The 72,089-nt window shown below is 38.9% G+C and overlaps 3 protein-coding genes across 3 annotated transcripts; 1 reads left to right on the top strand and 2 right to left on the bottom strand.

Annotated features, from left to right (window-relative positions):
• Positions 1-27,200: 27,200 nt before the first annotated feature.
• On the bottom strand, positions 27,201-35,563 carry MAIP1 (matrix AAA peptidase interacting protein 1; the record flags this gene model as incomplete). The annotated part of the gene is made up of 5 exons (XM_082841724.1): positions 27,201-27,602; positions 29,397-29,544; positions 30,777-30,903; positions 32,184-32,255; positions 35,114-35,563. 5 exons carry the CDS (start codon positions 35,561-35,563, stop codon positions 27,524-27,526), a joined length of 876 nt encoding a protein of 291 aa, XP_082697850.1. The 3' UTR covers positions 27,201-27,523.
• Positions 35,564-35,842: 279 nt separating this feature from the next.
• TYW5 (tRNA-yW synthesizing protein 5) lies at positions 35,843-54,493 on the top strand. The gene is made up of 8 exons (XM_082841228.1): positions 35,843-35,954; positions 40,507-40,661; positions 44,892-44,961; positions 47,608-47,652; positions 48,236-48,373; positions 50,115-50,202; positions 50,595-50,711; positions 53,684-54,493. Exons 1-8 carry the CDS (start codon positions 35,877-35,879, stop codon positions 53,938-53,940), a joined length of 948 nt encoding a protein of 315 aa, XP_082697354.1. The 5' UTR covers positions 35,843-35,876; the 3' UTR covers positions 53,941-54,493.
• A 3,838-nt stretch (positions 54,494-58,331) lies between these two features.
• On the bottom strand, positions 58,332-71,757 carry LOC309962904 (mitochondrial protein C2orf69). Its single transcript, XM_082840982.1, has 2 exons — positions 71,304-71,757; positions 58,332-61,326 (listed from the first exon to the last, which is right to left on the bottom strand). Exons 1-2 carry the CDS (start codon positions 71,664-71,666, stop codon positions 60,499-60,501), a joined length of 1,191 nt encoding a protein of 396 aa, XP_082697108.1. The 5' UTR covers positions 71,667-71,757; the 3' UTR covers positions 58,332-60,498.
• Between the last annotated feature and the right edge of the window lie 332 nt (positions 71,758-72,089).

The raw sequence follows: 72,089 nt of genomic DNA, 5'->3' as shown, positions 1-72,089 counted from the left end.
GAAGGGTAGGAATGAGGCCCCCTAAAGCCTGAGGTTCAGGGCAGGAGCTCCTCCTTCCCAAGTCTAAGGGCTATTCAGAGAGAGAGAATGAAGAGATTTGCTTTTAGATGAGTCAAGTTTGAGGAGCTGGTGAGAAATCCACGTGGAGATATCCTGTAGACCTTTGGAAATGTGGATGTAAAGTTTGATCAAAGAACCACACGCCAAAGAAACTTGAACATCACTAAGCTAAAGAAATGAAATGAAGTGGGATTTCCCACACAAGCTGACAGATGGTAGAAAGTTGTCAGAGACAGCAGAGGCTTGCAGTGCCCCTGAAATCACTGCTCCTAATAAATAGCACAGAGGTGGTTGTCTCTCCCTGTCTTGGAAAGGCTGTTTTAGTGAGATATGTGACTTTCCAGTGACCATTAGGGGCATTTGAAGGTATCCTAAGATAGATTAGGTTTGATTACAAGTGCCAAAAAATATCCATTACTTATATAGTAGCTGTCCAGGCTGCAATCTTGGTGCCGCAATCTTTAGAGGCCCAGGCGCCTTCTGTCTGTCATTCTGAAAAATAGTTTCCACCTCATGGTTTAAGATAGCTGCTCAAGCTTCAGTCATCATGTCCACATTCCAGTCAGCAGGCAAGAAGAGTAGAAGATATACCTCTCCCTCTCCCTTTACCAGAACTTAGACACATGATCACATCCAACTGCAAGGACTTGGAAATACATAATTTATTTCAGTCAACCAGGGTCCCTCCCTCCTAAAAATTAGGGCTTCCATTATTAAAGAAGTAGATAATGGAAACTTACGGACAATTAGCCGACTCTGCCACAGGCTGGAACAGAAGAGATAACAGAAAGAGTTGCCTTAGCAACAGCCTCACTTTGCTACTGATTCACTGAAAAGTCCTGGGCAATATGTCCACCTTTATGTTCTGGTCCCTCTGCTGCTGTTTAGGAGGGTGTGGCAGGAGCCTTCCCAGCTCCCCCGTCCCATTTCGTCTCTAATGAGCCTGCAGCAGCAGGCTACTATCTAGATACTGAGCGGGAGTCACGCCTTAATTTGTCCTTGCACTGCCCATCAAAGGCTATTTGTCTCTGAATGAGCTGTAGCTGTAGCCGTTATTATGCCCAGAAAGGCTGTGAAGTTTCCACGGATCAGCAGTTTTGGTAGTTGACTCTGCCTGATCAGATGTAGAACAAATCATAAACTATTCAACATGTAAACACTGAGGATGTGCTCTGCATGGGTAACTCCAAGGAAGTTTGGTTTGGCTAAATGCATCCTGGGAGGGTTTTAACCCAGTCCATGGATTAAAGGAGGGAGGGGCAGCTCTAAATCCTATCAGCAAAGTTGGAGAGGGTGTTGCAAGGGGGCTAAGGGGCAAAATAAGGAGCATGGGAGTTATTTTCCATAGATGAGTCTTTCCTATGAGAGTCTACTGTCTTCCTTCCTGATTAGCGCCTCAAAGTCAAGGACTTCCTGGGTGCCCATTGAGGAAAGACTTTGTCACACAGCAGTCTAGGCGAGGAACGATGGCATGACAGATTCCTTGGAAGGAGAGCAAAGCTGCCACTCAGGCTGAATCCTAGTGTTAACCTGCCTCACCTAGTAACTCTTTTCCTAGAACAACTCTTCTTGGTCTGTTTTTTCCACCACTAGCCACTCACTGAAGGGCCAGGATGGTAGAGCACCATTCTGGCACACGCATGGGATTTGGAGCCACAGGTTACAATGCCAGATCTGCTATTTACTAATCACATAGTCTTAAGTGTTGTAACTTTCTGAGTCTCGATTTGCCTACCTGTAAAATGACGGGGAGGGGGACGTAGCTCAGAGGATTGCTGTGAAGCTTAAGTAAGGTAATTTGCATAAAATCCTAGCCCGTTCAGGTCCACAAGCTATAATTTCCTTCCCCCTTTCCTCCTCCCCGGCTGGAAACTCTGCGGCATATGTGAGGACTGCCCCGGAAAACCTGCTGTTGCCCAGGACAACAAATCTCCTGTCTTGCTGTTCCTGACTGCCTGGTTGGGCACTCCTCTTCTGCAGCTCTTTGCTCACCAGTCACAGACTGTCCTTTCTCCACAGCTGCCTGGCCCCCATCAAGTTCTCCTTGCCCCAGAGAGGCTTATAGAGGAAGTCTTTAATTTCTCCGACCACAAAAACTGCTTGTTAGCTAAGCAATACGTCAGCCCAGATGAACGGGGCCTGGCCAGTCCAGGGTGTTAGTAAATTCGCAGCTGTGAAAACATGCCGTCCCGGTGGCTGAAAGTCCCTCGATGCTGAGGGCCCTCTGGAACACCCCACAGTGGCTGAAATCTTCTCTTGGATCAGAGCAGGATGCAGGTCTAAATGGACAGACTGGAAAGCTGACTCGCTTCCTTAGGGAGACAGAAGCGGTGAGACCTGCATCTGCCTCATCTTATTCTTCCTCCTCACAATGCAAGGAGCCCCTGAAGCCAGCCCTCTACTGGGGCTCAGGTCCCAGCCCTTCACAGCGTCTCCCTCAGTCATCCTCTCCTCTTCCCTGTCAAGGCTGCCCTCTGGATTGGATCGCTCCCATCACCATACAAACAGACTTGATCATCTCCCATTGAATAAACAAACAAAACAAAACAGAGACCCTCTCCTCACCCTCCATCACCCACCAAGCACTACCCCATTTCGCAGACGCTCTTAGAATAATTGTCAGCACTCTCTGTATCCCTTCCTCACGCCCGTTCCCTCCACAACACAATCCAACCTGGTTTCCATTCGCTTCTCTCTGCTGCCACTGTTGTTATCAAGACCTCCAACAATCTCCGTGTTGACAGCCCCAGAGGAACGCTTTTTGTCTTCATCTCCCTTGACTTAGCATCAGCTTTCAGTGAAATGGACGGCTGTCCTTCTTTTAACCTTTTCCTGTCTTGGCATCCGTAATCCCAATCGTCTCCTGGTTTTCCTCCCCGCTCACTAATCGTCCTCTCTCCGGCTCCTTTGCTGGCATACCCTCTTCTATCCAACCACTAAATACTGGAGTAGCTCACTGCTCAGCCCACAGACTTATTTGCTTCTTTTTTATAGCCGATCTTCAAGGGCAACATATGTCTCATCCATTCTCATGGGTTTAGATCTCTTTAAATGTCATTTATATGCTGATTATTCCTCAATTCATAAATATTCCTCAGACTTCTCTTCTGAAATCCAGACTCAGCTCACTACCAGAATTTTCCACTGGATGTCTCATAGGTATTTTCAAATGGTCAAAATGGAACTTTTGATTCCCTTAAGCTCCTCTTTCTTCCTCAGCCTTCCTCAACCAAGAAAAAGACATAACAACTCTATCCAGTTAGTTGCTCAAGCCAGTAATCCCTGTTAAATGTAAGCTCCACAAGGGAAGGGATCTTTGTCTATTTTCATGGTTGATGGTCCCAAACAACTAGAGCAGTGATGGACACATACTGACTCAATATATATTGTTGAATGAATGATTCCCTCAATTTTTCTCATGCCTCACATCCCATGCATCAAGTCTGATTAATTAAACTTCCAAACCATATCCCACACATCTTCATCTCATGCCCACCATTCTGCTCATCTTTCTCCTAGATGTCTGAAAGAGCCTTTCTTTTTGTCTTGCTGATTCCAGTTTTTCTCCTTGCCAATCTGTTCTGTTTATAGCATCAGATGATATCAGTCCTTGGCTTAAAATCCTTCAGGGACTTCCCCTTGGGCTTAAAAGGAAATAGAAACTCCATTATTTGGCCTACAAAGCTTTGAATGACCATTGTCCAACTCTTCCACCTCATTTTATAACCCTTTCAAATTTTCTCATTAAGTTTTGGTCATTGGTCTTCCATGAATTCCTGGAAATTTCCAATCTCTTTCCACCTCAGGGCCTTTGCACTTTCTGCTCCTTTTCCTAGAGTGTTCTTCCCATTGCTTTCTGTATGGAGGGTTGTTTCTCAGCCTTTAAGTTTCAGCTTAAATGTCACTCTCTCAGGAAACCTCATTGACCATCCCTCCTAAAATAGCCCGCCTTGGTATTTTTCTTATTACATTTCTCCCATTATTAACATTAAAGAGAACCTATCATTATTTTGACCATTTGTTTGTTTAAATGTTTATCATCTCTCCTCATCTTTTCCCCTACTCCTCCCACAAATGTAAACTCCATAAAGTTAGAGACTCTGTCTGTCCTGTTCACCATCATATGGCTCTGGGTCTGGTCTGTAGCATTTGCTCTACATTTATTGAATAATAAATGAATGACTCAGATGTGCTTCACCTATCAAGTTACATGTGCATTCCTGAGATATCTGGTCCTACCTTCACATTCATTTGAATGTTAAGTAATTCAGATGCCAGCTGAGGTACCCATTCTTTCAGATTTACGTATAGTTGAGAGGAACTCCCTCTCCTGCAAAAGTCCAAGGCCCTCGTCAAGATGTTTTCGAATTCCTGATGTCTTAGGTTCTTAAGAGCAGTTCTGCTTTTAATTTTCTGCTCCTGGAAATTCTCAATCTCATTCACATCTCTTCTCATGCAGCTGTTCTTAGCTCTCTGCTCCAAGTTGACCCATATGAGAAACTCAGCTTTCTCTTTCTCATTGGCCTCAAACACCACCAAACCAGACATATAAGGATACAGCAGACTTTGTTGAAGTGTTGGAGCACTGGTCAGGATGGAGAAGAGGCAGCCAGGGAAGCAATAGAGTGTTTATACTATGGCACTATAAAACAAACGGCTTTACATTTAGATATTAAACTTTGCTGTCCTTAAGTGTCCTTTAGTCCCCAGCAGTAGCACCACCACCCTGCCATTGTTGATTTTTCACTGGTGCCATTTCTCAGCCCCTCTTCTCCTTTGCCTTTGCTTTTCACCTCATTTCTTTTGGAAAGTAGCTTAATGCTCTCTTCCTGTTCTTTCAAACCAGAGGAGTGGTGGAAGGGGGCAGGATGGGAGGAGAAAAGGGACACTTGTCTTCCAGATAAACAGAGGGCAATCTACTCCAGGAAAATAGTCCAGTCTCTTAGGAACAGTGCCTTCAGGTTATTGGGGTTTTAAAAGCACTTTTTAAAAACTCCACTTTAGGGCTTCCCTGGTGGCACAGTGGTTAAGAATCCGCCTGCCAATGCAGGGGACACGGGTTTGAGCCCTGGTCTGGGAAGATCCCACATGCTGCAGAGCAACTAAGCCCGTGAGCCACAACTACTGAGCCCACGTGCCACAACTACTGAAGCCCATGCGCCTAGAGTCTGTGTTCTGCAACGAGAGAAGCCACTGCAATGAGAAGCCCGCACACCACAATGAAGACCCAACGCAGCCAAAAATAAATAAATAAGTAAATAATTTTTAAAAAAATTCTAAATAAATAAATAAATAAAAACTCCACTTTACCTACACATTCTGTGTGCCAATTAAAAGAAGTATATTTATTGCCATATGTGCCTACATTAATAGTGATATAGGGGACTTCCCTGGTGGCGCAGTGGTTAAGAATCTGCCTGCCAATGCAGAGGACATGGGTTCAAGCCCTGGTCCAGGAAGACCCCACATGCTGCAGAGCAACTAAGCCCGTGCGCCACAACTACTGAGCCTGCGCTCTAGAGCTTGCAAGCCACACTACTGAGCCCGCGTGCCACAACTACCGAAACCTGTGTGCCTAGAGCCTGTGCTCCGCAAGAAGAGAAGCCACCGTGATGAGAAGCCCGCGCACCACAACGAAGAGTAGTCCCCACTCGCCACAACTAGAGAAAGCTCGCGTGTAGCAACTAAGACCCAATGCAGCCAAAAATAAGAAAATAAATAAGTAAATTTATTAAAAAAATAGTTATATATATATATATATATAGAGAGAGAGAGAGAGAGAGGGAGAGAGGGAGAGATGGAGAGACAGACAGAGAGACAGAGCAAGAGAGAGACAGAGAGAGAGATTTGGGGCAACTGTTTTGTTGTTTTCCAAAGAGCTCCTGTAGATAGGCAAGAATTCAGTGAACTTGATTCTCTGTGAGTCAAGACTTTGGAGTCTGAGTAATGATTCCCCTTGACTGGGTCTGCATTCACCTCACCCAACCCGTTCATGCTGATACCTGTTACACCTGGGCTCAGGTTGGCCAAGTAACCAAGTTAGCAGAGTGATCTGGGGAAAGGGTTAAGACATTTACACAGGTTCCAGTTAAGATCAGAGCCAAGGAAGAGTAAGAATCCTCATTTGGATGTACAGTTGGGGACATCGAAGGGAATCGTCTGACTTGATTTCCAAAGAAACGCTCTGAGCACATAGGAAAACTCACACATCTCAGAAACAATAAAGAAAATAATTAAAGGACTATGCTCCTCTGGTGAAAGATTGAAACCATTTTCTCTAGATGAAAACAACTGAGAAGGTCATGTATAGATTACCCAAGAAGCATACTAGCTGACTCTCTAGAGCCCAGAGCCAAGAATACTCTCAGACTTCAGTCTGCGATTGAAGTAGCTTCCCTTCGTTCTAAGTGCAAGTTGATATATTCTAGACCATTCGGGGTCCCAAAACTTGGTCTCTGAATACGAAGAATTTATACTTTTAGAGAGAGTTCTGACCCACTGCTGGCTTGCTTAAATTATGGGGAATGGGGCCATAAACAGAATGATCTGCATTAGTTTTTGTGTGGGTTACTGAGTGACATACATGCCAAGTAATGTAGAGAGGATGGAGGTGGGACTGTCCCACCACCCCCGGTGAGGGGGAAAAGGAGAGGTCATTGCTGTTCTGTGCTCTCTCCTTCCCCACCGAGGGCACAGGGGGCCAGTCCTCGCTCCCAGCTCACTGTCTCTCCCAAAGTGTCCCCTTTGTAAACTGTCTGAAAAATCAAGGGAAGCAGAGGTGGATTCTTTGCCTTTGAAGGGATCTGTGGCCTGTGCATTGGGACGAGCCACAGTACCTCTGATAAGAATTGCACTCTCACTTTCTGAATGGTCCCTACGGCCCACTGTTCTCCTCCCCCTTCTCTGCCTCTTGCCTTCTCGAGCACTATGCCCCTAGCCCAGGTCAGTGGAGGCCACCTGGTCAGAGCTAATGAACTCCTCTTCCTGTTCCTCTCCTCGCCTTCAGACATAACTCACTCGGGAGATCCAGAGTGAGGATTGGAGGGCTTCTGGACTAATGTTTGTGGCCAACAGGTGACCCAAAGTCCTCATATCCCCTTCACTGAGTAGTTTTGTAGTCCAGGCATTGCTATGGCTCTCCCTTCCCTCAACTCCCTCCAAATTCAATCCACAGGCAAGACTTGTCTATAGATCTCTCAAAGCCTGCTCCTTCCCTCCACTCCCACTGCCACCAGCCTCACCCAGACCTAGACTCCTGCATCGGCCAGTTCCAGCCTCTTCCTTTCCCTTTTTGCTTCTCTTCCTGTTTTACACACACCAGCCTGAAGGATCTTTTTTTTTTTTCTTTTGGTGCACGGGCCTCTCACTGTTGTGGCCTCTCCCGTTGCGGAGCACAGGCTCCGGACGCGCAGGCTCAGCGGCCATGGCTCACGGACCCAGCCGCTCCGCTGCATGTGAGATATTCCAGGACCGGGCACGAACCTGCGTCCCCTGCGTCGGCAGGCGGACTCTCAACCAGTGCGCCACCAGGGAAGCCCTGAAGGATCTTTTAAAATGCTAATCAGATGATATTACTGCCCTTCTAGAGTCTCCAATGTGAAGGCAGCTTCAGAATTTCTATACAGGTTGTATAGAAATTGTGGAACAGCAATTAAAGAATGAGGGGAGGGGGCTTCCCTGGTGGGAGGGTGGGTGTGGAGGGGACGGGGCGGCAGGGAGGCCCCCAACCACTTTGAATAAAATCCACTGTATTCCATGGCTTTAAAGCGCCTGCATGGAGGAGCCCTTCTCTTTCCTTCTGCCCTGAGGTAGTCCCATTTTCCCTTTGTTTACCAGTCCTTCCCACAAACCAAGCTTGCTCTGACCCTGTTCTGTCCTTCCCACAGGTCCTCCCCTCCACCTCTGCTGCTGCAGGACTGGATGCTCCTTGGCCAGCATGTCACCTCTTCAGAGAGGTCTTCTCTGACCTCCCTGTCTAAATTGAGAACCAGGTCCCATTCTTCCTTCTTCCTCCCTCTCATTATTGTGTGTCACCACACTGTTTTTTTCGTAATACTTTTCCCAATTTTGTCAGTCTTCCTGACTAGACTGTAAGTTCCAGCATTGCAAAAAGCATATTAATTCTGTTCATTGCTATTCCCCAGCTCCTAGCACAGTGCCTGTCATCGTAGGCACTCAAAAAATATTTGTGAATGAATGAAATTTACACTGGCTGGCTGTATTATTTCTCTTCTGGTCAAAAGAATCATGTGTAGCTAAATTAAGAAAGTAACAAGGATTAATAGAAAATTTGGGCTCTGCACACAGAGCTTCAGAAATTCAGTTGCATAATCCTAAAAGCTGGAGTTGAAAATATAGATGTGTTATCAAAGGACAGACTGATGGTGCCTGAACCCAGAGAACAGGTATCAGGGATTTGGGAAGGGACATTGAGAGATATATCACCACCACATTTTAAGCATTGAATATGTCTAGAATCATATGGTCTAGTGCAGGGTTTCTCAGCCTCCATACTATTGAAATTTGGGGCTGAATAAGTCTTTGTTGTGAGGAGCTGTCATGTGCATTGTTGGACATTTAGTAGCATCTGTGTCTTCTACACACTAGATGTCAGTATCACCCCATCATCTGTGGTAAACAACCAAAAATGTCTCCAGAAATTGCTAAATGTCCCTGGGGAACAAAATCATTCCAGTTGAGAACTACTGGTCTAGAGGAACACTTAACCATCTTCAGGTGAATTGCAGTGAAACCTTGGGTACCACAAAAGAAGGAGACTAGAAAACTAGATTGGTAGTACCTTGCTTTTTATTCCTGGCATGAGGACTAGCACAAAGTATTCAAAGGCCGAAATGTGTAATCAATCTAGCTTTAGCTTCAGAAATAGACAAAAGATCTAGAGGATGAAGCTTGAAGCTCACTAGAGATTTCCAAAAGAAGAAGGAGGTGAATTAAATATGACTAGATAAAATAATTCATGCAACAGAGGAGGATTTAATTACGGGTGACTGCAGTCTGTGAATGTGAATCCAAAATGTGACAAAGGCACATCATGCAATGATGACTGAAATAATGCTCATCATAAATGACTGGCTTATAAACCAGGGCTTCCTGGATGGCACATGTGGAAGGAGCTGCACATGGCAGTGGCCTTAGTCAATAGGCAAATCCAGGTAAGCAGTCCAGAAGCTGACAAACTGACGGTATCATTGGCCCATTGTACTGGGATGAGAGTGCTTTATAAATTGTCTTGACATCAGTCCAAGCACTTAGAAAACCAGAACTAAGGTTTCAGGTCTTAGGTCTGGAAGGATGTGGCATGTGCGGAGATAAATGGAGTAGAGAGAAATGACAGGAATGAGACAGAAGTGAAACACGCTCTACCCACTCGAAATAAACGACCAAACTGTACTGCAGAAATGCAAATTTTGACACAGAGAAGGCTGCAAAACAGTTAAGTAAATCAGTGTCGAAGGAACTTGGAATGGAAAAGTGATTACAGTACAGAGCCCTCCCAAGGAAAACAGGAAACACGCTGCACTGGGAGGAAAGCACAAAACCTTTCTCAAACAGACAATTCTACATGCAAATGGAAACTTGAAAGGAGATACGGAGCCACCAACTCTCACACAAACACTCAGTAACCACATAACAGCTGCCTGATGCAGAGCCGAGTCTGTGAATATGTCTTTGAAATTATCAGTGGCAACAGCTGAATAGGACAGAAGCTGTGAAGGCTTCTCTGTTAAGACAGGCTTTTAGAAAAGATGTGGGAGACCACAGACTTCATGATTTCAGCAGCAAGAGAAAAGTGTTTTGAAGCTCTAAGCCATAGCTTGAATGTAAGAACCGCTAAGAAAGTTATGTTTAATTACAAAGAAATCAGCAGAAATTTTCAGTGGGGAAACCGTCCTGCAAATCTGTGAGGTTAAACTGCAAAGGAAAATGTTAATGGCTGAAGCAGGCTATCCAAATAATTTCAACATCTTTCTGGAAAGCGTTTGACACCGTTCTTTGTAAAAAAAAGAAAGAAAGAAAGAAAAGAAAACCCTAATCTGCACAAATATATTCTGGCATTTACAAGGCAAGCTATTTTGACCACAAGGAGAAAAAGAAGCCCCCAAACCAATTTTGAGATAGGCTATTGGATTACAGTCAATATTCTGGCATGGCGGGAAGAACACTGAGGCACATCTGAAATGACGTGTGCGGCTGTGATAAGGACATAAATATGGAGAAGGTGGAGCAGAGAGCAACCAAATGATAAACAGACTCAAAGGTGACATACTTTACATTAGCACGTATCTTGCAAAATCAGCAACTGCACAGCACTTGGTCAGCAAAGAAGGGAATTTATGAGAGAATTTCATTGAGATGTTAGGGAAAAATCTAAAGGGATTACCGATAATGCAGCAGGGCTGCTTAACTTTGAATGTAAGACCAGGGTCTGCAAATTCAGGTGAATAAGAGAAAGAAATTAAAAATATTTTTCCTGTTTGTTTGTTGTGGGAGGGTTTGGGGGTTTTGAGGCGGGGAGAGGAGTCTTGAGGGGTGTTGAATGGGAAAGAGGAATTGTCAGAGCTGTGGGAAGGATAAAGAAGAAGAGCATGGGACTGCCCTGGCGCTCCAGTGGTTAAGACCCTGCACTTCCAGTGCAGGGGGCATGGGTTTGACCCCTGGTCGGAGAAGATCCTGCATGCCACGTGATGGGCCAAAAAAATAATAAATAAATAAATAAAGAACGAAAGAAGAGAAGAAAGGAAGAAGAGCATGAATTTTACAGCATCTTGGACATGACAGTATAAACTAGAGAAACAGACATTTTTCTCCTTGGGTCCACCCTTGGTTTTATACATAAATACTTCCCTTCGTGGGTCCACCTCATAAGTGGATTTTGTAAAATCCTGCTCTACAATGTAGAAAGCAACTTGTTTCACTGTGATAGAGAATCTGGGTCACATAGATCAGAGCTCTTAATGTCCTCTCTGGCTTCTTTCTTCTGTCATTTCAAGGCCAAGTGCTTAGCCAAGATTCAGCCCAAATTCCATCTCCTCTGGAAAGTCTTTGCTGGCTTCTCCATTGAAAGTGATCTCTTCCTGTTCTGAACTCTTCCACCATGTACTACCTTTCACATTCATTTGAAACTGTTTAACTGCCAGCAAGGGGAAGCCAACTTGATTATAAGAAATTTATAGGCAGGAACAATATCATATATGTTTTGTGTTTTCCTTAATACCTTTCATTGCACATTTTGGTAGAGGTGTTACTCCTTTGGTAAAAGAGTTAACTTAAAAATGAGTTATGTTTGGTTGATGAAGTACACACAGAATCTCATAATGAGCTCATTGAATCTTATTATCTTAGGAGAGCCATGCAGTGGGGTTCTGTTGTGGTAATAATAGCTACCGTTTATTGTCCCATTACTATATACTTAGCATAAGTTATGACAAGAGCAAAGAAAAAAAAAAGAATCGAAAGAAGAGTATGTCATTTTGAGCGGTGAAAAGAAGCAGGAACAGATTAAAACTGGGAGAGAACTGGGATCTAATTCTAATTAAGATTTTAAAATGGAAGAGATCAATTTTCTTAGAAAAGAGAAAAAGGACTTTTAAATGCTAATGTACTGCTATATTTACACTACATTATTTCATTATGTCTTCATTTGGTGATCATACTCTACAATATATGAGTGTGTACCTATACATATGTAAATGTATTTTTTAAAGTTCTAGAGGGACAGACACCTGCTAATAACTGTGATTTCCTCTAGGGAATGAAGTAACTAAGTGATTGAGTAAACCCAAATGAGACCTAATTTATGTGACCACATCCAGTACGGGGTGTGAAAAGAGAAAGAGAGAGAGGAGATGATTGAGGACTTTTGATTTACCTCTATTTGTGGATTATTTTTATTTTTATAAATGCGTATTCACGTGTGTATCATCCAGAGTCTATCAGAAGAAATAAACCACCCCAATTATTTTAACAGTGAGAATTTAATATAAAGAATCTTAAACTAGATATTACAGAACTGAAGAGGCAAAAAGGGGACCCTGAAATATCACAGGGGTAGTAGCTGCACAAAGCAGCCACCACCTAGGGCTGGGGAACAACGAGAGGAGGTTGGGATTTTACACTTTAGGAGTTTGGAGCTTGGCTGGTGCTACTGCCTCAGGCCCTCCCAGGACAGATTCAGACCTCTGACAAAGCGGTGTCTGCAAAGGTTGGGAAAACTGCAAACTGGAATCACCTGCCTCTGGGGAGGGCTTAGGGTGAAGGGCCATAGCTGGGCAACACCACAGGAACAGGAAGCAAGCAGGAAGCAGCTAGTTCTTCCTCTTCCTGCCACCTTTCTGTCTCCCTTTGGCGCCCCCGCATGGAGACAAGTGGCTGAGCATTTTTCTCAGTCGCAGGGCATGTGCATAGCTTATTAATTAACCTATTTACAGCTTATCGATTAAGCTGTGCTGCAAACTATGATCCTGGGGGATGAAGTAAACAATTCAGCTCTATCATAATCACAGGAGTCAGAAATGGCCTCAGAGAAGTTATAAATGGACCCTATGCTTATGTGGAAACAGTTTCCTTGGAGAGGAACATTACTTTGGTAGAGAGTACACACAGCTAGGAGCCAACAGTTTTTATTCTCTTTCTGGCTCTGCTACTGAGTGGGCAGTCTTATATAAGCCACATAATCTCTTGTAAAATAACAGTAATAAAAATTAATTCTTGTATGGTGCTTATCATGCATCAGGCACTAAGTGTTTTACGTATATTAACTAATTTAATCCTTGCAACAGTTCTATGAGGAAAGGGACTTTAGTTACTTCACCTAAGGTCACAAAATAGTGAGGAAAAGACCAGAGTATGAACTCAGCAGTCTGATACACAAATTTTCTCTTCATTACCAAGCGTTGCTGCCTCGCGAACATTTATATGAGGCTTATTACATGCCAGGTACCTTTCTATACCCTTAAAACAGAGAAAACCCCTCTGAGGTAAGGACTGTCTCCCCCATTTTACAGATGAGGAAAATGAATCCAGGAGGCTCTCTGGCCTCCATTTCTCTGTCTGTCAAATGAGGAGGTTGGATCAGCTGACACTGAAGGATGTTTCTGCAAGATGCTAAGATTCTATTATAAAAGAACTCAAGGGTCCTGGCTAAAACTGGACTAGAAAGACTCGTCTTACACATTTGCAGACCCTCTGATCTCACAAACTTGATAATAGCCCAGTCGTGTACAAAAGTACAAAAATTGCCATCTTGACACTGGTTATTATTCCTCATCATCTATTCTCTTGCTAGGAATTAGATGGGAAATAAAAGGAAGGGTGTCAACAGCTTTAAAAAAAAAATTCATTTAGGATAATATGTTTCTCGCTTTTGGCAAGTAGCTCCGAGACCATATCCACATCTGACTATAATCCTTCGTGTTAAATTGGGAAGGGGATAACACAAACTTTTTATCACCTTGCTCTTCCCCATTTTTATACTGTTTGACTTTTAGATTTTCAGTCTATCACAAGCCTTTGAGATAGGTTAGTATTTTCACAGCAGAAAGGTTCAGAGACTAGGGAAGCTCAAGATCTTGCCTGAGGACACCCACCTGGTAAGAACTGAACTGGGATTTGAACTTGTGATGAGTTTTACCTAAAGTGACAGTATCAGGACTGCGAAGACTAAAATTGATCTTGTCTTAGAAATCCTTTTTTTTTTTAAATAAAAACTCTCCTGTCAGTGTATAGAACCTTGTAACTCTTGACAAGTCAGGGATAGGGACATTGATAAACCTGCAGCCCTTCAGTCAAGTGACCTGACACCAGTGAGTCGCTGGCAGCAACACTGCAGCAAGTCACAGGCCAGCCAGGTCCCACGCTGACGAGGTCTGGGGGTCCACAGGTCTCTAATGTCCCTAGGAACTTCACATCACACTATGGGGCCTGGTATGTGAAATATGGACCTCAGGAATTCAGTGATTTTTTTGTAGGACAGACACCCATCTTCTTAGAAATGTTCCTGTGAAAAAAATTGTGCAGGTAGGCAAAATCAAGCCCTCTCTGTTCACCAACAGATGACTTTAGCCAGCATGTTTACAGTGCCACTTTTATAAAAAAGCTCCTGATAGTCTTGTGGACCCTAATCTGCTGGGAAATGAGGGTTTCCCGCAATAACGAGAGGCCTGTCTCAGAGAGAGATCTTGATTCCTCATCTGAACATCTGTAGAACGCCTTAAATTATTTAGACAGGAATGAAAATGAAGGGAGGAGAGCAAACCTCCCCAGGGAATGGTCCTGGAATGCAGGTTCCTTGTGACTTACTCTAAGAAGAGTTCAGTGGAAAGAGGGTGGAGAGCTGCTTCAGTTTCACCCCCTCCCTCCCCAGAAAGGCCAGAAGTCCTTTGGGAATCCTATACTCCCCTATACAATACACCTCCCACAGCTTGTGCCCCATGTCTGCCTCCAACTTGGAAATGAATTACTGTAATCAACTATCAAGGTCAACAGCTAATTGAATCCAACACTACTGAAGGGAAGTTGGAAGGCTTTGGGGGTTTGTTACATTGGGCTCAAATCCCAGGTCCTCCATCGACTGTGCAAACCTATGCAGGTACTTTGAGCCTGGGTTTCTTCATTTGACAAATGAGGTAATAATACCCTTCTCATTGGCTGGTGTATTTGTTTCCTATGGCTGTCGTAACAAAGTACCACAAACTAGGGGCTTAAAATAACAGAAACTTTTCCTCTCATAGTTCTGGAGGCTGGAAGACTGAAATCAAGGTATCAACAAGACTATGTTCTCTCTGAAGGCTCTAGAGAAGAATCCTTCCTTGCCTCATCCAGCTTCTGGTGGCCCTTGACGTTCCTTGGCTGATGGCAGCATAATTCCAACCCCTGCCATCTTTGCATGGCCTTCCCCTCTGTGTCTCTGTTCTCCCTTCTTATAAGGATATCACTCATTAGATTTAGGGCCAACCCGAATCCAGGACGATCTCATCTCGATCCTTAACTAATTACACCTGCAAAGACCCTATTTCCAAATAAGATCAAATTCTGAGGTTCGAGGTGGGCATGTGTTCTTGGGGTGGGGGGGCACTACCAACACAGGATAACTGGTTAGGGGGTTGAATGAGAAGGTTGTAGTTAAAGCACCTCATATAATACCTGCACATTATAGGTCTTTAATAAATACAGGGGTGGATATTATTTTCTGTTATTATTGCTACAGCTGGGGTCACCTTTGCTTTTCTAGGGAATAAAGAAAAAGGTTTGATTTGGGAATGAAAGGACAGGGCTGGGGAGTAGCAGGGGAAGGGGCAGCGGAGAAAAAGTAGGAAGTTTGGAAAACGGGAGGAGAAAGTGCTGAAGGGACACACACTGCCTGGGCTTGCTTGGCTCCTGTGCCCTCAGAGGCCAAGGCCTGGGATGCACTCGGCATTAGGCAGGAAAACTGGACACCTCAGCCTGGCCCAGGCCAGCCACCTCCCATTGTGGCCTCCCTTCCCTGAAGGATAAGAAACTGAAGAATCTGGGGAAAGAAACTCTCTATGTGCCCACTTCTTCCTCTCCTTCTGGTACAGGTATTTCAGAATTTTTCTTATGGGAGTGGGAGAAGAATTGACTCTGGAAGCAAGAGTCGCAGAGTGTAGAGGCCTCCTCCCTGAAAAGTAAGTGAATCTCCGCGCTGAGTGTGGAGAGAAACTCCCGTTATTTCAGAAGATTCCTGAGTCCTGGAAATGAACCAAGCATAACAAAAATATGAAGTCAAAGGCAGCTGGAAAAGCTAGGCCTCTTCCTCCCCAAGGCCAGAACGATGGGCATCCTGGATGCTCTAAAATTAAGTCAATGCAATTCTGAAGACACCAAAATTTCATCCTGATGTAAATTTTACACTGCCAAGCACTGTAGCTAATGGTTTGATAGAACTGTGGTACATGTTTAGGTCACTGGAAGAGATCGAACGGCAAGAAGTGAGTCATGACTAAAAATCATTAAGTATAAAGATTCTCTTGAAGTCTAACTTCTTTCCTCCGGAGACCAGGCCCAGTAGCCTGTCAGCCAGGTGTTTGTTTTTTTGTAAGTGTTCATGAACACTCAGTCTAAGTTCATGGGCTACTTCTCAGAATAATGTTTTAAACAAAACAAAACAAAATAAATAAATAGAATAGTACAAAGAAAACTAATAATATCAAAAGACAGTTATTAAAATACCAACAACAAAACAACAGATTTGTGATATGGTCCATATGTGTTTCTTTCTTAATGTACTAAATCACAAGATCTAGCAGCAGGTGCTACAGCTACTGTAATTTTGCAGTAAGGAGGGATATAAACGATATTTCAAGATCTCTGCAGAAACCGTGGTGAGCTCGACAAATATCCGTGATTTGCTGTCTACATTCATAATTGAAGAAAATGCTAAATTTCAGTTGGAGGGTAGTGGAAATAAACACAGTTCTTTTCTCATCCAAGTTCACAGAATTCTATTCTTAGGGATCGGTGGGCCCCATATTTAGAACCCCTATTCTGAGCACACTTTTCAAAAGTACCCAATTTTTGGTGGGGCTCTGCCAGCAAGCCCAAGTACCAATTCCGTTATGTTAGCAAAGGAGGCCCCCTGCTGGCCAAAATGCGCATGCCATCCATCCCAAAACATTTAATTGGCCGTGTTAGAAAACAATGGGTCAGGCAATTAATTCACTGACTCACATCGAGAAATGAAGCGCGGAAGGCTGCTTGTCAGCCAGGCCCCGGGGTATCTAATCAGTACAGATTTAAAAGCCCCATTTGGCTTAACGGGCAAGTGCTGATGGCTTGTGCTGTTGTTCGTTAGCAGAAGAGGTGATGCCAGCCTGGACTGCTGTTTCTAAGGGGGCCGCTTTCTACTCCCCCGGTCAACAACAAATGCGGCAGATTGCTTAAAGGTTACATTTCCCCAGGGGCTTGTCTGACCAGGGTCTTTAAACTCTGCTTTCAGTGCTTTTGGAGCTTGGAGCCAAGGGCAAAAGAAGAAGAGGAGATACGAATTCAGGACTTAGTATGTGCTAGAAACCAGGCTAAGTTATTTTCACTTAAGCTATTGCAGTTAACTCCTCAAGCAATCCTGCATGAAGTTACTATTATTATTATTTACAGAGGTAACTGAGGCTTGGAGAGGAAGGTTGTCACTTGCTCATGGTCGCTGTGAATGCAGGGCTGTGTGGGCTAGGGGTATGCGTAGCACATCTGATGCCCAGTTTCTGCCGCCAGAGGCAATGAGATTCCCACACCAGTGCCGACTACTGTTAGCACAGAGTTCTGGGGCCTGTTGTCTGGTTTGAGCCCGAGGCTTCACTCTTACTGATGGCGTGAACTTAGACATGTTTATCAATCATTCTGTGCCTCAGTTTCCCTATCTGGAAAAGTACCGGTTGTAAGTGTTGTTGTAAAGATTAAACGTAAAACCCACAGAACGGTGCCCGATATCTGTAGATATTCAAGGACTGATAGCTATTTTTACTCTGAGAAGATAACTGCCTCCTGAACATAAAAGCAGCAACACAGCAGCCAACAGCCTAAACCAGTGTTCCTCAACTACAGGCAGTTTTGTTCCCCGGGGGGCATTTGGCCATGTCTGGAGACAGTTTTGGTTGTCACAACTAGGGCCCATCTAATGGGTAGAAGCCGGCGATATCGCTAAACATCCTAGAGCGCACAGGACAGCCTCACCACAAAGAATTATACGGCCTCACATGTTAATAGTGCTGAGGCCGAGAAACTCTGCCCTAACCCTGAACACCAGTGAGGTGGAGAATATTTTGTCAGTTATGATGAGGGGCTAGGTTGAAACTGGAAGCCCCCATCCTAATGGAGGGAGGCTAGGTAATAACCAAGTAAATAAACAGGAAACTATTAGATGACAAGAAATTCTGTGATAAAAATAAAGCAGAGTGGCAGACAGAGAGTGATGGAGTTGGGCTCTTTCGAGTGGATGAGCAGAACGTACTCTTAGAGGAGGTGGCGTTTAAGCGGGACTTGAATGACGGGAAGTGACCAGACATTGAAGATCTGAGCAAAGAGCCTGGTTGGCAAAGGAACAATTCCTGCGAAGGTGTCAAAGCAGGGACAACCTTGATGTGACTGAGGACAGAAAGAATAGGAAGTTAGCAAGTAGTGGTAGGGAGGGAAATAGGGAGTCAAATAAAATTCCAATAAGGCGTCACAGACGGCTTCCTTAAGATAGTCCTACTTCTTGATGTACTTACTCCCTAGGAAAAAATCTTGCCTCAAAGTATTTGACAATAACTAAAATATGTGATTTGTTATGTGATATAAATTTTAAGTTGGTTTTAAAATTGTTGTTGTTGTTTCCTTTAGGAAGCAATAACAGGGAGTCTCTTCCCTGGCAATGAATTAGTTAACAAGGTCAATTATTGGATTTGGTTACTTCCGGTTTGAGATAAACCATATTGTGTCTTCCTGTTCTCTGTAGCATGGGGCTTGTTCAAATGCAGTACCATAAGAGGAAGTTTAAAAGGAGGGAGACCAGAACACAGTTCCATTTTGCTCCGTTTGAGCCTTTCAGCTGCCCTGAGTAGAATGTAATATTTTGAGAATCAATAAAGCCGGGATAGGAGGCGGGGAGGAGGGCAGGCAGAGTGCCAGCCTTGCCCATAGCTACTCTGCACTCACAACATCAGAGGCTCAGGAAAGGTCCATAAAAGGAATCGATTATCTAATTCTTCCTCTGTTTCTGGTGAATTTCTCACATATTGCTGAGCCAGAGTTGTAATTTATTAAGCAAGTAAATGAAGTAAATTTTGATAGAATGTCTAATAGACTGGTTTATAAAATGGAGTGGGAGGGGCAGGCAGAAGGAGGTTTCTATTTTTGAAGATGGGATAAACTATATTCAGGGTCCTCCAGGCAGAAATGTGTGTGTGGTGTAAATAACAGGGACTGAGCCCCCAGAGGTCTGGACAGATTGTTTGGAGCATCCTTAAACAGCTCTAGAATCGAAAGTCTTCTCCGGTGCTCTGTTACATTTAGTTTAAAAAATTTGCTGGGCATTGTTTAGGACTATTACCAGACCCCCGTTAGAAAGCACACGGGCTCCTAAAGCTAGCTCTCAGTTAGTGAAGCTGGCAAAGCAAGTCAGCCAGCTACCAGAGTCAGCACTGGTTCATGACTCAAGTAACCCAATTAGGGCAAATTGCTGTCTCCTCCTCTTCCTTAATCTTAGGACCCCTAGTTTTATTCAGGACAATAAATTGTACTCAGCTAAAAGACTATGTTTGTATTTCCCACCACAACCAAAGTTGTATGTGGCCATATGACTAACTCCTAGCCAATGAAATTAAGTGGAAGTGTTTTGTGTAAACTCTTGGAAAGCATCTTAAAAGACAGCTGATGTATACACTTAGCTCATTCTTTCCTTTCTCCCCTTCTGTTGCCTGGAATATGGATATGATGGTTGGAGCTCTACCAGCCATTTTGTGCTATGAGGACAGGGTCATACTCTAAGGAACGTAGTAGTGACTAGAAAGAGCCTGGATCCCAAAGACCTTTGTGGAGTTGGCATACCAGCCCAAAGAATCCTATCTCTGGACTTCTGTTGTATGTAAGAGAAATCAACTGCTTCTATGTTACTTAAATCATGATTTTAAAGTTTTTGTTTAATGCAGTCAGAACTAACCCTAAATGGTACACCAATATTTGTATAATGTACCCATATTGCGAGATTGAATGACCAAGATTAAGTACTCTCATAAAGCCTTATTTTATCTAAGTTTCTTAAAATTATCATTTTGAAACAATAAACAATTTATAGTAAGATTGACACTATATAAAGTCTTAGCTGACCAATTTTGATTTAATCTAAGGGGTATTTTAATGCACCTTGGCAGATCTCATCAAATGAAGAGAATGGAATTCAGGTGTTCTATGGCCTTTTTCATTTAAAACTGGTTTAAGACATCTGCAATCATTGGTGTATACAGGACTAGAGAGAGACTAGAGAGATCTTCAGGCTCCTATAGCAGCGTATCAATAATTCTCAGTTTATGTCACCAAAAGATCCCAGAAGTCCCTCTATTTCTTGAGCCTCCTGATCTCCCAGATGCAATCGTGTGCACTGACTGGCTCTACAGTAGCCATCCCTGGGGTTAAAACAAGAGAGAGTTCTCTGCAGCTTGTGGTAATCATTACTGCTGCTCACCAAATGCTTCTCAGACTCTGCCTTCCAGCCACATGATAGAATTGTACTTCCTGGATCTCTGTGGTTGAGTAGGGCCATGTTCTGGCCAGTGAATTGTATTACCTCCAAGTCTGGCATGTATTACTCACGTGAGACCCTTCAGAGTTGTACTTTTCATTTGCCATAGTATCAGGCAGTGGCTGCCCATCACCTGTGTCCAGGAGGGAAGGTGATGCCACCACTGAGCGGTGTCTCCAAGTGTCTCTTATTGGACATGTAGTTTTGAACAAGAAATATACCGTTTTTTGCTTCAATCCATTGAGATTTGGAGATTGTTACTGCAGCATAATCTATATTATCCTGACTGATGCATTACACCATCCAGAAAAAGGCTTCCGAGGATGGCAGTAATCACAGAGGAACTGAATGTTATAATCTATGGTTCCAGCAATCAGAGAAGACATGAGGGTAAAAGTTCCCTCTGATTTGACTCATACATTTAACCCTTTTAAATTCTGTTAAAAAACTTTTTTGTTGAGAAGCTGCCTATAACATATCTATGTACAAAAATCTGTCAGTAAGCAAAGCAATCCTCCTGTTTCTCAGTGACTTCAGACCCTAACAAACTTACTGCCGATCCCGCATTTACATTCCATACACAACTGGCTCCACCGTGTGGTGTTCAGAATAAATAACATTTATTATAGGACTATAAAAGCAAGGTCACGTAGCCAGTAATACCATATACGCCTTGAGGGGGGACTGTACATGATAAAATAAATTACATCCAGCTTGCTAGGGCATTAAATCAAAAGCAAGAGGGAAAATATTTCTGGCACGTGAGCCAGGAAATGCAACAGGAGTGAGGCTCGCTCATTTATTTGTTGATTCAACTAATATTTACTGAGCTCTACTATGCACCATATATTATTCTGGGCCCTGGGGATATAGCAGTGGAGAAGACTGACAAAGTTCCTGCCTTAGTTGGAAAGACAGACAATGGAACAAATCAACAAAGTAATATTTACTACAATGTTGGATGTGACAAGTGCTATAAACCAAATTAAATCCAGGTTAGGGCATAGAGAGAGATGGGGAGGGGTTCTTTTAAATAAGGTTGACAGAAATAAAGGCAAACAATCCATATTTAGCTCTCCCAAAGTTCATTTAGATAAATGACCCAAAATATCAAATACATATAAATATGAACATTCTCTTGCAGACATAAAAGGTTAAAATGCTTCAAGATGCCCAAATCTTGGTTTCTAAACATGATCCTGCCTCAGGCTCTTCAGGCTGGTATAACAGAAACACCATAGCCTGGGTGGCTTATACAACAAACATTTATTTCTCACAGCTCTGGAGACTGCAAAGTCTAAGATCAAGGTGCCAGCGGATTCAGTGGCTGCCGAGGGCCGCTTTCTGGTTCCTAGGGGGCCACCTTCTCACTATATCCTCACATGCAGAAGGAGGAAGCTCTCTGGGCTCTCTTTTATGAGGTCACTAATCCCACTCATGAGAGCTCCACCTTCATGACTTAATTCCTTCCAAAGGCCTCACCTCCTAATAACATCCAACTGAGAATTTCAATATATGAGTTTGGGAGGGACACAAATATTCAGTCTATAGAAATTTCCCTGAAAAGAAATGATGACTCCTTGGAGAAAGCAATGATTTTTCAAATCTGAGGCAGGAAGTGGACAAGAAGATCCTGGGACTTGTTGTTGTGCCAGAAAACACAGAAGCATTCAGACAGGGTCGTGACAGTCTTTAACTTGAAATAGCAGATTATAGGGGATCCCACTGGCAAACTGGGGGCGATTTAAGCACCAAGAAGAATAACTACTGTAATTGATATTACATTGAATGATTAAAATTCATGAGTTTGTGGTGAGTTTTTTAAAGGGAAGGGGGCTCTGCTTTATAGAATGCCAGCAAAAGGTATTATAGAATTAGAGAATCATTTTGCTAATTATAATGGAATACTGATTCATGTAAGGATTATCTTGTATATTAATTTCCTGTTGCTGACGTAACAAATTACTACAAACTCAGTGGCTTAAAACAATACAGATTTATCATTTTATAGTTCTGGAAGTCAGAAGTCTAAAATGAGTCAGCATAGCTGTGTCCCTTTTGCAGACTCTAGGGGAAAATCTGTTTCCGCCTTTTCTAGTTTCTAGATGCTGTCTACACTCCCTGACTCTCACATCACTGCAACCTCTGCTCCATTATAACATCTCCTTCTCTCTGACTCTGACCCTTCTGCTTCCCCTTTATAAGGATCACTGGGATAACACTGGGTTCATCCAGATAATCCAGGATACTCTCCCCATCATGAGATCCTTAATCATGTCTACAAAGTGCCATTTCGCCATGTAAGATAAAACATTCAGAGTCCAGAGCTAAGGTTGTAGACATCTCTGGGAGCCGTTATTCAGCCTACCACAAATTGTATGTGTGTATATATGTACATATATGTATATATATGTATATGTATATATAATGTGTGTTATATATTATGAAGTACACAAATCACTTACAAGATATTCTTGAATCTAATTAAGCCTTTAGCCCTAACTTCCAGGTTATAGAAATGACATCATAATAAAATAATCAAACACATTCAGGATATGGGACATGCTGTATGTCTACTATCTCCTCAAAATTGAAATGTCATACAAAGGATGGAGGATATCCTAAAAATTTTAAAAAGACTTAAGAGATAATAACAAAATACAATGTGTGAACCTTGCTTGAATCTCAGTTCAAAAAGATATTTTTAAGACAATTGGTAGAATTTTAAATTTGGTTTTAAATATTAGATGATATGGAATTATTGCTAATGTTCTCATGTTTACATAAGATAATGTCTTTATTTTGGGGGAAGGCATGTTGAAATATTTAGGAGTAAAGTATACGATGCCTGAAACTTACTTTCAAATGGTTTAGATAAAAACCGTGTGTGTGTGTGTGTGTGTGTGTGTGTGTGTGTGTAAAGAGAGAAAAGGAAAAAGAAAGAGATAGCAAAATGTTAATGTTTGATGAATCTAAGGGAAGAGTATATAGTTGTTTATCATAAACTCCTAGAGAAAGCATAGGAGGTAATCTCCTTGACACTGGTCTTGGCAAAGATTTTTTTGGATTTGACACCAAAGCAAAGGCAACAAAAGCAAAAATTAAGTAAGTGGGACTACACAAACTAAAAAGCTTCTGCACAGTAAAGGAAACCATCAACAAAATGAAAATGCAACCTGTGGAATGGGAGAAAATATTTGCAAACCACATATCTGATAGGAGTTAATATTCAAAACATACAAGGAGCTCATACAACTCAACAGCAAAACCAAACCAAAACAAACAAACCCAAATAACCCAATTAAAAAATGGGCAAAGGATCTGAATAGACATTTTTCCAGAAAAGATACACAAATGGCCGACAGGTACTAGAAAAAGTGTTCAACATCACTAATCATCAGGTAAACGCAAGTAAAAATAAAAACCTAATACCTGTAAGGATGTTTATTATCAAAAACTCAAAAGATTAACAAACACTGGTAAGGATGTGGAGAAAAGAGAACACTTGTGCACTGTTGGTGGGACTATAAATTGGTACAGCCACCATGGAATACAGTCTAGAGGTTCCCCAAGAAATTAAAAATAGAACTAACATATAATGGAACAATCCACTCTGCATATATATATCCAAAGAAAATGAAAATGAAATCATTATCTCGAAATGATATCTGAACTCCCATGTTCATTGCAGCATTATTCACAATAGTCAAGGTATGGAAACAAACTAAATATTGACAGATGAATGAATAAAGATATGGAATATTTGTGTGTGTTTGTGCATGTGTGTGTGTGTGTGTGTGTGTGGTAAATTATATAATGGAATATTCAGTCTTAAAAAAGAAGGAAATCCTGTCATGTGCTACAACCTGAATGAACCTGGGGGACGTTATGCTAAGTGAAATAAGCCAAAAAAGACAAATATTGCATGGTATCACTGATATGTGGAACCTTACCCCCTCGCTGCAAAAATAAAAAAGACACAAAAAAACATTGAACTCACTGGGAGCAATTGGATTGTAAGATCTGTAAGGATAAAAGCTAGTGAGGTCAAGACAAATACCTTAGGACCCCTACCATACAACCTTAAATGGTCAAAATCTTTGGTGAAACGACCCATCACAGTAGGGATAAAACAGCTATATTCAATAACACGGATAGGAAAATTTTTCTGGGGTAGAAGATATGCCAATTTACTTCATCTGTATCTAACATAATTTGGGGGGAAAATTTAAAGAGCGGTTAGAGACTAAAAGTGACCCAGTGCATCCAGCCTTTCAACCATCTCTAAGAAGGAGCCAGACGCACCAGTAAAGCCATGTTGGATCAGCTTGGCCTTCACATAAATATCCCCAAGTGACCTCAGTCAACACCACATAGAGCAGACAAACTTTCAAGTCAAACCCTGCCCAAATTTATGAGTAAAATAAGTGATTGTTATTTTTAAGCTACTAAGTTTTGGGTTTGTTAAATGGTAATAAATAACTTTCAACATTACCGCAGTCAGCTTTGATAGTGTCCTTGCTTCCCAGCCCAAGAATATGTCTCAGGCTACTCTTGCTTGTTTTCTGCATAGACCTGGAATTGCTCCCAATGCCCGTCTCCTTTCATTGAGAAACCATATACAAAGAGCATTATTTGGGTATCAGGTACTTCTTTTTAAGAAACAAAACATTACAGTCACATTCCACTCCCGTCCTCCCGAGGTAGTTGTCACTATAATGAGTTTAGTGCCATATTAATCTCTTGCATTTTAAAAAAGTTTTACAATTTATGTATATTTTCACAAACAATAAATCACAGTGTATTTCATTGATTCTAAACCACACATTCACCATCCATTTTAAAATCACTGGAGATGCATCTTACAACAGATGGGAAGTGATAGTTTAACTGGTTGCATTTTTTTTCATTTTAGCAATATGTGCCTTACTGATCTATTATCTGTTTCATCTAAGATTAGATGAAACATAGATTAGCTCTTTTATACTTTATAAAAAATTTAATCATTTGAGCTTATTTTCCTACAAATTACTTTTCTTGCTAAATATTTTAGCAAACTTTGTTTAGGTATAATTTGCATTAAAAATATATAATAATGTAGGGGCAGGACAGGAATAAAGATGCAGACGTAGAGAATGGACTTGAGGACACGAGGAGGGGGAAGGGTAAGCTGGGACGAAGTGAGAGAGTGGAATGGACATATATACACTATCAAATGTAAAATAGCTAGCTAGTGGGAAGCAGCCGCACAGCACAGGGAGATCAGCTCTGTGCTGTGACCACCTAGAGGGATGGGATAGGGAGGGTAGGAGGGAGGGAGACACAAGAGGGAGGAGATACGGGGATATGTGTATATGTATAGCTGATTCACTTTGTTTAAAAAAACAGTACATATATATGATAATTTACATATAACAAAATGTACCCATTTTAAGTCCACAGTTTGATGAGTCATGATAGCTGTACAAAGCTGTTTAACTTTTCATTATTAAGCTATGAGCATTATTTATATATTCTGGATACAGGTCCTTTGTCAGATATATGGATTACAAATAGTTTCTCCCAATCTTTGACTTGGCTTTTCATTTTCTCGCTGCTGTCTTTCAAAGAGCAGAAGTATTAATTTTAATAAATTCCAATTTAGAAATTTTTCTTTCACGATTCACACTTTTTGTCTCCTAAGAAATCTTTCTCTATTCCAAGACAGCAATTTCTGTTTCCTTCTAGAATTTCTAGAGTGTTAGATTTTGTTAAGTCTATGATCCATTTTGCAATCTAAATTTTGCACTAAAATTGTGTATGGTGTGAGGCGAGAGATGAGGTTATTTCCTATTTGAATATATAGTTACCCATTTGTTAAAAAGACTTCTTTTTTCTCATTGAATAACTATGGCACCTTTGTCAAAAATCAGTTGTCCAATATGCATGGGTCCTTTTACTCTATTCTGTCCACTAGCCCCTAACATTTCTTATAAAACAGGTCTTCTGTCAACAAATTCTCTCATCTTTTCCTTGTCTGAAAAAGTCTTTTCTCACCTTTTCTGAAGGATATTTTTGCTGAATATAGAATTCTAGGTCAACGGGTTTATTTCCTACGGTACTTTAAAGATGTCATGCCAAGGCCTCTAACCTGCATAGTTTGAGAAAAGAAATATAGTCATTCTCTGTATGGAATGTGTCTTTTTTTTTTCCTCTAGCTGCTTTTCTAATTTTCTCTAGTTTTCAACAATTTGATTATGATGTACCTTAGTGAGGTTTTCTTTTTTTTTTTTTTGCGGTACTTGGGCCTCTCACTGTCGTGGCCTCTCCCGTTGCGGAGCACAGGCTCTGGATGCGCTGGCTCAGCGGCCATGGCTCACGGGCCCAGCCACTCCGCAGCATGTGGGATCTTCCCGGACTGGGACACGAACCCGTATCCCCTGCATCGGTAGGCGGACTCTCAACCACTGCGCCACCAGGGAAGCCTGTGAGGTTCTTTATGTGCTTTCCTGCTTGTTGAATTTCTTGGATCTGTGGGTTTATAGTTTTCATCAATTAGGAAAACTTTCAGACATTATTTCTTACATTGTTTTTGTCTCCCCTATCCCAACTTCTAGGAGTCCAAATACAAGTATGTTAGAAGACTTCATATTACTTCATAGGGGAGTAAGTTACTGTTCTATTTCTTTTTTCTCTTTGTGCTTTAGTAAGCCTCACTGATTTTTAGTACTGTAGTGACCCATCTGCTATAATTCCATCTGTTCTTTCTCATCCAGCTAGTGACCAAAGAGGTACTCAAATAGCAGCAGTGATTTTGAAAAAGAAATCTTACACATACTTGAATTATTGGTATAAGTGTATTAACCACAAATAAAATATTTAAGGACTATTAATTTTAAAATGTGTAATTTTTTCAATATCTTCTTTACTGTCTATAAAATGAGTTTGTGTATATATACATATACATGTAACATTAGAAATGATACTGAATATGATGCCAATGATGGGCTGCTGTAATTTTTTTACTTTGACTTCCTTCTACAGAAAGTGATGACAATCTGTGGAAAATGCTTTATTGTATCATGCCAATTTACTACAAGGAGTATTTCAAAATAATACAAAAGTAATCCACAGACTTGATTAAGTGAAGATCAACTGATCTGAAAAATTTTTCTTCCTTAGTTCTTCTCAGTAATTGCTAAAAGTCCAATAAGCTGATTTTTCCAAGATTGATTATTCTAATAACTTTGGGTGTTCAATCCGTGAAATGGTCCAGTCAGGCTTTACTCCTTGTGTAAACTCCCTCTGAAATCTAGGGAAAAAATTATAAATAATATGAATCTTATATCAGTCCAAATACTTCCTGGATAACTACATAATTTGCAAGTATATATTAGAGGCAGTTGTTAGCAAAAAGCTAACAGTTAATGGTAAATAAAAATCAAAAGTTTAATCTACTAATTTGATCACAAAATATATCCCCACAAAATCAGAAGTGCATTCTCAACTAAAATGAGTATTTTTAATGGACTGATCTACATACTCTCCAACATCTGCCAGTCCTTGAGAGGAACTTCAGTGTTATTCTATTGTTAAGTACTAGCCATAATATACGCCTAATACGAGGAGAAATAAATTGGAATATGGTGATAAAAACAGCACTTTCATGGAAGCTGGTTTATGTGGTTAGACTTACTCATAGCTTGCATTAAGACCAATCTTGAAAATAGCAGTGTTTATGAGCTGCCCGTGATCTTAGTAGGGAATATCAGAAGAACCAAAGGTTAGTGTTGATTATAGTGTTCTAAATGACATCTTAAAAAAGAGACAATTCAGCAGATTTAAATTAAGTATTTAAATATACAGAATATTTTGGGTAATTACAAATAAAGCAAAATTCAAAACAGAAAAAGAAAAGAAAAAAAGTACATCTCCTTCAAGAAAAGTGAAGAAAAAGAAGATATAATTCCCTTTACCTTAGCAAACCAGCATATTTTCTTTCCTAGGTCGTTTTTGGGATTTGTTCATTATTTTAAAGCAAATTTGTATAACTCTGGTGACATAACAGTATTCTGTTTTAAATAGATATTAAAATATGACATAACAGTATTCTTTTTTAAATAGATATTAAACTATGTCTCCACTGACTCGCTTGACTTTTTCACTGTTCCAAATTTTATTAGTACAATAATACACTAGAGTGTCTCTTTTAAATAGTTTGTTAACCTCCTGTTAGACAGTACCTCCTTAAGGGCAGGAACCCTTCAATTCTGTATCTGAACCCCTACCAGAGTACTTGGTAAATAGGAGATGGTCAATAAATGTCTAGTGAGTGGATGGTCCATGTGCCAATTATGGCAGATCTTATTTTCCCAAGATGGTCATAACTACATCTTGCATCCCACATGCTCTTCTGCAACGTGACCTTGCTGCTGCCCCATGAAGAGGTGGAGTCTCTCCATGCCCTTTCACCGTGCAGATCCTGTGACTGCTTGGACCAGCAAACCATGGTGGAAATGATGTTGTTCCAATACTGGGCATAGCCCTTTACTGGTCTAGCATCTTCTGGCTTCTGCCTCTTGGAAGCCAACCACCATGTAAACATGTGACTAGCTTAACACTACCACAAGCCCAAGCCGCAAAGAGAGGCCTTGGAGAATGAGACGTCATGTGGAGAAGCCAAGGAGCACCATGGTGCTGCCCACATGAGTGAAGAAGCCATTGTGGGAATGAACCCCTAGCTCCGGCCACCCCACTTGATGCCAGAGGGAGCAGAGAAAACTCCACAGCGGAGCCTTTCCAAAATTCCTGAGCAGTAGAATAGCAGGCAAAATGAATGGCTGTTTGATGCCACCGAGTTTTGGAGTGGTTTGTAACGTAGCAATAGACAGCTGAAATACAGTTTAATTAAATTCAGCAATATTACCTCTTCCTAATTTCTGAACCCTCCTGTTTCATGGCCAGTGTGTCTTTCTGACTTTCTCTCTTCATAAATAACTTGTCAAATTTCAATCTTTTTCTCCCTAAATCTCCCTTTAGTTTTCATACTTTCATACTACCTTCTATTTTCTAGAGAAAGGAAACAACGAAATGTGATTAGACTTACTCATAGCTCGCACTAAGAAGTTGTTTAGTTTCCACGTTCTGATCCCCCAACTTAACCTGGAACACACTGGCTCCACTTATAGTTTCACTGGGGATGTTGGCACTGGTTAGATACCAAAAGCACATCAGGATGTTAACAAACTTCCTTCCTTAGAGAAAAAACATACACACATACAAATACAAATCACAATAATCTATCATTCTTATATCCTTAATGAAATCAGCAACTGGCAGTAATTATACAGCTGTTACAGACCAAATTTGGGGCTCATTCTAGTCTAACTTAAGATACCTGTATTGACACGTTTTTATTTTTAGAAAATTCTCCTGGGGTTTATGACACCTTCCTCTCTGGATCACAGTAGTAAGAGCTACTATTTACTGAGCAGGTACTTTTTACCAAGTGCACTACATGGATTACTTTCAATTTGTGGCATTTTCTAAAATTATGATAACAGATATCTATTGTCAAACCAAAAATGGGGGGGGGGAACACTTTTTTGCTGCTATGTCATTAACTTAACCCCAACTGCCAGAAAGAAGCCTTCTATTCTACCCCTAATTCACTTTACTATGCCCAGTGATTATGACAACGTCCTGTGCAAAAATCAGGTAGTAACCATGGTGCTAAGATGCAATTTGAAATATTAGGAAGAAGAAAATATTTATCATTAAAACTACCTTTACAAATGTTTCAAATTAATATGTGTGTGAAAATTTTTTCACTATTAACAGTCCTCAGTCAGAACTGCCTTAGCAAGTGTGTAAGCAAAGACTAGATTTCCTGTGTGCCTAGCACATAATACACTGCAAATATTTGTAGAAGGAGTAAGTCAGTAAGTTTTCAGGGAAAATAGGACAAGGAGATGAACAAAATAAAGGCTAAAGTTCCTTTCAACTATTTTCATCGTCTCCAAATAAATCCAATTTGGGAGTTCTGAGTTAATGTTACTTTCAAAACAGTCTTTAGCTAATATTATTTACTTTTTCTTTTACTCTTTACTCCTATTTAACATACAGCTAGACACTTAAAATATTCAATTGTTTTCCTTTCAGTTAGGAAATCTGAAACACAAATATTTTCATGTTAAGGTATGGGAGCAGCTTGTCTTAGACAATTTTCTTTAACTTAAGTTACAATGCTCTCTTCTGTGAATTAAATAACATTAGGGGAAAGTTCTAGATAGAAAGGCATAAGAAACTATTACCATGTCCCAAGTCTTCCAGAACCAAGGCTTTAAAGAATGAATGTATTATTTTCTCTGCAGTTCTATAAATATCCACTTGTACCAACAAAATGTCACTATGCCATGATTATTCACTAACTTAGCTTATCTGGACAATTGTGGGTCATTTAAAGTTGACTATGCTCCAGCATTACCTTTCTCATCGTAGTAAATGGAGATGTCTCCTGTTGATGTATATACAATTTCATCTATGTCAGCAGCAAGGGCATTTTTATGGTTGTCAGGTAGTGAAGTAACCTTTTCTTTCAATACACGTAGTGTCTAAGTATGGAAAAAGCAAACCATAGTTCACTTGTTGAATTTTCAAAAGCTTTTCAAAAAGTGGAGTGAATTCTTCATGGAATGAATTTTGTAAAAATATTTTAAAATTTACTGCCATATTTATTCATTTTCAAAAGCAAGGCTGAGGGGTTTCCCTGGTGGCGCAGTGCCTAAGAATCTGCCTGCCAGTGCAGGGGACACGGGTTCGAGCCCTGGTCCGGGAAGATCTCACATACTACGGAGCAACTAAGCCCATGCGCCACAACTATTGAGCCTGCGCTCTAGAGCCAGAGAGCCACAATTACTGAGCCTGCGTGCCACAACTACCGAAGCCCGTGCACCTAGAGCCCACGCTCCACAACAAGAGAAGTCACCGCAATGAGAAGCCCGCACACCACAACGAAGAGAAGCCTCTGCTCGCCGCAACTAGAGAGAGCCCGTGCGCAGCAACAAAGACCCAATGCAGCCAAAAATAAATAAATTAAATTAATTAATTAAAAAGAAAAAGCAAGGCTGAAAGGGATCTGATTATTCAATTAGATAATTCGTAACAGAACTGTTCTTATATAGAATTCAGTTCTTATACAGAATTCTATATAAGAACTGAAAGACATCATATTAACTTACTTATGCCTTAAGTAGCAAGTCATTCTATACTTTTATATGACCCCAAGTACCCCAAAGGCAAGATACAGGGACTCTACTTTGGCTGATGGCATGCATACTATTTTATTTTATTTTTTATTTTTTTATTTAAGGGTGATTTATTTTACTTAAGGGTGGCAGTGGGAATAGTCATAGATTTCTAATACAAACCAAATACAGAAGTCAAACAACCATAAGAATAATGAAAATCTAAATATTAAAAGCTAGTCTTTTAGGAGAAAAATAAGGAGACTTTTTTTTTTTTTTGTCAATGGTAATGGATATGTAAGGATATTGACAACATTGGAATAGCAGAGGAATTGAAAATGCTATACATTGATCAATGGGAAACTAGCTAAATTAATTATATTGCATATACACAATAAAATACCATGAAGAAAGCAAACACATATATAGTCTTTGGTTGAACCATATACCATTCTAAGTGCTCTACATTACATATACTATCTCACGTGATTTCCCAACAATACTACTACTATCCCACTTTACATATAAGACAAGAAGTTAAGTAAGCATGTATACTATTTTAAAACATAAATAAGGACAACGTATATCATTCTACTGCAAGAGAATAATACATTTATTTTTAAAGGAAAAATAAAAGTATACTTTACCTCTTTGGCCACAAGTTCTTCCAATAGATCAAACTTACTCTGTGACAGCAACTTGGACACATGAGCAAAAGCCTTAAAAAAACAGTGGGGGGAAGGTGGTGATTATTATTTCAAGATATCATGTGAAATACCATACAATGTACAATGCTCATACTTGAATGTCTAAGTGTAACAAAGACTATTTTATGATAAAGGCAATAGACAATGTCAAACACTAGATATCGGTGTTAGGCATAACTCCTCCAAAGTTGGTTGACTTTTCTTTTCTCATATAGCCTTCCCACATGGGCTGAATTGTGTTCCCCCAAATTCATATGTTGAAGCCCTAACTCCCAGTACCTCAGAAGGTAACTATATTTGGAGACAGGACCTTTAAAGAGGTGATGAAGTCAAATGAGGGTGGGCCCTAATCCAATCTGACTGGTGTCCTTACAAGAGGAAATCTGGATACACACAGAGATACTAGGGCACACATGCACATAGGGGGAAAAAAAACAACATGTGAGGACACAGCAAGAAGGCAATCATCTACAAGGAAAGGAAAGAGGCCTCAGAAGAAACCAACCAACAAGGTGCCAACGCCCTGTACTTGGACTTCTAACCTCCAGAATGTGAGAAAATAAAGTTCTGTGGTTTAAGCAACCCAGATTGAGGTATTTTGTTGTGGCAGCCCTAGCAATAATGGAGTTGAATTTTGAGGAAAAGCACACTTCCAAATGGATTCAAGGATCCCTTGCAAACACTTTAGACGATCTCAGGGTTCAGAAACACTGTATGTTTTAGTAAGCCTTTGCGTGCAGAAGATGGGTGAAATTTGGTAAGAAGAAACAAAGACCATAACCAGCATGTTGAAACCCAAACATGAGACTCTAGTTTGTGTGGCCAAAGAAGATCACACCTGAGCAAATTATCCTATAAGGTAATAATGAACCATTAGGAGGCTGCCCTGATAAGGCTTTGGTGATATAAGATTGCCTAACCTAAACAGGCTTCTAGGAAATAGCCCTCTTTTTCATAGAAAAGGCCAAAATATGCTAGCAAGATACAGGAAAACAGACAGTACATGGTTAGTGGTTTGAGAGCAGTAATAGGGAAGGTATCATGTCATATGTGCATATCAATGGAAAGTAGGGTTTGTGGAGCTAATAAAGCTGTTTAAGGACCACCTATTCCTCTGGCTCACATGATGAATAAAAGCTTCCCTAGATTGGTATAAAATAAGCTACAGGATATATCGTATAACGCAGGGAATATAGTCAATATTTTATAATAACTATAAATGGAGTGTAACCTTTAAAAGTGTGAATCACTACATTGTATACCTGTATTTTATATATATATATAATATATATAATATTGTACATCAACATACTTCAAAAAAATTTTTTTTAAATAATTTTTTTTAAAAAAAAGCTTGCCTAGATTGTACTTAACCATCGCAACTTCTAGTGACTCTGGAGGACCAAGACTGCTTATAGAGTGGGTTACAGGACAATGCACCTCAGCACCTGCTAGCTATGCATCCTTGAGCCAATCGTTTCACCTTTTTAGAACTTGATTTTTATCATCTGAAAGAATTAGACTAGGATAATGAGCGCGAAGGTCCCTTTCTGTTTTATGTTCTATGATTAAAAACAAAAAATCTTAAAGAACATGATCTAATTGATAACTTGATATTCACATCCCAAGGTAACATCTTATTGATAGGAGGTTAGTCTAAGGAGAAAGGGCAAATTGAGCCATGAGAGTAGATAATCTACCCAGTGTTTTTGCATCAGATTATTTCCAAGCCCTAGAGTTACATCTATGCAAAGGAAGGTATAGTTGCCTTATGAGATCTAGTAGGAGGAAGGTTTTTCAGCTATGTCCTTTGAAGTCGTACGTGTTGAAAAACTGGTTTGCTTGATCTGAAAGGTATGTTAAAGTAACCGCTGGTTTAATGGAATCACTAAATATTTGCCATGGATGACCCAACATTCTTTTTGGAAATCAGAATGGTTAAATGCACAAAAATTGACTTAGATGAGGCAAGACTGTATACAAACTGGCTGATGAAGGGGTGCAGATACTACTTAATAGCAAGGATAAGGGCTAAAATAGCCCACAGCTGGAGAACCTTTAGGATCAAAGAGTGACTAAAAAGTGTCCCATGCTCCTCTGTGTTCAGAGAAAATAGGGACTTAGGCTTGAATCCTGCCCATAGTGGGGAGATGACTTCCATTCCTTACTGACACATAAATAAGCATGAGGTAGACAAGCTCAAGTCATCAGCAGAGTGGTGGAGAACAGTAGCATCATGCCCATTTACCTCTGCATGGACAAAAGATTTTGAGAACTGACATGAGCAGAGGTTTATCCCTTACAATGCTGTTAATCAAGCTTGCTCTTTACTTTTTAATTTTTTTATAAAAACATAAATCAGTCAGGAGTTGACTCGGGGAAGCAAAAGCAGGAGTTAATATTGACATTGATTATAAAGTTGAAAACATTTAATTTATAACTGACAGGTCACATAAATAAATATCAATGACTGTGTTTATAGAAATAATCTGAAAAAAAGCTAGGATTAAATATATCAATACCAGCACACGATCAATTTTGTCTTTTTCAGAAAAAATAAAGCCACGTAGCTTTTATGTGGCAGAAACAGGCTTTGAATCCATTTCTGACTCAAAACCTGTAGAAAGTAGAAAAAGTAATTAAGGGACTTCACCTTGGTGTCTCCATCGAAACCCTATTTCTCGGCGACCTTGCAACAGAAGCAGAAGCTTAATTTAAATCAAGAAGTGGCCAGAGAGCTCTGTGTCTGGGTCACTACCCACATGTTATCATTTGAGACCCAGTGGAAACCTCACCGCTAAACACTTCTGCGTGTCTAACAGTTGAATGCATGAGAGGTGGAGAGATTATTTGTAGAGAAATAAACATACCTGCTTCGCTCCCTCTGAGAATTCTGCAATGCTGAACTCTTGGTCGAAATAGGCCCAGATAAGGAAGGAGTAAATTCGAGTCCGAATCCAGTTGATGGGGTTGGAGAACCCCAGGATGATCATCTTGGTTTTCTGGCGCTGCTGGGGCTGCTCCTCGGTGCTGTAGATTCGCCGAGGGCAGGAAGGGAAAGCGGGAAGGGTTGTGGGGAGTCCCAGAGGGCTGAGCAGGGGACGCTGAGGAGCTCGAGCAGGCAGCGCCAAGGCCGCGGAGGCCCAAGAGACTCGAGGAAATGGGGCCGCTCCCGAGCCGAGGCGGCGGCGGCAGAAGCAGCAAAGTCCAGCCAACGGCGGCCACACGTCGGCCGAACCGGGAGTCCAGAGTCGGGCAGCCGAGCCCGGCAGAGGCCGAGAAAGCAGCAAGCGGGGTAAGAGACTGACGGCCAGCGCCATTTTTGTGACCTTTCACCCCTTGCCTGTGCAGTACGGAAACAAAGTCGGCGGGAAACCACCTCGGCGGGACTCGGAGAAAGAGGCTGGAGAGTCAAGCTGGCCAGTTACTGCACCTCTGATGAGTTCGCCACTTCCCTGCTCTCCATCACATGCCCGTCGGCCCCCAGCCCCGCGCTCGGAACCCGCCGTTTTCGCGACTCAGCCGGCCTCGTGGACCTTTTCTCTCCCGGACCTGTTTCCGGGCGGTCCGCGCGGTTGGAAAGTGTTAGGGCCGAGGTTCCCAGTACTTGGAAGAGGACGGGCGTGAGCAACCATGGCCGGGCAGTGCTTCCCGGTACCCCGGCTCGAGGGCGTTTCGCAGGAGCAGTTCATGGAGCACCTGTATCCGCAGGTGAGGCCCTCTTGCGGGCAGATCCGCGGGAAGCCGGTGGATACCCGTCCCTAGCGCTCCAGCGGCTCCGAATTGGTTTCTTGCGATCCAGGGTGTGGGAGGAGGTGGCTGTCGGCCTAAGGTGGCAGGTTGGCCCGGCGGCCAAGGGAGAGGGCACATAGGGGATGTTGACTGGCTCATCTGTTAAGTTTTCCGTTCCACGTTTCTGGGGAGCAGGTTGACGGCAGAGCGCTGGCTACGAGAAATATTTTGCCCAAGAAGCCCTACTAGCTGCTTAGCGGCCTTGCGGGAGTCTGATTACAAAGTCTTCTACCGTTACCATGGCAACCCAGGGAGTTCCCCACCACCACCACCACCACCAGTCTTCCATCGGGTTTTCTAAAATCTAGAGGAGGTTTCGCCCCCAACCCCAGCCAGTGGCTTGAACGGCGCCTGTCAGTCTACGCGAGTTACTGGATCTGAAGAAGTTTTTCACTGCACTGAGCCAAAAGGGGAAGCAATGGGAATCCCCCGACAAACTTCCAGTGGTCTTGGATTCTAACTAACGTGGGTTCTAGTTCAGACGTTCGATTCTCTTATACGTATAATTTGAACCTTAGTTCTCAGAGAAAAATACTAATGGGGAAAAAAAGTGTTTTTACTTGCCGTGCTTTGCAAGGGAATCCAGGCTTCAGAAAAACTAAGATAAAGAGGCCAGCAGATATTTACAGAAAAAAAAAAAACCCACAGGTTTACAGTTAGCCTGCTCATGATAAAGAAACCCGCCCCTCCTCCAGCAATTTCAGTTGATATTTACACCTATAAGGGTGGTCATTGAGCTACAGTCCTTACAAAAGTCAGGAATGAACTTTTTTTCTTTTAGGAGTTAGCAACCTATAGGGAGGATTCAAGCCTTAATTTATTTGGGAGACTAGTGCTAGATAGGTTGCTGTCCTCCCTGCCTCACTGCAGGACACGTTAGTATAAGATGCCTTCAGGACAGTATTGTGAAGACCAAATGATGTAGGTATGTGGAAATGCTTTGGAAGTTGAATAGCAAAAAGTGTTTTGTAATTTAGGCTTCCCAGACAAGACATACAATATGTCACAAAGCATCACTAAGCTTCATAAAGTGGAAAATTACAAACAACACTCTGGTCACAATGTAATAAAACTAGAAATTAATAACTAAATTGCAAAACAAGACAATTTTACCTGAAAACACTGAAGAAAAGCTGTGAGGGGTTATAGTCCTATCAGATTTTTTAACATGTTTTAATATTTAATAGTGTGGTACGGGTGCATGAATAGACAGACTAGAGGAATAAAATAGAAAGTCTGGATGAAGATAGACGTGTGTACACACACACAAGTATTTATCCAGGCTCTGGAGATATATATATATGGAAATTTAGCATGTGATGAACGCGACATTTTAAAAATCACTGGGGCAAAGATGAACTTTTAAATAAATGGTGCTTGGATAAGTGGATGGTCACAGTCATTTAGAAAATGATAAAATTAGATTTATATCTGACACCGTACAGAAGAGTTATCTCCAAATGGATCAGAGATCTAAATAAAAAAAAAGAAACTACGTTAAGTACTAGAGGAAAACATGGGTAAATTTCTCTGCAATCTAGGTCTATGGAAGGGCTTTCTAACTATGACTCAGGTGTGATAAATGATTAAAATTGTACATAAAATACAAACTGGGAGAAAAATATTTGCAACATATTTCATTAAAGGGCAGTAAAAGCCCATGTATGTAAAGAACTTTTAAAAATTAATGGGGGGGAGGGCAAAAATCTGATTAAAAAATGAACAGTTGACAAAAAGATAAAAACGGCATCTAAACACATGAAAAGATGTTCAGTTTTATTCATAAGAGAAATTAAACTGAGATACCATTTATCTATAATATTGGCAAAAATCAAAAGGCTTTAATAATAATATTCTTTGTGGGTCTGTGAAGAAGCTGGTACTCTCACGTTTTATGCCAAGTAGTACAACCCTCATGGAGGGGAATTTGGCATATCTAACAAAACTATTGATGTGTTTACTTTATGATATAGCAATTCCTCTTTCGGAATTTACTCTGGGGATATATTTCCAACAGTATGAAAATTTCTAGTGTTTATTATGCTTGCGAATTATTACAAATAACCTAAAAACCTATGCATAGGAGACTGATTAAATTGTCCATTTACACTAAGGTGTACTAAGCTGTAAAAAAGAATGAGGGAAATAATCTGAACTGATAGTAGTGATTTCCAGGATATATTTTTAAATTTTTAAAAAAACGCAAATTACAAAAACAATACATAATAAGACACTTTTTGTATAAAAAAGAAGGGGAAATAAGAAAGTATATATATTTTTGGTCACTATGCAAAAAAGAAATACAGGGACGATAAACCAGATATTAATAAGACTGGTTATGTATAGGGGATGAGTGATTATGAGGTGGGTGATTATAGATGCGGTGACCTTTTTTGTACAATTTTGACTTTTGTACACGTTACTGTTTTATATTCTACAGTAATAATAATAGTAAAATTAACAAGGATAAGGAATGGTTCAAAAAAACCAACCAAACTCTAATATAGAATATAAAAGTAACAAGTGAACCTAAGTAAGGGAGAGGAGGAGAAGTAACCTAACTCACTTTTGAACACAATTCTTTGATTATATATCAGTCTAAAACCAAAAAGAACCGTAAACAATACTGAATTCTAGTTTGTAGACTTTTTTTACAGTGGTATAACTTAGCAATTGCAAAAGCACTTATTGTGAATTCTGGGATTGTACAATTGATTAAACATTGAGGATGATAGGAACCAGGTTTCCCACTAAGAGAAGGGAGTTTACAAATATATAAACAATGAATATTAGAATAAATCTTGTGGTATAAGATCAGAATTAGGTATCCATATTGGGAGTATCATGGTTCATCATACATCCATTAATTGTGTGTGTGTGTGTGTATAGTACATATTGAGAGAGAAAGAGAAATAGATAAATAGATATAACTATATGCATATGCAGAATATGTGTGTGTATATATATATATTTGGGGAGGAGTGAGTATATACACACCTTCATGTGTTTCCTAGCTCTGTCCACTGAGAAGGCCTAGAAGTAATGACACACCAATAGTCATAAACACATTCAGCACCCAGATCATGGTTTCTAAACAGCATTCCCCACTAGAAGAAACCAGAGCTGCTTGAAGAAATGACTAGAGGGCTGGGACAGAGATGTAAAAGGATACTGGATTGTGTTATTTTTCCATAAAGTAAGAAGTGCTCAGGTAAAACATCACAAGAGGCAGCTCGAAGGGACTCCTGCTGGCCAAATTTGGGATAACTTGAGCATCAAAATTACATCAGTAGACTCTAACTCAGTGAATAAAATAAGTGAATGGAGAAGTTAGAGCTGATTTTTACATTAGAATACCAACTAGTACATGTAGAAGGTGATGGAGTTTTTTTTTTTTAATCACGATTTTTACACCCATCGTAGCAGTACTTGATTGAGGCAGGAATTACCAGTTGATCAAAATTAACATCATAAATAATAGGGAAAATATCATGTGCTACCTGATGTGCTGCACTGAGAAAGACACAACATTGCTTTTGTGGTACATTCTTTCCAAAAATGAGTAACCTGAATCTAATCATGAAGAAACATCGGATAAACCCAAGTTGAAGGGCATTCTACAAAATAACTAGCCTGTACTCTTCAAAAATGTCAATGTCATAGAAGAGAGTCTGAGGAACTGTTCCAGAGTAAAAGAGATATAGTAATTAAATACAATGTGGCATCTCAGATATAGGGAAAAAAATATAAAGGATATTATAAGGACAGTTAGCAAAATTTGGATACAGTCTGGATTAAAGTATTATATCAGTGTTAAATATAATTTTGATAATTATTCTGTTGTTATATAAAAGAATGTCTTTGTTCTCAGAAAATATACTCAAGTTTTAGAGATAAAGGAGCATGATGTCAGCAACTTACACTGAACTATTTTAGAAAAAATTAAATTATCTTTAATATGTTTCTCTGTACACATATAACAAGAGTGAGAGCAGATGGTAAAGTAAGTGGAGCAAAATGTTAAATTAACAACTAGTGACTCAGAGTAAATGGTATATGGGAGTTCTTTGTAATGTTCTTACAACTTTTCGTTAAGTTCAGAATGGTGTCAAAATAAAAAGTTGCAAACAGTATTTGAGTATAAAGCACAATTTTTAATCAGTTGTATGTTTTGTCATAAATAACACTCTAGAGAATGCTTTAAATAATACTCAGATTTCTCTTGTTTCTAAGCTTATGGTGGCACTTCTGTTTTGTTTGGTTTTGATTTCCTAATGTTAAAATTTTGTTCTAACTATATTACATGGGTCCTCTTCCTGTTTTAGTTACAGCATGAATTGTCAGAAGGTTTGATTTTTAGCATCTTGGGATAAAGAATCATTTCTTATTTGTTTTTATCCCTTTATTACCAAATACAGCTCCTGATACATTGTTGGTTTTCCCTAATTTTTGGTTGATTTTTTCCACACAGAGAAAACCTCTAGTGTTGGAAGGAATTGATTTGGGGACATGTACAAGCAAATGGACAGTGGATTACCTAAGCCAAATTGGAGGGAGGAAAGAGGTGAAGATTCATGTTGCTGCAGTTGCCCAGATGGACTTCATTAGTAAGAACTTTGTGTATAGGTATTTTCTTCTGAGGTTTACTCTGGGGATACACATAACTTTTTTTAAACCTTTAAAATATTTTTGCATTATTATACAAAGATTATATGGCATTTTCTCTTTTGGCTAGTTTGATATAATTGTGGAATAGCTTACTAATTTTTAAAGAATGGCTTTTAAAAGACAAGAATTCTGAGCTTACATAATTATACAAAGACATTTCCAAAGACCATTTTAAAAATATAGTGTGTACCCAATACCTTCTGGAGTCATGGAAAGAGCAGAATTTCTGTAACTAAAGTTAGATTCATCTAAAGCTCAGTGTACTGTATTCATTCAATGCTTCATTAATTACTTGATCCTCCCACATTAGTAATTGTTATCTAGAGTAATAAATTCTAAAGTTTTCCTTTATAACCTATTTTGATTTTTAAGTGCCTTATTTTGGGAAGATTTTTTAATTCCAGATTGTTTTTAGATAAGTATAAGCTCATGTTTTCTTTTTCTGCCCTCTCCAGAAATATAAGACAAGTGGTTACTATGTTTGATATAATCTTTTATCAACTTGGATAAATCAGGCTTAATTTTCTTTTTTGTCCAAATAATCTTAAATACTTTAAATGTCCCTCATGGTTGTCGTTTTATGCTTTGGAATGTCTTAAAAGTAAAAGATAGGTAAATGCTGCGGAATATCTAAACTTGAAAGCTTTAAATGCTACAACCTTATAGATTTAATATGCTATTTATTCCCATGAGTTTATTCCCTTGAGTTTCACTAAAAATGTTAAATTTAAAAACAAACAACTTTCAAATTCTGAGCACATGCAGTTCCCAGCAAATTCAGTCTATTGAAAAACCATGTTGTTCACAAAAGACTGATTTTTAAAGAAAGGTGGCTTTCACTGTTCCTTCCAGAGTTTAAAGATGAGTTAAACAGAGCTTCTAATGTCCAGGGCCGTTCTTTTCTCAGTAGAGTTTCCCAAGTTCATATAGCAGCTTGCCAAAGCATTTCTCGGGTTTTGATCCTTTGAATATTTGCCATTACAGTTTTGGTTTTTAATAGGCCATGGATTGAATTTAATTACCATAAATTTTTCCAAGTGTAAGAACTTTTCATTTTTTATTAAATCAAGAAAGTGGAAGAAAGTGCTGGAATGATGAGCATTTTTCAGCCTGCAGTTAATGATGTTTATTTTCCAGGGAGCCCAATGCTGTAACAAATGGGTATTGAAACTTCATCTTGAGTTGCCTTGATGTTATGTCATGTCCTATAAACTTTTCAAAACATGTTTTTGAAGCACATATATTATGTAATAGTTCCTATTCCAGCTTCCTCTAAGCCTTTCACTACAGCTACTAAGGAGTTGCAAGATTAGTTTCTTAGAGTAAGAAGGAAAATAGATTTAGTCATTTTTGGCAGTTATCAGGGAGTAGGAAAGAAGGGAGGCATCTAGACCAAAGACAGAGACTAGAAAGTAAGAAAACCTACGCACATATATAATTATTATCAGTTCAGATTAAGGTTGCATTTCTGCTTTTTAAACATTTGAAGATAAATATGTTTCCAAGTCTTAGCTTTTACTTCTCTCCTCTTGGTAGCTCTAACTGTTCTTCCAGAGTCAGTATACTATAAAAAAGAAGAGCCTTGTGTAGTGAAAGGATACAGTTGTTATTCTTCTGGCCATAGATTTTTTCTTAAGTCTGAATCTTATATAAGCTTTACTTCACTGCTTCTGCCTATCACATCATCTGACTCCTATCATCATCCTGCTCTCATTGTTTGTTATACTTTCATCATTCCTGATCTTGATTTTGTGAAGCAGCCTTTCCAAAATGGGGAGCAGAACAGTGAAGATTTTTTTTCTTCTTTTTCTAAATGTTGGTAACTACTGCATGCTGCTGCATTATCATTGTTGTTAACCCCACCATCTGTCCTTTATTGAACACTTACTATATATCAGGTACTGTGCATCCTAGATTATATTGCTCATTTAGACTTCTGTGAGGTAGATTTTTTAAATAATAATTATACAGATGAGGAAATGGAAGTTTAAAAATGTTAAATAACTTAAGATTGTATAGCTCTAAATGTTGGAACTAAGACTTATACCCAAATTTGCCTGACTCCACCAAGTCCTAATAATCCTAAGTCCTCCTTGGTACTACCTCCCTTACTGGTCTGTATGTCAGTCCAGACAAGTGGAGCTTCTATAGCAGATGCCCTTCTTATTGAAACATGCATAGGATAGATAAGACCTTAAGGCCAAGGAACTTAACAATTCATATACCTCATTTCCTCTTCTCTCAACTTAGTTTCTGTAGAAGCTCTGACAGGTACTATGACCTAAAGGAGAAGGTTGCTGGGGGCACCCGAGTTCTGCTTCTCTGGACTGAGCTACTCTATCTGGCCTCTTCTTGTAAAGGTCTTGGGTTCTCTCCAGTAAAAAAGCTAAGCCTTAGCAACTGCACCAATTTCAGAGGTAGTTTTGGCCCAGAGAGGCTTCCACATTGTTCCCATACTCTTCAAAGATGCTTTGGTAGGAATGAAGAGTATATAGTGAGGTCAGAGATGGAAAACATTGAACAAATAAATTTGTTGATATTATTAGCCAAAACTGTAGTAGTAGATTGGTCTGAGTAGATGACAGACTCCTTTCTTCTCTCTTGGAGTGCTCACTCTACATAATTATCAGCAGTGTGTCCTCAAATTCTGATTGACACCTGCTAGTCCATAATCTGGCATCAGACTCACTTACCTTTGCAAAGGGATACAAGGCAGGAAACAGTATTCCAGCAGGATAGAATCAGTGGGAGTCCTTATACCAATCCAGAAACCATTTTTTGGCTCACCAAGTGACAGCTTACTTGTAAGGGAACAAGACTGACTATAGAGGTGGATTGCAGAAACACCCTAGCTTAGCTAAGCCACTTAGTGCGCAGAAACCAGCAGCATGAAATGGCTCATGACCTTGGCTTCTCAGTTCCTCCAAGGAACATGCTCAGTTACTGAGTTATGCTGCACACGGAGAAGCCAAGTCCTCTGCTTCCTAACAGGTGGCTATAGTCCACTCACCATCCTTCTAGTCTAGACACAATAAATAAGGGGTCTTTTTATTTATTTATTTATTTTTGGCTGCACTGCACAGCATGCCAGATCTTAGTTCCCCGATCAGGGATTGAACCTGTGTCCCCTGCAGGGGAAGCGTGGAGTCCTAACCACTGGGCCGCCGGGGGATTCCCAAAGGGTCATTTTTTACAATAAACAATGTTACCTGTTCTGACAGCTGACATTCCACATTTATCTTAACCTAGTATGTTTCTAGGAAAACATTGCAAGGTCATCTTCTTACAAGGAAATCTTACCTCCCCAGTACAGATATCAAGTGGAAAGATATTTGGTAATAAGAGTGAAAGATTACAGGTATCATCTGCAGATAGGGGGCAGTACATTTGATTCTAGAAGGTTGAATGGATAGGATGTGATGCAGAGAAAAGACAGCCCTTCAGGCTCAAGAGCATGAGGTAAAGGAAACAAACTTTGCTTCTGCAGTGTTCAGCCCTGTTCACCAGGATGGAAGGAGACAGGCATTTGGGCAGAAATATTTAAGAAGAATAAAATTTGGTCACTTCACTGGAATTCCTGAGCTATTCCTCAGAAGCCTGAAATGATAGAGGGTGGTACAGGAGGATGAGAGCAGTTTTGTGTGCTACTGCCAGAAGGCAGGCAGGTTGGTGAGAAGCAGAGGGGCTTTGTCTTCGTTGGACTGTTTGCTTGTTGTCTCTTCCAAAGTAGCATTGGTGTTGATAGCTTGCCCCATTCATCACAAGACTTGTTTTGCGAGGACGCTTGAAAATTAGTAGCAATAAAAGCTTGAAAGTTGGTTTATTTCCAAAGATACCATATATACCATAGAACCAGAAACATTTTTCTTAACAGCAACTTAGAATAGGAGTATATTGATATGAGAAGGATCCATCTGTACTGTGGATCTATTTGAAATCAAAATTTCAGCCAACCTAGGTCAAATAAGCTCAATGCTAAATGAATTTTGAAAATTTAGAATTCCACATAATAGGTTATAATAAAAATTATGGATATTGTAAAACAGAAGATATATCAAACTCCAACAAGCAGTGTGTGTGTGTGTGTATATATATATATATATATATATATATATATATATAGGGACTAGAGTATTACTAGATGATTTATTGTTACTAAGTCCAAGGATTCTTTTGTGTTTATTTCAGAACTTTACCTTTTGGCAAGTTGGTTCAGAGGGCAGCTGAAGAAAAGCATAAGGAATTCTTTATTTCAGAGGTAACTGCTTTTAACACATTTTCTTAAGAAAGCATTAATATGTAAATACTAAATTATTTTCTTATAAAAGAATATTAGATGTGTAAGAACTATAGCCTTCCATATATCCTAGCTGTGTTATTTATTAGGTCTCAAACCTTGTCCAAATTATCTTTCTATGCCTCAGTGTTCTCATCTATGAAATAGGAATAATAACGGTATCTATTTCATAAGCTTTTTGTGACAGTTAACTAAATAAAATCTATAGAGTACTTAGCACAGTGCCTGACACATAGGAACCACTCACTAAATGTTAGCTATTAATATTACTTCCTCTGAAAATGCTTTGGTCTGATATGCCAAGTTCAAATGCTAATGGAGAACTTTATTTTCATATCTTACTATTAATTTCTATATTTTATTATTGTTATTATCAATGTGACTTCTATTGTGTGTATTTACTATAATATTTGTTCAGGATTAAATGCAGAAGAATTCTACTTATTTACATTAAATCCAGCTTTAAATAATTTAAATGTCTTGAGATAAGTCATTGAGGCTTTTATAAATACATTTTTTAAAAAAAATTTACTCTGTTATCTCAAAAGCACATTTGAAAAATAAACTGCTTTTTAAGCTTTGAAGAAAGCTATTGTCTGCATCTGAGCCAGCTGGGCTGCTGGTCAGTTTGGTGGTAAAAATGTTTTGTTTTCACAGTTCTGTCATCGGGTGATGTTTACACTAGATCCACCAGTATCCCTACAAACTCCAGAAATCTGTATTCTATAGTATGACTAGAATATCTACTAAAACTGAATCCATTAGCTGTACCTGAAAAATGTTTTTTAACTTTACAGCCATGCTTTAACATACATGTTCAGTTGCCCTTTGGTATCAGTCCTTTCCTGTCCAAGGGTAATGAGTGGCACAGATGTAAATAGCCATGAAATGTCAAGTGAAGTAAAAGAAACAGAGACAAGATAAAGGGCAAGACAAGATCAATTAAAGTCTAAAAATTAGGGTGAGTGTGTAAGTAAGATGAATATGGACTATTAGTTCAGTTCTCTAGGAAGCATACGCTGAGATGGAATTAGGACTACAGAAGGTTTTTTGGGAAGTAATACCTGTGAAAGGAAAGGAGAGGATTGGATAGAGGGCGCCATCAGATGGTGATGCAGAGCTGACAGTCTCTCTGCCAGATCAGTGTGGAACTCCTGAGCGAAGACGACCTCTTAGAGGAGTCCTGTCTTGGGTAGCAATGTCTAGGCCTTTTACCATCTTGCTTAGTCATTGGCTGGGGCTACCCCACGAAGAGCATGACCTTTAGTTCAAAGGGTGAGGTGGACCTGCAGGAGTTAACAGCTGGCAGCTGTAACTTAATCACACTCCTTGCAATAAGTTATGAACCCTTTCTTGAAGGGCAGTCTGTGGTGCATCTCTGTACCTGCGCATGAATTTACCTTTTATTTTTTTTATTATTTTTTTTTTTTGCGGCACGCGGGCCTCTCACTGCTGTGGCCTCTCCCGTTGCGGAGCACAGGGTCCGGACGCGCAGGCTCAGCGGCCATGGCTCACGGGCCCAGCCGCTTCGCGGCATGTGGGATCTTGCCGGACCGGGGCACGAACCCGCGTTCCCTGCATCGGCAGGCGGACTCTCAACCACTGTGCCACCAGGGAAGCCTGAATTTACCTTTTAAATCCTGAAACATTAGAACTGGAAGAGACTCTTAGAATTTTAAAGAACATACTTTGAAATCTATTTAGCCAGTAATAAATTTATGGAACTTATCTGTTATGGTACTAGTTAAAATTTTAAAAACAGTGAATCTAGGAGTTTAGTAAAATTTATGAACAGAGATGTATAATATATTGTTAGGGTAAATAAAATACATTTTGAAGTTCGTGTTATAATGGTCAATGTAAGTATAAAAGAGGCAGAATTCTTGAGTTGGGTTGCCCCTGTGTTTGACCTGATATATCTCAGTTCTCTAATTATTACAGGAAATGCAGGCAATACAGTGCGTCATAATTCAAATAGTTCCCTATTAGAGCTACTCAGTGAAGTTATAATTGACAATTTTTTAAAGCATCAACTTAAACTTATTACTATGAAATGACATATTTCTAATTCGTACATGAGCTGACTCTTAAGGATTTGGCTTGAGAATTATGTGATTAGGGATAAACTTAGCTTTATAAAATGCAATGTTTCAGATTTTAAAAAAATTATTTTTAAAAGTATAAAGTATTTTATTTATCTTCTATTCTACATTTATATTATATTAGTTTTTCGTTGGCCCTTAGCAATGCTCTGAGAGCATATGTGCTATACAAATGGGAGTTCTTTTAAGTCTTAAGGCACTGTTAAGATTGTAAATAATTTGGAGTATAAAGTCTAAATTAAGCATTGTGGCTTTAGATGTGGTATGTATGTGTCGCCTTTAGGATTTATTTTACTTAATGTTTTGTGGATCCTATCGTTATTACTAGCGGCATATAGAGACATTTCTTCATACAGCCACCAGAGAGCATTAGTACAAAGGGTAAGAAAATGGAACTTTTTCAAAAATGACTTGAGGGTTAGCTTTTCAGATTCATTTCCTTCCATCTTTACTTTCTAATATTTTTAAGTAAATACTGATGTTGTTTTTCTTTGGAATGTTTAAGAATGAGAAGTACTACCTACGATCACTTGGAGAAGACCCTAGAAAGGTAAGAATTCTGAATGTAACAAGTTGTCTAATCTCTCCACAATTAAGAAATCTGTTCTACTGTATATTTTACAGATGGCCATTCAGCTAATAAAATTCAGAATCAAATTGATATGGACACAGTGTTAAGGAGTGGTCCCTAAAATGATCAAGTCAGATTCTATCTTTTCTCTTTATGGCACTATTATTTCTTTACCTTCTTTTATTCTTCTCCCTTAGTAGTACCCACAGGTTTTATGTAATTGATACCTTATATTCAAGTTGATGACTCCTAAACTTCAATATTAGAGTAGATGGCAATTGTATGATTCTTGCTTAAAGTAGGAAGAACTTTTCTATTAGTGAAGCATATTAAGCTTAACAATAGTGATATTGTTGAATGTCTTGGTACATAGTCTGTCATTCCTTCAGTTGAAAGATCATGCGTTGGCTATGGTCACATCCTAGTATTTTAAAGCAGTGAGCAGAGTTTTGCCCCATTCCTCCTTATTATCATGGGCTCTGATGGCAGCCTTAGATAAAATAAGCATTATGCCAATATTGTGTTTATTATTAAAATTCTCATTATGTTTCTCTCAATGCAGGATGTTGCAGATATCAGAAAGCAGTTTCCTTTATTGGAAGGAGATATTAAGTTTCCAAAATTCTTCAAAGAAGAGCAGTTCTTTTCCAGTGTTTTTCGAATTAGCTCACCAGGGTTACAACTTTGGACCCACTATGATGTATGCTACATAAATGAGAAATCTAAAACTACAGTAGCTCTTTAGAATTTATGGACTTAACATTCACAGTTTCAACTTTCTGGAGGTTACCCCAAAGATCTTTGACATGTAATTTGCTGAAACATGAAGTTTGAAAACAGGTGCTCTGCAAGGCAGTGGTATGGGAGTGAATTATTTTAGTTAATGCCAAAGCCTAGTTAGTTTCTTATATTTGCATTTCTCTGTGGTCTTATTCTTGGTTCCTCATAATATATATACTACGTTTTTTGAAGTGTTTTTTTTAACATGTGAAAAGTGGACACCAGATGAGGGGGAAAGCTGTGAAAGTGGGAAAAATGTTAAGGTTATAGTATGAGGATGTTGAAGTGATACATGACTAGATGGAACCATTGTTGAGGAGAAAGGAGTTTGTGGAGAGCCATTTCCAGTTATAAGAATTTGGGGACACCTGAAGGTCTTAGGCTGTATATCCCTTGAGAATGTCAAGTGTCTGCTGTATTTATTGAGCAGCAAGATGTGTAGAGTATTGATCTTGATCATTTATTCTATGGTGTTACAATTTTATTTGCTTAAACATATGCATATAAGTATCTAAAAATATTAAAAATCTAGTATTGTGTTTGGTTTGGTGTTGGGTGGAGAAATTTAGAAAGCTTAAAGCAATACCTAATAGGTTTCTAAAGATAAAAGAATATTTTGAAAAGTTCTGAGTTAAATTTAATAAAGTTTTAGAAGTGTGTTTTACAGTTTCGCTGAGGCCCTTGGGAGGATTTTAACATAGTAACTATAATTAAATGAGATAGATATAAAGTCTTAGCATATTTTTTAAGGTTTTATTGACATGAATGATAAGGTGAGAAAATGATGTAACTCAAACTTTTTAACTGTATTCAATGACTATTTTATGTAGTATCCATTTTATCTTAAATATTATAAAGTTTTTCTTAACCATAAAAATAAGTCAAAGGAATGCTAGTTATATAGTTAAAGTTTATATAAGTCAAGGGTTAGTGGTAAAAGGAGAAATGCTTAGGTAGAAGTGATATGTACTCAATAATCATGAATATATCTTGCTTAGTATATATTTTAATTCCTTAGCTGAGAATTTTGTAGCTCTGCCTTTTAACATTTTTCAAAATTTGTACTAAATGTAGTGTACCCTTACAAACACAGGAAAAGTCAGGATTGCTCCATTATTAATAGGTTCATCAAGAAAATTTGCCAAGTTATAGTCCTATAGAAATAATTTGGAAATTAAGATACATACCTATAACCAAATTATGGTTGGCCATATAGTAAAAGAGTTTAGCAGTAGTTGCAGCAGTACTGTTTATTTTCCCAACACCTGGTTTTCCTAAGTGCTTTCAACCTGTTGTCTAATTTTGGCCTTATAGCATTCCTTGACAGATAAGTAAAATAGATACTTACCCAGGGGAGCCTCAAATAGGTGTAACTGTACTTGCTGTCAGAATGGTGGGGCAAAGGCAGATAGTTTTCTGACTTCAGCTTTCCTAGTAGCTTGCCCATCCTTCCCATTTTAAGACAGTGTTGGAGAAATAACGACACAGTTGTGTAACACAACTGTTTTCCTTGTTAGATTAGAATATTACTATAAGTTTTAGGTAATGTGAGTCAAGCTTTATTAAAGGATAGGATTTACGGTTAACTGTTTGGAATACCATTGGTTCTGTGTATTTGAATTTTAGATACTGCTTATTCATAAGTTCTTATTTGTCTTCAGGTAATGGATAACTTATTAATACAAGTGACAGGAAAAAAGCGTGTTGTACTATTCAGTCCTCGAGATGCCCAATATTTATATTTATCAGGTACTGTTTTTTTTTTAAGTTTAAATTTCTGAAGTTTTATTTATTCAGTTAGCTTTTGTTTTAATCTCTTCATTCTCATAGAAAAACTTTATAGGGCTTCTTCCTAATTATGATGTATTGTATTCTCCATTGTGTATGTAATGATAGGCAATATGAAGAATGAGATTTTCAGATTATCTTAATTATATTACATGGAAGTCAATGGTTATAAATAAAGGATGTGTTATTGAAAATTGTCTTAGGTTTCAGGAGAATAGTAATCATTCTCACATTGTGAGTACACAAAAGTAGTTGTACAGGAAAAAAAAATTTTTTCAAATTTATATTTGTGGTTACTTTTTAGAAAAATGCTAACTGCTCAATCTATATTATCCTTTTTTGGAACTTTTCAGGTACTAAATCAGAAGTACTGAATGTAGATAACCCAGACTTAGCTAAATATCCACTGTTTTCCAAGGCTAGACGGTATGAATGTTCCCTTAAAGCTGGAGATGTATTATTCATTCCTGGTAAGATTTCTAGACTTCAGTAATTTGATGTTTATATTTGTACTCTGTCTTCCATCCATTATATGATTATTTTAGTAAAAAAATTTGTTAGATGTATCCTGTCATATACAAGATGATTTTTATACACAGATGTGTGTGTGTTTAAAGTATGCTTAGACAAATTCTTACAATATTAACAATCTTGTTTTCAAAGGGAACCTATAAATATAATATTATATATATATAATATTATTATACTCTAATTTCTTTATTCTTTTATTAAAGGATCTCAAACAAGATACTTTATATCTAGGAGAAGATTATACCTCATTGTACTTTTAAAATCATTTTGTTTCTAAAATATTAACATGTTTTAGAACTGTCACTTAAGTATTTACCAAGAAATAGTAAATATATTTCAAAGCCAAGAGAGATTAGAGATTTTATTAAATATAAAAATGTTAGTCTTAATACCTATGATATCTTTTGTGTGCATCATTTTTCTACAGTCTGAATTAGTGTCACTTAATGTTTTTGAACAGTAAATAGGCATTAGTTACTGTTAGTAACCAGTGATATAATTAACATCTGTAATTCTTATGCAAAACTGAATACTTGAAGATTATAAAGATTATAAAATCATAATTAAGATTAAAGGGATGCATTAACAAATTCTATTTATATAGTTTTATTTTCCATATCTAAGTTAATAAGTTTAATATGTTTAATAACTTTTCAGTGATAATAAAATTAAGTTAAAAAGTATTAATAATAATATGATATTCTCATTTGGGACTAGATTTTAAATTCTTTGAGGACAAGAAACCATGTTTTGTTAATCTTTGTATTGTCCTGATAAAATGTCCTTCACATAATTGTGTATAAAAATTTGATACCTTGGGGCTTCCCTGGTGGCGCAGTGGTTGAGAGTCCACCTGCCGATGCAGGGGACACCGGTTCGTGCTCTGGTCCGGGAGCGGCTGGGCCCGTGAGCCATGGCCGCTGAGCCTGCTCGTCCGGAGCCTGTGCTCCGCGACAGGAGAGGCCACAACAGTGAGAGGCCCACGTACCGCCAAAAAAAAAAAAAAAAAAAAAAAGATACTTGACTTCTTAATCTTCATTGAAAACAACCAGCACATTATTTTTTTAACATCTTTATTGGAGTATAATTGCTTTACGATGGTGCGTTAGTTTCTACTGTATAACAAAGTGAATCAGCTATACATATACATATATCCCCATTTCTCCTCCCCCTTGCGTCTCCCTCCCACCCTCCCTATCCCACCTCTCTAGGTGGACACAAAGCACCGAGCTGATCTCCCTGTGCTATGTGGCTGCTCCCCACTAGCTATCTATTTTACGTTTGGTAGTGTATATATGTCCATGCCACTCTCACTTCGTCCCAGCTTACCCTTCCCCCTCCCCGTGTCCTCAAGTCCATTCTCTACATCTGTGTCTTTATTCCTGTCCTGTTCATCAGAACTTTTTTTTTTTTTAGATTCCATATATATGTGTTAGCATAATTTGTTTTTCTCTTTCTGACTTACTTCACTCTGTATGACAGACTCTAGGTCCATCCACCTCACTACAAATAACTCAAATTTCTTTTCTTTTTATGGCTGAGTAATATTCCATTGTATACATGTGCCACATCTTCTTTATCCGTTCATCTGTCAATGGACACTTAGGTTGCTTCCATGTCCTGGCTATTGTAAATAGTGCTGCAGTGAACATTGTGGTACATGACTCTTTCTGAATTATGGTTTTCTCAGGGTATATGCCCAGTAGTGGGATTGCTACAACAAGCACATATTTTTTAAATCCATTGCCATTACTTAAATTTTGGGGTTTTGTGTCTTGAGAGCATGGTTAAGGGTGATGCAGTTCTCCCTTATTCTGTATACAACTTTAAAGGAAGAAAAAAAACAAAACAAAAGAGAAATACTGAACATTTGCATATATTTTGAAGTAAGAGCAAAAGTCCCATCTTCGGATGTAAATTTAACAGAATAGTTACCTTTTTTTCCTGTTACATTGAATATGGAAAAAAAGGTTCTGAAAGAAAGAGTAGTTAAGATTAAAACCATGTTTGGAACCTAGTTTTGTAAATCAAAATATTTTAAGCTTTTGTTTCTCCTAGAGCACTCAGAATGAGTTTGTTTCTAAAATTTAGCTTCTTATAAATCTTCCTTTCTCCTTTCCACAGGATTAAACTTTTTTTAGATGTGACTAGTATTTCATCTTTATTATATTGTAGTGTTGCTTTAGTATTTCTGTAGCACCTGTGTTTTGAAAATATTTAGACTCAATTGAAAACAAAGAAGTAAGCTTTCTAGTGGAAGTAAAATATTAATTAGCTATATGATAAAAGTTTACTCATCCTCTCCACAACCAAAATATTTGCTTTAGTTTTATATACTTATTATAAAGGAGCTGAAAGAAATATAAGACGATTATAATTGCATTAGAAATGTAAAACTGAGGAGGCTACAGTGAATGCAGATTCAAGCAAGTTAGAAAACCAAATGCAGCTTGTACAGGAAGTCTTTGAGAACAAAAGTACTGTACTGAGTCAGAAAAGGTCAAAGATACTCCTCAAATAATTGAAATGTTCTGTGTATAAAAAATGAACACTTTTGATGTGGTTGTGTGACTCAGGAAGTGTAAACAAGTAACACAAAACACAGCCCCAAATTACAGAACTACAAAACAAATATAACTTTATTATGTCTTTCAAGTTAAAAGGAAAATTTGCTACTTCCAAAGGTTTTAAACGTAGGGTTGTGCTATTGACACTTTAAATTGGTTGGCAATTCATAAAAGTTAAAATGATTCTGTTAAAAGCTGGGAGTGTGCTAACGAAGGGATCTAGTTACAAGAATTATTTCTTGCATTGGCTATAATGCAATTCGTGATATTTCACTGACATTTTGGGTTTTTTTTTTTAACTGTAGCTTTTATTTTTAACTTTTTTTTTTTTAAAACTTCTCCAGCTTTATGGTTCCATAATGTAATATCTGAAGAGTTTGGAGTGGGAGTGAATGTCTTTTGGAAGCATCTTCCATCTGAATGCTATGATAAAACGGATACCTATGGAAACAAAGATCCTACAGCAGCATCAAGAGCTGCACAAATTTTGGACAGAGCCTTAAAAACCCTGGCTGAATTACCAGAAGAATACAGGGACTTCTATGCACGGCGAATGGTCTTGCACATTCAAGACAAAGCCTATAGCAAAAACTTTGAATAAATATTGAAGTGAATGCAGTGAGCGTAAACTTTTAAATACAGTTCAACTCAAATATTGGAGAAGTATAACAAGATGTAAATTATTTTTTTAAAGATTTATCCTTTGTTAAAATAGGAAAGATAAATCAATCTCAGATTTACAGATTAAAGAAGTATGAAGGCATGTTTGTGTGGTTTCTACTTAATACAGATTGTTATGGTTGAAAATGTGCTGCAGTGGGACAGCTCTTTAGCTTTCAGGTGCAAATAACTAAAAATCCAACTTAAAATGACCTAAACAATAAGAAAATGTATTGAATCATTATACATGAAGTCTACTGATAGAAAGGGCTTCAGTATTTCTATTCCAGTGATTCAGAAGGGTCACCAGGAAACTTTGGGGTTTTTTTTCTCCCGTTTTCAACTGCAGCATTGGCATCATACTAGTGCTGGCTTCCCTCGTGGTCATGGGATGGCTGCCAATAGCAGTTGGGGCTGGGTGCATGTTCATTTACATGAAGTGGAGGAATCAGGGGATTCCAGGGGCCCTCTTAACATGCAAAGCTTTCCCAGAATTTGCCGCCAGATGCTTGGGTCTCATTGATCTAAAGTGGCTTAGACCTGTCCATCCCTGAGCCAGTCACTGGTAAAGGATATGGAATAACTCTTAGGTCAGTTGGAGCTACTGGAGCTGGAAGTAGAATCCGCTGCCCCTGAGACACATGAGGTAGAATGGATAATTTTTAGAATCAGAATCCAGATAAGGAAAAAACATGGGCAACGAACAATATGTACTACATTAATCTTTTGAGCTTTTTATAACATACAGATGCCTAGGCCCCATCTTTGTAGACTCTGATTCAGTGTTTTTAGGGTTTGGCATAGGTATCTATTTAATAGAACTCATAGATTGTTTTGATGCATAATTAGGATTGAGAACAACTGGATTAGATGATAGTGATTTGGACTGTTAGTTTTGTGATTTGTCCAAAGCAAGTGTTTAATCTGATCCTGGTTTTCTTGGTACCCAGTAAGTTAGGCCTGCCCTTTTCAGTTTTTGAATGTCAGAAAATATTCAAATCAGTTTTAATTTATACCTATGGCTAAACTTTAACCTAATTCAAGTTTTCCCCAGTAGATGTTTTCTGCCTATCCCCCTTTTTTAAAAAAAATTTAAGAATGAATACATGAGAGATCCCAATAACATCATTATTGAAGACAATCAGCGATTGTATGTGGATCTATGCCATTCTTTGTTTTGTACCTAGTAATTTTATTGCAGTGTCATTGAAGAAAGCCCATATATATTTACTGAATACAAATGTGCCCATCTAAAGCCATCTGAGTACATCGATTTAGTGCATTTTAATTATGGAGAAAACTTTCTTTTAAAAATAATTTATCCACTCATACCGTGTTTGGAGTTGGATTAATTTCAGGTATGACAGGCAAATTACAACAAATAAGGGAAAAGTATATAAAAAATTGTTCTCAACTTCACAGGCATCTTTGGGAAGAGAGAATGAAGTTACTCAGGTCAACAAAAGAAGTCTGTCAAAAAAATTGTTTTATATCTAATTATTAGATTTTGATTTTTATTATTTCTTAGGTTAAGCAAAGAACTTCTTTAATGATTTTCTTTGGGAAGAAAAAAAAAAGCAAAACCCCTTTTAGTTGGAATAGTATTTAGAGTCAGCTCTTTAATAAACCCTTTTTTTTTTAACCAGTAAGAGAATCAGTGCAAAATATGTATGTCCAGGGTCATGTGGAAAACTAGGAAGTAAAGCTGAGATTACAATTTGCCTAACGAATATTCATTTTAATTTATTTGGAAAGTAAACTGGACTTTAGGCAAGTTAATCTCCTAAGAAGTTTACTTTCCTCATCTTTAAAATAAAACTTGAACTTTATAGGATTGCTACAGAAATAAAGGAGATAGCTGAAGGGCAGGAACATAGTTGATGGCTGGTGCTAGCTTCCATTTAATATTCCTTTGCTGAGAGATTTGAGGTAGTTCCTGTTGCAACATTATAATATCTGCAATACTGATGAATCCTTCGGGAGGTTTTATTTATTTTTGGGGGGGAGTTAAAATTCCTGGTCATAATTTTTAATGTTAGGGTCTTTTATTTTTTTGCCCACGCTGCGCGGCATGTGGAATCCTAGTTCCTTGACCAGGGCCTGAACCCATGCCCGCCCCCTGCATTGGAATCGCAGTCTTAACCACTGGACTGCCAGGGAAGTCCCCTAGGGTCTTTTATTTTAAATGCAAAATATTTTAATCTTTTTGCCTACCTGGCTGAGACCAAATGAGATGTTTTTCATATATAAAATAGTACACAGCATGTTAGCTGCAACTTGTCAGGAATTCCAAATCTCAGAATTTTGTTGCTGAAAGGGATCTTAGAAATCATCTAGTCAATCCAGATTGCTTAAATGACTGTCTAGGCTGACACAGCTGGGTGATAGAAACTTGAAATTATAGTTGTGGTGCCCAGATTAGTAACTCTCCATTCTTACCCTTAGGTGCAGCTCATCTCAGATACTTAGGGATACATTATATAGTTATTCTCTGGTTACAGTTCAGGGCCACAAAGGAATTTTTTTCCTCTGCCAGCAAAACAACTCAATGTGCTGCTTGCTACACAGACAAGAGATACAAAGTAAGACTAATGACAGGTAGACAGCAGAGTGTAATATAAAAATGGAATAGCATGCAGTCAAAGAATGAGACAGGTATATGTATGTACTGGCAAGGTATTTTCCCAAGGTAATTAAATGAGAAAAAGGTTTGAAACTAGGAGTACAGTACGATGCCATTTGTGTAAAAGGTATGCTGTAAATAAACATTTATTTGTATATGCATAGAATTATCTCTGCAAGGATACATGAGAAACCAGTGGTAGTGACTGCCTCTGAGGTTAGACAAGTAGATGGGAAGACTGGAATTTGCAGTTATTATCTGATATTTTTTTTTTGCTCTGGTATATATTATTCTTTCAAAATAAATTTTAAAAATACATGCGAAGATTGTAATTATTTTCTTCTCACAAACATTAACAGTATTTTTCTTGGTACATAATTACATCTGAATTCTATTTATTCAGTAATTTCAAACTTGTCACTTCGATGAAATATCAAAACAAGGGAAACAAGGTCAACATGGCTTATTTTCTATCCTTTTGAACAGCAGCTATGTGAACATTTGGAAAGAACCTTAGTAATGAGGCTTTTCTTTTCTTTTTTTTTCTGTTGTGGCCTCTCCCATTGTGGAGCACAAGCTCCAGACGCGCAGGCCCAGCAGCCACGGCTCACGTGCCCAGCCGCTCCGCGGCATGTGGGATCTTCCCGGACCGGGGCATGAACCCGTGTCCCCTGCATCGGCAGGCGGACTCTCAACCACTACGCCACCAGGGAAGCCCAATGAGGCTTTTCTTACCCATCTAATGTTGCCAACAGACATCAAAGCTTAATCTAAGAAGTTGACCCCCACCAAAAAATGCAGGAAGCAGGAATGCACATCTGGATGGAGTTGGAACTGTGCTGCTGTGACTCCTTCCCCCAGTGCTAAAAAACAGATACAGTCAGGAGGAACTAACATAGATTGGTAGTCACCCACATATCTCTGGTGTTACCTTACAGTCTTTTTTCAAGCATACAGGCCATGGGTGTTTGGATGTCTTAAATACACCTAAGTTATATTGTATTTTTTCAAGTTCCATTAAATAGGATACTAAAATGACCATCCTAAGTGACTGCCTGTCTCTACCACTAAGAGCTGCTTGGCCTCTCTGCCTTTGTAAAAAGCAACCTGAATTCACAGATGTCTATCTACATGAATATCTTATCCTCTAAAGCATGTTTCTCTTAAAAGCCCTTAAATGAAGTGTAACAGAATAGCTCTTTTAAGAATAATACCTTTTTGTTTCATATTTTTCCTCTTAAGCCTTAGTCTATTATACATTTCCATCCTCACATGCTGGAACTGTTTTGTCTGTACTGTATCCTCAGTGCCTAGACCTTCTTTGCCCTTGGTGGGGCTTAGATATTGCATGAATGAAATGAAAAACAGATCACACCATATTCTAATCAAGTCTCTTGATGACAGCTAAAGGAATACAGATGATTAGCGTAGAAAAGGAAGAACTTACTTATTTTCGAGAGATTTTATTGTCTAGGAAATCCAACAGAAGGAAATGATGCTATTTTCTGTGGAGCAATTTAAAGGAAAAGAAGAGATGTATTTTTATAGGAAAGGTTCAAAGTTGCCTGTATAAAAAAACATGGAGGTTAATGAAAACACACACAAACCCAAACTGGCAAAGTGGAGAGAAATCGCTTCCTTCCAAATAACGATCTAAAGTTTTAACAAATCTAGTAACAAAGAGCACATCCAAACAGACTTCTGTGGATTAAATTTAATACAACTGTACATTCATGCTGTGGCGGTAACAACTTTCACATTATTTGTTTGACTACTTTTCTCAGTTGACTCTTTCATGACACAAACACAAAGGCACAATCCAAAGGATACACTAACATAATAGTTTTAAACAAATGTGGAGAAAGAACAAATTTTAAGTATTAAACAAATATTTGAATATGGATCAACTTGAATATATTTTCATTAAAGAAAATATTTTCAGTTCTCAACACTGTCTCATTTTGATGCAATGGCAATTCCAGGTGTCCCAGACAGTTATTCTTAATATCCATTCAACATATAACAATTACAATTAAGCATTTACATGACTGGATAGCTACAAGGACCATATTTTAAATATCTCAGATTTTTAAATGAATCTTTCTGCTAAAAGTCATACGTTTTCCATTTTAGTTAATCCTGTAGAAATAAATGCCTTTCCTTCCCCCCCTCATTAAAGTACTCAGTAACTTGGCTATGTTACATTAGATACACATAAATTTAACCAAGGATTATTAAACGTATTGAAAGAAGCCATCCAATCAATAATGGTGCTTTAAGACAAGGTAATAAGTCAAATGTTAGAATTAGGCTGACTTGTTTCCTTGTTGGGAATTTTGGGTCTCAAAAGAAACAGCAGGTATTTAAAAGAAACCAAAGCAATATAAAACTACTGTACTTCATCCTTAAGAAAAAAAACATTGAAAGATACTATTCTGAAGTTCATACAATTTAAGCATCTGGTAAGTAAAAATCCTTTCTTATAAGTTTCTGAATATTTGGAATATATTCATAGAGTCATTAAAATATAATTCTGAGACGAAACCAAGAAATTAACATTTTAAACTATTGTTTTATATATTTAGACCCTCTGGGTTATTGATATTAAGCTTCAGTCTTTTTTTTCTTTTTCAGTCTGAAAGCAGCATGTTACTTCCCTGCTTAATTATTTCATGACCTGCAAAAGCTAATTATTAATAAACAATTTTTAAAAAGACCACTAGCCTTTTATTGTAATCTTTCAATGTTAGTTGACATTCATTAGATCTTGGTTTCTCAAAATGTATTTATCTAGGTCAAGAAAAATGGGCAGAAGGAAACCTCACCCAAATTATGTAGCAGTGTTAAGCAAATTCAGTCTTTGAGCCAAAATTAAATCATTTGTGTCTTCAAACTTTCTCTTTCAACTTTTCATATAGCAATATAGTTTTACATTTTGGCCAAGGAGAGATGCTTTCTTTGGGCAGACAAAATCATGCTTCAGGAGAAATAGTGACTTAGTTCTATAGAATCTGTCTCCTTTTCAATAGGGCACTACCAAATAGAGTATTACATTTTACCTAAGTTGCTCTCTTTCAAAAGATGATAGGATGAAACAATTTAAAAATCTGTACTGTATTTTTACCCAGTATACATAATTATGTTCAATTTCAAACAATTTTCCAAAAGAACTGGTTTTTTGCCAAAATGCAAGAAACTCCAAAATGTCTTATCCAAAAGTTGCCAATTAAAAATTAAGCCACAGTGCTTAAGTGTAGGATTTTTAAAAACTAACTTTACACTACTGCACATTCTTAGATATGTGGAAACAAATACATTTTGACTCTTAAGAAAAAACACTTGATGGCACACTAAAGAATGACACCATAAGTTTATAAACATAAGGGGCAGGGTATAGTTATTGCAAATTGATGGAAAACATCAGTGTGCCTTCACTTTGTTTGAAGAGAAACAGTGTTTCCACTCAAAAGTTTTCAGTGCCAAAATACCTAATTACCCTTAAAGTATCACCAAAATTGGTTTTAAACATTACTCAGAAAATAAACTATTTCCAACAATAACCATCTTAATTGCCTTTTATAAGGACTATATTATAACTTTCATTCTTAAGGGTCTTGTATCTCCCTGTAGGATTATCACAAACCACCTTCTGGATTTCAAATAAACTAATTCTAACCCAGTCCCAATTAAAAACTATCCACGTTCACAAGCAAGGAACACTACTGCACGTTAACACTCATAGTTTAGGAATGTGTGCTTCCTTCCCCCCAGCCCCCACCAAAAAAAAACCTGACAATGCATCTATGAATTACATCTCATTATCTGAATTTATAGCACAAAGTGCTTCTGCTCTTCTGCATTAATAATACTGCAGTCTCAAAATACTTCATGAACCCTGAAGTGATTCTCTATGGAAGGAGCTTCGTTTGCAAAATGAATTTGGCTAGTCACCTGCATACCAAAATCTCCAAGTATCTGAACAAATTTCTTGTGCTCCTTTCCAATCCAAGATCTCATTGGATCATGTACTTGGTAAGGTGTTACATGGGTGTGAACAATAATCCCTGTTTGTGCAAATTCTTTCAAGACTTCTGGATAAGTAATCCAAGTATTGCTTCCCCCAGAATGACCGCCATCCAGCCAGTACATTGTTTTTATGCTTTTGATAAAAGCATCAATGTTCTTGTCTTTCTTGGCTTCTTTCAATTCAAAAAGCAACTGATTCAAAACAACACAACCTTTACTGAATCCAATCAAAGTAAAAGAAGCACCATTTAGTGATGGTGGATAAAAACTCATGGCAGACTCATCAAATTTTTCACAGGTCCTCTCTTTGTCTCCCCGGCAACCATTAGTAGTATGAGAAGAACTGGATCTACAATTAGATGCTTTGGCGTCCTTATTCAAATCTTTCACATTCTTCTTTGGTAGCAAACTCTTCTGACTTAAGTTAAAAGCATTAACTAATAACGTATAAAGATGCTTAAAAGCTCCAAAGTCAGTATTGTGTTCTGGAGCACCAAACATATTGCTTTTCACAAAATTGTCATAGCAGCTGAATTTGTGCAAATGCATTCGGGAACACTTTATCACCCAAATATAACTATTGGGGAACCGGTGGGCTAAAATGGTGGCAACATTTTCTAGACTCCAGTTTTCCCACTGATAATTCTCAGGATGACGAGTCATAATTTCATGGTAATTCTGAAAGGTAAGGAAGATAAAACAAATATTAAATACACAGTTATGTAAAATTATTTCCACAAAATTAGTTTCCCATTTTTATTGGGGAGGAAGTAGGGATGTTATAATGACCTATGGTTAATGTACTAGAAATGAAAACTATAAATCTATTACCTTCTGGCTTTAAGATTTTAAACAAATCACTTCTTCAGTTTAAGCCTCAAATCCATCAAACACAGGGTTATAAGATAAAGCTAAATAGCACAGTAGAAATTTTAATAAGAAAACACTTTAGAATGATTATAGATTTTTAAATGGATTTTATTTAGTATACATATGATCTATTATTCCTAAGACATTAACTGAAAATAAAAATTTGGTTTCTTAGACAGATTTTTTGACCAACACAGAATTCTAAAATATTTTCCTATTAAAGCTGCTATTCTGAACTCCTCCCTCTTTGGATCACTCTAGCAACCTGAATGCTATGTTTAATTTCAATTTTAGTATTACAAAGCTGCAATGAACATTATAGAAAAATCTTCATGTACATCTGTGATTACATCCTTAAAAATAAATTCCCAGATGTGGAAAAACTAGGTCAAAGAATATTCATAATTTAAGGTTGACTATATAGACTACAATACTGTCTTCCAGAGAAGTATGTATAATTTTTCTTTTATCTTTGTTAAATTTCATTGGCACAGGATAACTTATTCTAATTTGAATTTATTAAAAATTTAAATGAAGTTGAAATTTTGTTCATATATTTATTAGCCATCTGGATTTCTACTTGTGCCTGTTCATATCTTTTGCCTTTTTTTATTTGGTTTATTTATAAGTATTCTATATATATTAATAACTTTTTGTTTATGTTCTAAGACGTACATGTAAGTTTTGTTTTCCTTTCAATTTTTATTCATAATATCCTTAAAAAAGGGAAATTCATTCAAATTTATTTCATTTAGTCTATAAAATTTATTGGATACGTACTGAACAGTCATGGATCAGAAGAGATGAAACCCCTGCCCACACAGAGTGCACATTCTAGTACAGAGATACATAATAACTCCATGAGTTAATAGAGCAGCACCCTCCAACAGAAATATAACATGAGCCACATGTACAATTTTCTAGCATCTATGTTAAAAAAAAAGTAGAAAGTTAACAGGTGAAAAAAAAATTTTTTTTTTTTGGCCACGCCCTGCAGCATGCAGGATCTTATTAGTTCTCTGACCAGGGATTGAACCCATGCCCCCTGTAGTGGAAGCATGGAGTCTTAACCACTGGACCGCCAGGGAAGTCCCAAAATTATTTTTAATAATACATTTTATTAAGCCCAATACATCCAATATATTATTTCAACATGTAACCAACATAAAAAATACTGAAATTATTACATTTCTTTTTCTTTCTAAGTTTTTGAAATATAGTGTATATTTTACACTTACAACACATCTCAATTTGGGTGCTAAATTTTCATCGGAAATACTTGATCTGAATTTAGATTTCATAAGATTTACAGTTGCAAAAGTAGATTCACATACCCAAGTTGCTCAAACACACTTAAAAGTTTTCCAGGAACTGAACTATCAGTTTTTAGATTTAAAGTTAAATACAATTTAAAATTTAGTTCTTTGATCACACTAAATTTCAAGCGGTCAATAGCTACAAGTAGCTAGTGGCTGGACAGCACAAGACGTTATACGTGATAAGGGTGATAAGGAGCGTAAAGTTTTGGAGTGGGTGGAAGATTATTATTTAAACACAGGGTAGTCTCCAATAAGACAATAGCTGAGAAGGGCCTGAAGGAGCTGAGGGATTGAGTCATGATTATTTCAGTCATAAGGAACTGCAAAATGACCTGAAGTGGAGCCATCGTTGGTGTAACCAAGATACACCAGTGAGACCAGTGTACCTCCAGTGAAGTGAAGAAGGAGCAAAAGTGACCACTAAGAGGGTCACAGAGATTGCTGGTGAAGAGGGGAGGTGCTGATCATGCCTCGTAAGATACCCTGAGGACTTTGGCCTTTGCTCTGATAGGGTGTGGAGTAGATGGCTGATATAATCTGTTTGGAAGGATTACTCTGACTCCTGTGTGCAAAGGGGCAACAGTTTGAAGCAGGGAGACCAGTAGGAGGCTACTTAAGTATAACCCCAATGAGAGAAGGTGGCTCGAACCACAGTGGTAGTAGAAGCAAAGGTGGTAAGAACTGGTCAGATTCTGTATATATTTTGAAGGTAGAGTCAACAGCATTTGCTAATGGACTGGGTATAGGGTGTGAGAGAAAGGAAATAGAACTGTACTTTTTCCTTATTTCTAACAATCATATACCAAACATTTTTAAATGCACCTCTCTTTTGACCTAGTAATTCTACTTCTAGGAATTTATCTCAGGGATATACTTGCACACATGCATAAATAAATCTGTCTAAGGACATTTATTCCTGCTTCAGTTCTATGAGCACTCATACGGGTTGTAAAATACGGGTTGTAAAATAAGGGCTAAAAAAACCCCTGAATGCTGAGCTATCATTTGTGTTTAAAAAAAAAAAGTTTGCCTCAGCATAGAATGTCTCTGGAAGGACATATAAATCAGTAACAATGGTTAGCCTTAGGGAAGGGAAATCGGAGACTGCCTCCAGTCATCCAAAGGGATGAAAAGGAGACTTATTTTTCAATGTACAACCTTAAATAAAATGAATTTTTAGCAATATACACATTTTTCTATTAAAAAAATTAAGACTAAAAGTAATACTACAAAAATTTAGTCTACATGCAAAGGTATAAGGAAGATATAAAAACCACCAATCCATAAAACCACCATTAGAAATAATCACTATTAAAATTTTGGTGTCTAGTATTCCAGTGTTCTGTAGTATACATACACATATACAAGTATGTATGTAAGAGAGCATTCTTTATTTCTTCCCTCAGCAAGATTATACACACAGTTTTCACTTAAAAATGTTACAGGCATGATTCCTTATCAATAAGTATAGATTTGTATAATTTTTAGACTTCCCATCAAAAAGATTGATACCAATTGATACTTCCACTGGAAGTATACATGAATGCTTATTTTCTCACATCCTTACCCACATTGGCTATTAGCATTAATTTTTAAAATATCTTTGCTACTAAGATAAAATGATATCTTACTTTTAATTTGCATATTTTTATTCCTAATCAGGTTGAACATTTTTCTATGTTTATTGGCAATTTTCATTTGTTAATTCTCTATTCATATCCTTTGATAACTTTCCCAAAAGGATGCTCAAGTCCTTCTTAACAGTTTTTACCTCATTAATATTAAGTTTGTCATATATGTTAAAAAAAATCTATTCCCAGAAGGCCATCATTTAATTTTTTTATGGATTCTGCTACTGCCTTCTGCACATCCAGATTTATGAGATATAAAATTATCATAGGAGCTTGGATCTGAAAGGGCTCATCTAAATCTTTTTTTTTTTTTTTTGATAAATATCTCTTTTTTTATTTCAGTGAGACAACAAATTTGGGCCCTTTCCCTTGTCCCTACCTATAAGAAATCTACACTCTTTTTCTGCACAGAATGCTTTCGTCCAAAAAATGAAAGAATTTGCAATTCAGGCACCAATGTAAAGAATAGAGGGATGAACATGAAAGGAACTACCCCCACATGCAGAGGTGGGCATGCGTGCACACACATAAGCATCATCAGAAAGGGAAGGAACAAATTTCCAACACAAATTGAAAGGTGGAAATATTCTTGCCTATTGAACTTTGACTTCCATTTCTTCACATATTCATCAGTGGGCATTTGTGGGTCACTAAGCACAGTTCACAGTCCCTCAAGAACACAGTCCAGTGGGAAAGACAGAGATAAATAATTACAAGGCAATATGATTACTGCTATAAAGCAGGGATATGTGAAGAACTGTGAGGGGACATAGAGAAAGGGAGACTCAAGCTATGTTTTGGGACATCAGGGAAGGCTCCACAAATACATGAGCTCAGTTTTGTAGTATTAGTAGAAATTCCAGAATTATGCAGTAGAATTCCTATTATGTCTGAAGTAGGAATATTAGTCAGGTCTTCATAAAGACACCCAAATATTAGTTGGGAAGAACAGCGCCAACACTGAATTATTCTATGGATTCCTAAATAGCTAGTTATAAGTGCCAAATACACAAGAAAGCACAAACATCTAAATCGTTTTTATAGCTAAGGAAACTGAGCTCCTACAAACTATACAGTTATTTATATTATATAGTTATTTAATGAGCTAAAATGAATAAGATTTTATGACTCCGTTTAGTCTCTACCACATAGGAGGTGGTAAACCTAAAAACTTGGTGTTTTCTTTGATTAACCAGAGGTTACATGATCAGAGTAGGAAAATGCTCATACTAAGTAACTGTGTGTATGTACTAAAATGTAAAAATAAGATTGTTACTCTTGTGTCTAATAAGTCCAAATCTAAGAACAATGGATAAGTACTCCCATATTCTAGAAAGAGACACCAGACATCCCCATAGGACTTGCTAACAGGTAGTCAAAACCAGTTCTGCAACCCAGGCTACTATACAAGGCCAATCTACAGAAGAGGTGGAAGAACGTGGGAAGAAAGGGTTTTCTTTTGAGAGAGTTTTCATCCCAGTTGGGAATGCAATGCACTTACTCTCCCTGTAAGGGCTAAAGGGTAGGAGGCATGCTTCCTCATCCCCAGTGAGGCAGGCGGCAAGAGAATCTCCTGGAGAGATTAAGGGTAGTTACTCTGTGGAGTAGATGCTTGCTGACCTGCAAAAACATAAAGGCCCATCCCACACTGCTACTGAAGTACTGGTACAAAGGATTTTTAGGAAAACTTGACATGTGTCTCCATGATAAAGACTTAAGTTAGGTGGACTATGGTTATAGCAGAGTGAGGAGAGCTATATAGGGTACGAGCTGTACTTCCATAAAAAATGGGTCAAGGGGGCATCTTCGCTGAGCATAAAGTGGACATCTCACATAAGCAAGCTAAAAGGACCGTAACAGGAACAGCCTAAGAAGGCTGCTCGTCATAGCACACGAAGCCCCAGGGTATATGGTCAGATGTGAAATAGTAGAGAGTGTGTGTGTGTGTGTGTGTGTGTGTGTGTGTGTGCGCGCGCGCACGTGCGCCCATGGTTCTTGGCACAGAGCTCCTAAAACCCTTGGAATTTCATGGGTGACAGGGGTTGGTCACCAGAAAGACCAAGACATGATGAGAAGTTTGGAACTTTCAACCCCACTCCCCATTCTCCAGAGAGGGACTGGAAATAAAGTTAAAGAACGATCATACCTATGCAATGAAGTCTCCATAAAAATCCCCAAAGTACAAGTTTGGATAGCTTCCAGGTTGGTGAACACAGGAGGTGCTAGGAAAGAGGTGCACTCAGAGAGAGCATGGAAGCTCTGCACCTCTTCCCACATACATCTCTTCCATCTGGATGTTCACCTGTATCCTTTATCATATCCTTTCATAACAAATGGGTAAACAGTATGTAAACTGTTTTCCAAAGTTCTGTGAGCCATTCTAGCATACTAACTGAACCCAAGGAGGGGGATCGTGCAAACCCCAATCTATAGCTGTTCAGTCAGCAGTACAGGTGATAAACTGGGACTTGGCGACTGGCGTCTGAAGTGGGGAGGGGAAAAGACTTGTGGGACTGAGCCCTTAACGTGTGGAATCTGACATTAACTACAGGTAGATAGCATCAGAATTGAATTGAATTATAGGACACCCAGCTGGTGTTGCAGAGAATTGCTTGGTGTGGGGGGAAATACCCACACATCTGTTGTCAGAAATATTCTGAGTGTGGTAATAGTGTGAATAGCAAAGGAGAGTCACATAGGAGAAGTGAGTCTTTTCCTACTCACCAGGACATACACTTAGGGCATGGTCATCTATATATCCTAGTGTTTAGGAAAGCAAAAGTTTTTAAAAGCTAAACTTGGAAATGACCCAAATGTTCATGAACTGCTGAATGGGTAAGCAAATTGTATGTCCATACACAGAAAACTACTTGGCATTAAAAAGAAATATACTTCATGACAGAAACAACAGGAAGAATGCATTTCAAAAGCATTAGGCTAAGTGAAAGAAGCCAGACACAAGACTACATACTACATGACTCCTAACTAATGAAAATCTAGAAAAGGCAAAACTATACTGAAAAGAAAGCAGATTAGTGGTTGCCTGTGGCTGAGAAAAGAGATTGACTAAAAGTAGGGCACAGGGGTACTTTTTAGGGTGATCAAGATGTTGTATTACATGATTATTGTGATGGTTACATAATTGTATTCGTTGAAATTCATCAAATTGTAAACTTACACTTAAAAATAGCAATAGGCCTTCCCTGGTGGCGCAGTGGTTGAGAGTCTGCCTGCCGATGCAGGGGACACGGGTTCGTGCCCCGGTCCGGGAAGATCCCACAAGCCACGGAGCGGCTAGGCCCGTGAGCCACGGCTGCTGGGCCTGTGCGTCCAGAGCCTGTGCTCCGCAACGGGAGAAGCCAGAACAGTGAGAGTCCCGCGTACCGCAAAAAAAGAAAAAAAAAGAAAAAAAAGAAATACCTACAATCCTGTATCCTGAGGATCTAAAAAGCAAGAAACTCAAGAAAATTGGACAGTACCTACTTAAAAAAATTCTGATCCCCCTCCAAAATCACTACTGATAAGAAAAACATCAGGAGGTACCTAAAGAAAAGTGAATTACTACGGCCTCAGCTTTCCTATAATTCAAAGGATAAAAGGGCAAGCATAGAATAAAAAAGGACGTACAATAAAAGATGACTGCAAGAAGGAAATCAAAAAAGTAATGGTAATTAGCATTTAAAATTACACTGTCAACCAGATCCAATTAACATCAAATAATGAATCTGTGTTAACATGAGGCAAAACTTCTAATGGTATCCTACAAAGTTCTGTTTGGCCCTATTCTGTTCAATATTTATCCAAATTAAAAATAAAGATATAGAAAGAATGCTTATTTAATCTATATATGATATAAATGAAAATAAAGGTTCCAAAAGGATCAATACACTAAAAGATGAGCTGTATCTCACAGGGTAAATTCATAAGAATAGACATTAGGCTCAAAAGAATCAAGTGCAAAGAGAAGGAAATCTGAGCCTAAAAGCCCTTCATATAATAATAGCCAAGTAGCACTTAATACATTGTTCAAAAGAACTTACGTTTATTCATTCAATAAGCTATCTACTGAACACCTACTTCATGCCACTCACTAAGCATCGCAGATATAACAGTGAAGAAAACAGACGTGAAGCGTGCATCATACTAGTGGAAGACAGACAAAATCCAAAATGAATTAACTAATATAGTAAATGAAATGGATAAAAATGAATTATCCTAATTATTTATTAGGAGAAAAGTTGACAGGGATCCTGTGCACATGTATGATTATTAAATAGGATGGTCATCAAAGGCCTCACTGTGAAGGCAACTTTTGAGCAGAGACTTGAAATAGGTGAACTAATGAATCCTTACAGACATCTGCAGGAAAATTGTTCCAGGCAGTACGTGCAAACTTGAGGTCAAGTGTGTCTACCATGAGCAATATGAAGAAGGCTGGTGTGGCTGGAACCTTCTGTGGAGAGTAAAACAGATAAAGGAAACACTCAAAAAAGCAGCAGGGTGGGAATTCCCTGGCAGTCCAATGGTGAGGACTCCAGGCTTCCACTGCAGGGGGCACAGGCTCAATCCCAGTCAGGGAACAAAGATCCTGCGTGCCAAGCAGTGTGGCCAAAAAAGAGAAAAAAAGAAAAGAAAAGCTACAGGGTGGGAAAGGTAAATAGAGTGAAGGGCCTTGCATGCCATCAAGAGGACTCTGGCTTTTACTATGAGTGGCATGGGAAGCTGCTGGTGTTTTGAGCAGAGGTGTGGTATGATTTGACTTAGGTTTTTAAATGATTATTCTGATCACTTCTAGATACATTTAGGAGGTAAAGCCACTTTATTTGCTGATGTATTAAGAGAGGACAAAAGGATAATTTCAAGATTTCTAACTTGAGCAACTAAATAGGAAGTGTTTCCATTAACTGAGAGACAAGATGATGACTACAGGAAGAGCAAGTTTAGGGACAAAGATCCAGAGACTTTAGGTTTGAGATATCTATTAAATGTCCGAAAGGAAATACGTGCATGTAACCGGCAAGTCTAAAGTTCCAGGAATAGGCTAGAACACAAATGTTGAAAGTCGTCAGAGTATAGGTAGCATGTAAAGCCACAAGACTGAAAGAGATCACAAAGGGAGTAAAGGTAGTCAGAGAAAAGTCCAAGAACTGAGCGCTACAGAACCCCCCAATAATTAAAAAGGTCATCAGAAAGATAAGAAGGGAGGGTAACTCATTGGGTATTCACATATTTAATCCTCATTGATATCCTATACATCATTATTCCCATTTTGTAGCTGAGCTGGCTGCAACACAGAGATTTAACAATTGGCCAGATATTTCATAGCCAGAAAGTGCAGAATCAGGGTTTAAAACTAGGCGATCTGGCCTCAGAGCCTTTGATGCATTATTATTCTCTATTTCTTCTCTAAAAGCCCTGGGTTTTTAGAGGACTTCATACTCTGCATAAATCAACAGTGTATCACTGTCCAAAAAGCTAATGGAATCTCAGGCTACTTAAAGAAATGGATGATGTCAAAATGAAAGGAGGTATCAGTCTAACTATATTTAGCACTTTATAGATTTCACCTGAAGATCTGTGCTATATTCTGACTTGCACACTTTAAAAATATTTAGTAGGTGTTCAATGAAAGTTAGTTATCATTATCATTATCATCATTATTATGGATGCACACAGTAGCTGGTCCACAAAACCCTGGAAGTCACTGTCAGCAATGCCATGCTGATTTCCCAAACCGAGCAAAAGGGCATCAACTGAGTACAGTAAATTCCTCCTCTTAAATCGAAATACTAGTTTTGATTAGCAGTCAACTAGACCAGTCAATTATTTGGAGGGCAAGAGAAAAAACTACATATACCTTCATCATCATCTGACTCAGGGCACAACGTTTGTAAACATATTTTTTTAAAGCATTAATTTCAAAAACAATAATTGTTTAATAAACTAATTATTTCACGGTTTAAGAAATACATTCAGCCATATTTTAGCTTTACTTGTCTATACCAGCACTACCCAAGAGAACTCTGTGATGAAGGGAATGTTCCGTGGAAATGCTCTGTAACTGCACTGTCCAGTACAGCACACACAAACCTTAGGGGCCGCTGAGCATTTGAAATGCAGCTAGTGCGACGGAGAAACTGGATTTTTAATTCTATTTAGTTTTAATTAAATAGCCCCATATAACTAATGGCTACCCTATTAGACAAAGCAGTTCTAGATGATCTAGATTAAGGCCCAGCTTTCCAGGACAACATAGCCATGTATATTTGCCTGCAGCCGCAAGATTAATAATAAAGATAAAATCACACACAAAAAAGTACAGAATTTAGGTGAGCATCAAAATATTGACATGTTTAGCGATTCCTGTCCCTTTTCTTCCACCCATTCTCCCCTTCTTAGGGTTACTGAGAGCGTCACACCCTAGTACCAGTATTTTGTCTGTTTACTTTTTAATAACTGCCAGCACGCTAATTTAAAAGCCCTCTCTCCGCCTCCTGCCCCCTCCCCCACCGATCCTCTGAGAAACCAAGTTATAGAATAAATACACATTTTCTCGTTTCTAGGTCTTCAATTCCACCCCCTCGAAACCTGGACTGACGGCTGGCTCTTTCGAAGTCGTAGCCCTCCAAGGACACCTCCTGTCTAGGGCTCTATGAGGAGGGGGTCAGGGCGTGGAAGGGGCGGTTCTGGATTTCGTGGAGCCACCCCGTTTAGCGCCATGTGTGAGTGTGTTCAGGCGAGGCAAGGAACCGGGCCCCAGCTACGAGGGAGGAATCTAGAGAATTCACATATGTACAAGAAGAAGGAGCAGGTGCCCAGGCAGGCCGCAGGTTACCTGCACATCCCCGGGGAAATAGAGTACGTGATGCTGGGGCGGTGGTTGCGGCTCCTCCTTCGCCAGGTCCCCAGGGAGGTCCCGCCGTTCCAGTCCCTCCCCAGCGGCCGCCGCCGCCGCCGCCGCCGCCGCCAGCAGGACCAACTCGTTGCCTCGCTGCGGGTCGGCTCCCGGCACCGCGGACAGCTGCACGCATTGCTGCCTGCACCGCTCGGCTGACGGGGAGCCGAGAGCGCCGCTGCGGGTGCTGCTGCCGCCCAGGTTCATGGTTCCGGCCTGAGAGCTGAACGCTGCGACTCCGATTCCGAGCTGCGGTAGCAGGAGAAGCAGCGGCGGCGACCGCAGGAGCCCGAACCCCCACATGGGTCGCCGCCGCCAGAGCGGGTCCTAGGGTGTGGGAGGGCCTGAGGGAGGACGTTGGGCCGGGTGCCCAACGGTCTGCGGGAGCGACCCAGGCGAGAGCCGACCCCGAGGGCAACGACGGCGTCAGAGGCCGACGTCCGCGCGCAGCGTGCGTAAGGGAAGGAGGGGTGTGCGCGAAATCCGACTCCGGTTCCCGGAGGGGGCGATGAGAAGGGGCGTGGCCTGAGGCAGGACGTTTGTGATTGGTGGGTTCTGCCGCGGCCGGGAAGTTCGAACGGAAGTCTGGGAAAGAGTCTGAAGAGAGCAAAGGAAGCGGGAATGAACTGAGAACCCCGAGCAAGAAAGGCGGCAGTTGTGATACAGGCGCAGCAGGTGCTGCCCGAAGGTCGCTTCCAGTACGGGGTAGAGCATTTTGAGTATACC

The sequence above is a fragment of the Leucopleurus acutus genome (genome assembly GCF_964270905.1).
Source record: "Leucopleurus acutus genome assembly, chromosome: 6".
In the NCBI taxonomy this organism is placed as follows: Eukaryota; Metazoa; Chordata; class Mammalia; order Artiodactyla; family Delphinidae; genus Leucopleurus; species Leucopleurus acutus.
Note: the sequence above shows the minus strand (reverse complement) of the source record. Positions and strands in the feature narration are given on the sequence as shown.

Coding starts and splice junctions, on each gene's coding strand:
- TYW5 (XM_082841228.1), top strand. CDS start 35,877: ATGGCCGGGCAGTGCTTCCCGGTACCCCGGCTCGAGGGCGTTTCGCAG. Junction 50,203..50,594: donor CCAATATTTATATTTATCAG/GTACTGTTTTTT, acceptor GGAACTTTTCAG/GTACTAAATCAGAAGTACTG. Junction 50,712..53,683: donor AGATGTATTATTCATTCCTG/GTAAGATTTCTA, acceptor AAACTTCTCCAG/CTTTATGGTTCCATAATGTA.
- LOC309962904 (XM_082840982.1), bottom strand. CDS start 71,666: ATGTGGGGGTTCGGGCTCCTGCGGTCGCCGCCGCTGCTTCTCCTGCTA. Junction 61,327..71,303: donor ATTTCCCCGGGGATGTGCAG/GTAACCTGCGGC, acceptor CTTACCTTTCAG/AATTACCATGAAATTATGAC.